Raw genomic sequence first — 72,089 nt, forward strand, 5'->3', positions numbered from 1 at the left:
TTGTTTAACAATTATACCACAATCAATGTCTTGTTTTGACTGAACCATAATACTCTTGAATATTGTGTACTAGATGCGTCTGTATCCACACAGAAATTAAATGTTTATTTAAAAAAAATCAATGACCTATAAACCAATGTATAAACAAAAAGGTCGTCCACGTTTGATGAATTGAGGATATATATATATACATATATATAAACATATATTAAAGATTTTGCAATATTTATACGCTTGTATATTCCTTATCATAGCAGGGTCCTATAGATTATCAATCAAACAAACTATTTTCAAATGAATGTGTTTAATACTTGCGATTAATTATTAACGCTTTATTTCTCCATTTTTTAGATCGAATAAACAACAGGCAAGCATATTTATAATTAACCTAAATGGTCCCTTTTAAGAAAATTCATACAATAGCATATTCGATACAATGTCTGTCTAGCAGCTCATTTATAATTCATAATTCAGCATTATTTTACAGAATGTTAGATAATATCACCATCTCAATGCATGTCAATGGTTACCTCAAAATTTATGCGAAAAGCTACAGAAACAAGCTCAGCAGCAAAATGTTTAAACATAAACCCGTTTTAATGGCACTGTGTAAACGCCAAAGACATAGAACATTAAATCACAAACAAGAAACATGGAAAAACAGCACAAAACTGCTCAAACAGCACAGTCCGTACATACTATACAATAATTGTTAGGTACCGCCATGGAACGGTCAGTAAAATGTAAATTTACTGGGGGTTCAAACTAGTTTGTGTGCACAACCTGACTCTTATCCCAAACAATCAAAGCAGAATCTCAATAATTTTCAGTAGATATAGATTTAAACTTCGGCAGCCGTCTATCGTGTTAAGGTTTGATATTAGCGACTCTTTTAAAAAATTTCGACGTTTATTTCTTATAACAATACATTTTAAGACATATTTCATACAATACACATCTTATTTACAATTCTGACATATATATGAAAAAAAAACAACATTATAAATGGCAATACATAAACACATGATAACATAACCAATATAACAATAACATGCGCAAAATAACTGTTGATAACTCAATTTCAAAGTCGGTGTTGTTTAGTTGTTTAGTGAAAAAAATATATCACAGATTGGCAATCATACCAGATTCACTTAAAAAAGCAAACAAATAGCGGTTGAACCAAATGACAAACCGATGTATACATTCCAGACAATCTAAACAGACGAGCGTCTTTTGTTGTATCCAATAAAATATTTAACAAACGGATTTTTTTTTTACTCTAAGTAACGTTCGACTGTAATAGAACAAATTTACTGCTTGACAAGTTAAAAGAATGCCAAACGCATAACATACTCGACATGGTGTAGATACGTGAAGAAACATGGTTCAATCATTTGAATTATTTTACCGATTTTTTTTTTTATTCAGATTGATAAATTTGATTAAAGGCATTATAAAACAGACAAGTTAACAATACCCCAAATTTGTTATGGATATTGGATGTTTCATTTGATCACGGTAATTTAACACCGGCAGCCAATGGCAGAGGAGTAAAAGGTATGCTTTAATAGTGACAGGAAGGTCAAGGTTTTTTTTTTGTAAGTGAAGTGCAGAAATTTAACAACAGACTCAAGCGCATACAATTATTGAAGTGAAAGTATCATTTTTTTTTGTAATGCTGGTTAAATGCGTTAAAGGTCTTAGTTGTATATCTTCTTAGAACTATTTCGTTTAAATGAATAAGAATTGCACACCGACACGTGTTGCAATGGATATATGTGTTGTATCTTTGACAAATGAGCGTACTTCAAAAAAGGTAAAAAAGTATGTTTTCGAACAATAAGAAGCATGGTCTTGTACACTTCATTAAGTATTCATAATATATTATAATACAAAATGTTATGCCAGCAATCAGATATATGCGCAATCACTGTTCCAAGTTGATCAAAGAATCCGACTGGAATGTTGTTCTTTGACACAACTTTATGGATATGGTGGTGAAACTAAATGTTAATGAGAAAGTAAATAATTCAGAACTGATTGCGTGGAACTTATTCATTGTTAATTCAATATATACGAGAACACCACTGCTTATTTAATATATATACATTCGTATAATGCCTAAATGTCTATAAAAGCCTGGTTCGATCAGCATTTAAAATTAATGATTTTAATTAAATAATATTTACGGGATGAAAACAATGTAGATTTTAGCTGACCAATATTAAGTTGCTAATCCATGACGTTAACCAATACTTTAATTATATTTTTAAATACATATACATACATGATTAGTCGGTTTTCACCTTCAAATGACAAAATGCAAAAAAATCTTAGATGACTAAAAGCAGAGGTGGTGGATGTGATAATAGTTGGGGCGATGATTGTGGTGGTGATGATTATGGAGGTGGCGATGGTGCAGGCGATGACGATGTGGGTGATGATGATGGTGGAGGTGATGATGGTGTGGGTGATGATGGTGTGGGCAATGATGGTGGAGGTGATGATGGTGTGGGTGATGATGGTGTGGGTGATGATGGTGGAGGTGATGATGGTGTTGGTGATGATGGAGGATGTGATGATGGTGCAGGTGATGATGGTGGAGGTGATAATGGTGCAGGTGATGATGGTGGAGTTGATGGTGGTGGAGGTGATGATGGTGTTGGTGATTATGGCGTTAGTGATGATTGTGTTGGTGATGATGGTGGAGGTAATGATGGTGGAGGTAATGATGGTGTTGGTGATGATGTTGTAGGCGATGATGGTGGAGGCGATGATGGTGTAGTTGATGATGGTGGAGGTGATGATTGTGGGGGTGACGTTGGTGTTGGTGATGATGGTGTTGGTAATGATGGTGCAGGTGATGATTGTGCAGGTGATGATGGTGGAGGTGATGATGGTATGGGTGATGATGGAGGAGGCGATGATGGTGTTGGTGATGATGGTCTGGGTGATGATGGTGGAGGTGACGATGCTGGAGGTGATGATAGTGGATGTGATGATGGTGGAGGTTGGAAGCGATGCCACTAGTTGTAATGCTGGTGTTGATAATGACGAAGATGATGCCCCCGTTAATTTAATTGTAAACGATACTTCTCTAATCTACGCTGGGATCCTGCCTTATCCATTCAGACCCATTGAGGCTTTCATAGAAGGGCGTATATAGATATATAAAAGCATATTGCTGTGCAACACATGTTGCTGTATTTTATTTCATCGTGCTACATTTATTTATTTTAAAATAACTGCATAACATGCTTTGCATACCTGATTCGGCTATAAATGCATTAAGTTTCATTACGAGATGTCTTTCAGCGTCAATTTGTACCAGAACAAGTAGAGATAAACGAGGGCGCAAAAGACTGTTTCAGATCAGACGTATTTTTGAATACGGATAAATAAATGACATCATACTGTGTATTGAATGATGTTTATGATATTTAACAAATATAATATAGACAGTGTCATTTCAAGGCTTCAATCAAGTGACAGCTGAGCAATACCAGTTGAAAACCCTCTTGAACATTAAAAGAATCATTCTAGACTATTGTATTGTAAATGGAAACAAAATGCGAGCCGAGTAGCGAAATTCAGCAAACGAAGAGTTATTAATAACGATATCGTAATGAGCCAAAATATATTTAATTATAATTAGAATAAAGCAAACAATACGGTTACGCCACTGGGTTGGGCCCGGTAGCTTCTACTGTAACTTTGTCTTTCATTGATATAATTGATCCTAGAAGGAATCCTAAAAGTTTCAGTCTTTGCAATAGTCGTATTTCTACTCTCCATTCGTGTAGCTTTACATGTAAATGAAAAGGTATTGTAAAATGATCAATACAATCAATGTTCTGATGTTACTTTCCAATGCGGTAACATAGTGATGATGGTGATTGTGATTGTGGTGGTTAAAGTGGTGGTTCTGAGAGTGGTGGTGATAAAAGTGTGATGTTCCGTTTTTTTTTGGTTGTGAACCACATTTTATGAAAGGTGTTGGCACTGTCTATGGTATTTGATCCGTGAAAGGGCTGCAATAACTTAATTGATTAAAAGCATACTGATATGAATTAAATAATGAGGTGTTTGATTTCATCATTTTAAAATCAATTCCTCAATAATGTGTAATTACAAATAAATTAATTACAAGCTTTCAACAGATGATTAATAAGTACTTTGTAATTACGACCTGTCTTTTAGATGCGATTCGTACCAGCATAAGTTTCGTTAAGTAAGGACGCATACCATATCAGGCATGTATTTAAATTCAGTAAACAAAATACATCAGGTTTCATGTTCAATAACGTTTGTTATAAGCGCTCTCAGACAGGTGGTGTCATTTTAGTGCTTCGTGTAAGTGACAGCTGCGGGGAAAAACTATTGACGACTCCCTACATAATTAAACAAAATAATCTTGGCTATTTTATTTGAAATAAAAACAAACCAATTCCAGTTTGAGTGAAAACAAGCTGAAATCATCGTGTTGATATTTTGATACGTTGATTTAGTTTATAACGATATGTGTGTTTGTTTTATATGTTAACGCTAAAGCTAATCAGCCTTATCTATGAAAACTAGTTTGTTAATCTTATATGTATATAAGTTACACGTATGTTGTGGTTATTAAGAATAATCCTATTATCCACTGAAGCCAATATAATTTTATTGTTACCGATATCACAAGCTATAAAGGACGTTGCTTATAATATCAGATTATTTGTTTGAGCAAGTTAAATAGTTGTTTAACATTTCCAAACTTTATTTTTATTAAAAATATAGTGAAGCAAAACGATACAAATAAATACAACTATGATTATTACTATGTTAGGTGTAAATAATTGTGCTACTATTATTATTTTAACATTATTATTGAACCAATATACAATACTGGTTTAGAACTATGACGGATAGCCACGTGAATGAAACAATGTATATACCATTTTGACGCTGATTTACATCAGCTTTGAAAATACACTGCTGTCTAAGGTAACAAACTGATTCCCTGATCCTAGGTTAATAACCACATATCCCAGCCCGTTTGACGTTAATTGACGTTAATTGGCTAATTGCCAAATGCATATAATTTTACGCTGGAATGGTCGCAATAAATTTATAACCCTACCGCCAACCTCCAGACTCAGACTAGGTTTTGAGCTCCGAGAGCAAGAAGTCCTATTCGAACAAGTGCACTCTAAAATAAATAATAAAATACTACAAAAAATGTTTTCAATAAAACTCGGTATCAACAAAATAAACAACTAAGTTAAATACATGAAGATTTGTATATACAGGTCTAAAGGCTTGCATTGAAGTTAATAATAGAAACTGTAAACTATTACTCATTATTCTGTTCTCCACTTGTCCATTTAAATTAATGCAATTAGATATAAATAACACAAGTCTATGTAACCGCTGTTTCAAATTTGCCTTGCCGAAAAGCGCGATATCTACGAGCCAACAATAGAAATGTGCAAATTTTTTAAACATTATTCAATTATTTCTCACAAACACCAATTAATTCGATTATTCATGAACACTTCAGCTCCGGTATCCTAAACCTCTGCTTATATAATACCAGTTGAAGAGCAGGGCTGATCAATCCCGAACGAGCAGTCATCGCGCCAGGATTTTAGAGGGTGCGTGTTGTGTTTATACAGTAGACGATTGCTGATTGTGTTGGATATATTTGATCGTGGTACGTATCATTTGAATAAACATACGATGTATAGTATGCTTTTAAATGTACTTATTAAACATTTACATTAAGCTCATTATATCAAAAACAAAATCATTCGGATATTAACATAGGCATTCTTTTTGACATTTGTTCTGTGGAAGTTTATTTATGCTGTGAAATATTGCCTCATCATTCAATGTTGAAAAAAATAAGATATGTATAATATGTAAACGCAGTTTCATTTTTTGTCATGCCGAAATGCGCGATATATACGAGCCAGCAATAGAAATGAGTTTATGATAAAACATGTTTGATGATCTCCAAACAGAGGTCAAATGTTGTTTTCTTCACTGAATTGAAAATTTAACATCAAATATGTTTTCCAAAGGCAAAAGTTCTATCTCAGACAAAATGCCTACTCGTTCCTCGCGAGCGATGATCACCGTATAACACCCTGATCATTAACTTGTGTGTGTCTGATATCATGGTGATACTCTAATGATATTCTCACGCTTAAACATCGCAACCACCTTTGCACGCCTGTTCTGAGAAAAATGTTCCTTAATATCGCGCTGACATCAACATTATTCAACCTTGTTTTGATGGCTGTAGACCATTACGTCGCTATTATGCAGGCCTTGTATTACGAGCACATTTTCTTCAAGCAAAAAGTAAAAATCATTATTGCAGCCTTATGGACGACAAGCATGTTATGCGGAGTGTTGGATTTATTTGTAAGTTTACCTAGCTTTCGGAAAGAAATAGCAACATTTTGTGGTCATGTTAATATTGTGAATAGAACAACATTTAACTACGAACTTTTCATTATCATATTTATTTTCATCGTTCTAGTCGGACCTTTGATCATCTACACACGGATCTACTACCAAGTAAGGAAACTCGTTCGGGATGATCGCCATAATCGGTTAGAAAGTTCCCATTCCACGAAAGCCATTGTCACAACATTCCTTATAATTGGGTCATTTTCACTTTGTTGGTGCCCAATAGGATTATACCATACCGTATTGTACATATTGAGACCCGACTATTCCAAAATGACTAAAGCTACAATCGACCGACTGCTCCTAGTTAACTTCATTCTGTTCCTTTTCATTATATTTAACACGATATGCGATCCTGTTATTTACGCCGTGAGAAGATCAGAAGTGCAACAAGGCTATATTCGAGTATACAACAAACTTCTACGAAAAAGGAGGAGGCCTTCGTTTTATGAGAACGAAATGCACTCATATTTAAGGCGCAGAAAAGATTCGCTGGATACGGAAAAGGCCGGCTTTACGATTGTTACAAGACTGAGTATCTCCGACAAGACAAACTTAACATGTTCTTCACATGGCACGTCGCCTAATGACAGCAGTGTACACTCTACCGGATTTGAAAGGGGTATTTTTAAAAATTGTTAACATATTGCAATTTATATTTTTTATCTGTAATAACAATCAATGTTTAATAATTGGAAGTAATATCATGAACCATATTACAATTTGTGTCGTATTACTATCTTAATTACATATTTAAAATGAAAGCTTTTTATTGACTATTTGGGATTTTTTTGATAACAGGTATCAACAAGAAACTACAGTGTATTTATTTCAATGGTGGTGTTTGTGTAAATCTGTTGGTACTTAATGAAGTGGGCAAGCACTTATCGGTTTGTCCCTAGTCGGTCAGGAACCCCTCAATAATGAACCTTACATATAAACGTTCACGAAATTTAAATGGATATTTTAACACACAACACAGGCATTCATAACAGAACATAGAATAGGCGTCAATATTGAGGTATGCTCCCTTCCTCATCAGAACAGACGAGCACTGGAGTCGCTCTTGTTCAGTATTACAAGAGGACTATTATCAAACTCAATGTGTTCAATAATGTGTGTGTGAGTTAACTGTCTAATTATAAAAATAACGTATTAAATTCGGTCTTTACAGAATATTTAATTTAAGCCTGAAAGGGCTGAAAAAATACGCATTAATTCGTTGGTCAAAATAATTATGTAAAAAATAATTGCTTTCGAATAAATTCATTCAAAACAGGAGAGCTTCGTAAAATGTTTTTTTTTTCCGTTTTGTATGACTTTTTTAGACTATTTTTATCATTCGCATTGAAATACTAACTAAATAATGTTTTTTCCACTTCTACTCATTGTAAAGCTATACGAAATCAATTATACTGCTGGATGTGTTGAACTAAGACATTACTTAGATCAAACCAAATAGACAAAGTATGGGGTCGAAATATAACAATTTGTGAAAGCTATGACATATCTGACATAAAAAAATCTTACTCAGACAGATGCGTTATGTAACATTATAAGAACATAACAAAGCTGACAATGAGACAATGCTTTATAATGAAGTATTGAAGTGGCCTGTTATCATGGTAACTAAACACTGGCAGGCTGCTATGATCATGTCAAAGGAGTACAAAGTATGTTCAAATAACCGTATCAATTGTACACTTTATTCAGAGCTTAAGAAAGTCATACTGATTTCTGTTGATAGTGTGAACGAAATGGATTACATATTTTAGCTCATAACTATTCACGAAAAATGATGATTTTTTTTTGGTTTGATGCATTGAATTGAATCACTTTATAATGTCATTCATGTTGTCGTTGTTTTTTTTTTGTTCTAAATAAAGCTTAGTTAAAACAAAACTTTCCCCACTCACTTTAGTTTTGTCTGTAAAAACATGACCTTTATCACACATATTTTTAAAGCGTACAACAAAACGTCCTGCACATTATATTTACTTTTATACCAAAAATATGTTATTTTATACCAATAGTTTTATAATTCAAGAGTACAACTTGAATTATGTTGTATTGTTATCGTCTGAGTTGAATGTACATAACGACCTGAAATGTAAACAATAAATTAATCTTGTAATACAAAATGCGTCGTGATATTAGAATATACCCTATAATTTAAGAATCAAGGACAACATGAAATAATGGAAGGTCGTGTCGTTATGGATCAAAATGCATTTATAACCAGATCATCTGTCTGAAATGTGTGATTAAATTTCTTTGATCATTCCCTGTTTTAGCAATTGATAATAATATGATGAAATTCAACACATCAAGAAATAAGGCTGAGCAGAATTATAAACATTAAAAAAAAGAAGATAAAACTAATAAACGCGTTCGTGGCGTGCGTAATAATTCAGCTTATCATCAGCAAATTTAAAATCCATTATGCATTTTAAAAACATTGACTTTCAATACGTAGATATATACAAATGAATATACAAGTGAAGACCAAAATCATATTTGTTTACGCACTTTCCCACGTTCGGTGTTTTATACACCACTAAAACTTTCATATTCTAATTGTTGAAAATATCAAGTATTTCATATATGAAATAGTGTTCGAATTTACCTTAAAACGCACCCCAAATACCTTGATATTTTCATACCTAATACAGTGTCGATTTAAATAACAGTTGGAAGGTTGAAACTAAGAGTTTGTTAATGCTAAAGAAATATAGAGAGAATAGTTGTTCCGTTAAGGGTGAGTGAGCACAAAAAGCTATATACGATATTTACCTGGGTATGCACAGGGTGAAATGTATTGTCATCTAACACTGATCTATTATGCGAGCATTGTCAATACAGAGTGAATCGTACCCTGTGCCATTAAACGGAGTTTATGTTTAAACGTCCGGCTACTGAGCTTGTTTCTGTAATTTTTGGAATTAATATTTAATTGAAAATGCACGCGCATTTTTTTATCAGATGCAACTATTATGAGCGAATTAAAACACCTATATTTTTATCGAAGTGCCATGAACAATATACATTTATAGTATGCCTCGTGTCAAATGGCAAAATGTTTATACAAGGCCAAAAGTGTTCAATTGCAATTTTAAAGCCATATAAAAAGTAGTTATAGTTAATGTTGTTTACGATATATTTAACTGAAAACAGGTAAGGCGTAAACAAAACAAATCTTTATTTCCATTTACCCCACCGACCCCATTTTCCTATCCTGACCCCTCACATGTGTTGCCCTTGGTGTGGATTGTTTGTAATATCCTAAACAAATGCATTTCTTGAGACACCATGATAAAATGTGATCCGTTTTACTTGAATTTTCAACAAAAGTGATATACCAAGATATAGGAACGTTTGGTACAGAATCTCGGTTCTCAAAACAGAAAATAGAAAGAAATGTAAGTCCTACCTACCTACTCTATTTTCTGGAGATGTTAGTTGATGCAAAGAGCTTTGTTTTGGGCTTTATGGTAATCTTTAATTTAAATATTTCGTGGATAAATGTTGTTAAACCTTGGCCCTTGTCTATAATCCGGGTTCAACAGTTTTCGTTGTATTAGAATCGTTTAATGTTTTGGCAACTGGCGGGGTCGAAGTACTTTCTATTGTATCTAAAGTTTAAATTGTATCATCATTAAAATACTCTACAAAGAGCATCATGGAGGTGAAATTCAAGGGCCTTTTGCTAACTGAAACTTTACTGAAAATAAATGCATGGTTTAAATCTAATTAACTATTTTGATAATTTGAGATGCATTTTTAGCGGCAGGAAGAAACATACACACACGCCCATTTTATAGATAATAAATCGTTATTGGCAAAAACATGTTCGAACTGGTGAAACACTTATTAGCAAATGCAATTACCTACAATAACTAGGCCTTTATGATGCATAGCACCGGAAATATGAAATCGAAACCGAGCTAAATTAGCTGACGTAGCAACAACATTAATGGCACTATAAACAGAACAGGGACAAAAGAGAAAATCAAGACTAGAAATTAATAAATACGTTATTCATGTAAATGTAACAATTTAACGTCATATATGTACACACATCTATCAATTAAACGAATTAAGAATACTTACATTATCATTATCTTTTGCTTGTCAGAGCATTGTTTTTTTTCCAAACAAACACAAATACAATTATCAAGACAATTTGAGTTAATTTCTTTATTATCAACCTGTTTAAACAAGTTAAATAAGTATTAACGTATTTGCAGTAACACTAGAAAATGTCATATTTATTAACAATTGTTGAATAATTTCCTCAACTGAAAAAAAAACAAATAAAATTTACGCAGCAACTCATATAAATTATTATACTTTTTAAATACATGATAGATTATCTTTTAAAAAGCAGTCATGGTTTGATTGAGGATGCGTATTGGTTCCAACGAGGAAAACCTTCATGACCTCTAACAAAAGATATACGTACCGGTTTCTTAACAGAAAGAGGAACCAAGCGTGATTCATATCATCATGCAGCGGTCTGTATAATCGCGCTAAAACAAATTGATATGAACCAACACAGCGGTCGTATTATCGAGCTAAAACCAATTAATATGAATCAACACAGCGGTCGTATAATTGAGCTAAAACCAATTGATATGAACCAATACAGCGGTCGTATATTTTGAGCTTAAATCAATTAGTATATACCAACACTGTCACCGCCAACAAGAATCATGATCACTGTCGGAAAAATACGTGACGGCTGTATACGACCTCAAAACATCACAGAAACAGATACATTCATTCTGGAACGGTGATCCATCGAAAGCGCATATCTCATTTAAATCAAACGGAAATATTTTTTGAAAATCAAGAAAAGTGCAATAGCGGTTTGTATTCTATTGTGAGGACTTAAAAATTATGTCGAATGATACCGTGGTAGAAGTATAAGGCAACTCTTTTACAGTAACCGCACAGCTGCATTGATATATAAATGCCCGCAACACCGACGCAAATAATTCAAAGAGGAATGATTTGTATCTAAATAGTTCGTAGCTCCGTTTGTAACAAGATGATAAAATGGTTCATAGACCATGAAATAAGATGCCTTTCAACAAATATTCGAGGCCTATGGGGCATTTGAAATATTGATGAATAATTTTTGCTTTTAAATTATTTACTCTTTGCAATCCTCTTGTGTATATCTTTGGGATCTGAATTCAGCGTGATATGAGAAACGTACCCAAAATAAATTGTTTGCATAAAAGGCGCATTTTAAACAGTTATTATCACATGTAAAGCTTCCAATAAATGCCTTTGAACATTGATATCTTAAAATACAAGTTCTGATAAAACACTCATTAAATGTTCGCAGAATACGAGGTTCGATTTTTTTTTGGAAATCGGAAGATACTTGTTTCAATATTTGTCTATCTTTATAACTAACTGCAAGACTAACGAACATCACATGCACGGAATTATTATACTAGTAATAAGCAACAAAATGATAAGAAACCGACGGTATTGTTTATTGTACTAATCTCTATCGGTCGAGACGAGTCTTCTCATCTAATGAGAAGGCAGTATTTATCATGTGTTCCAATTCACTTATTTCAATAAATCAGCATTCAGCTGGTTTTTTAATGTGAGTAAATGCAATCAATCTTTCACCAATTCTTAAACTAAAGAAACAAGGTATTAGTCACCAATACAAAAATACATTTTCTCCAGATCAATTGGCTGTGATTCTCCAACTATTTCTTTTGTTTATGCATCCGTCAGCATTTGTTTTGTTTGACAAAATATATTATTGATAAACTTGTTGTTTGATTGACAACAGGCAAGTTAAAAGTTTTATACTGAATGCAAGATATTGTGAAGTGTGGTATAACATTATATGTATGCTTATGTTGTATCGTATTTATAGGCAAAATAGGATAAGCCCTGCAACTATAGTAACTGATTATTCGATCATAATGATTGTTTCTTTAATTTCTTACCGAACCCGTTCTTCGCCTGATGAAGACATTAAGACATTACATCCAGTTAAGTTCAATGACGTCGTCTAAGAATAATTTCTTACACTTTCAATTTTAACGTTGATCCGTTTGATTATAGGTCCAATTAGCGACTGTTGTGTTATTTTGATTTCAATCCGTCGTGTTGCTGTGTTTTTACCAATCCCATTCCGTAGCAATCTACTTCACTCCTTTACTAGTTTAAATATTTTGGTCTGCCCCTATCAAATAGTGTTATATGTTTCCTTTGATGCAGTATGTTATGATGCACATAACGAGTTTTATTTAAAAACGAACTCGTGGTTATATATTATCATGTGAGTACTTAACATAAAAAATATGTTATTGTTACTGAACTAAGTTTGAAATAAAAGTACCATTTTACCTAAAGCTGAAGTAGTTTAATGATTATGAATATAGTATTAGCAAACTGAAACGAAATCTAGACGGATAAATGCAGCCATTTATTGATGGACGGACCAAATCCTCATTCCAAAAGTCCCAAAAACTGCTCGGCGACCGTTAAAGGATAAACATACACAAAATTTAAAGACCAAGTTCAGATAGCTCATATTTTGTAATATGTTCATTCATATCATTACTACCCGCATTGTTGAATTATACCCGAGTTTTCTTTTAATTTAATCTAATATTAATTTCAAGAAATCAGAGTCAATGCCTAATTTTCTTATCAACGAACAAACGACGCAGGGAATCCCATCATCAATATTATTTCGCGGAAATTTCAATGCGCAATATGTAACAATATCAAAAGGCCGTCACGAAACACTCTGTAATAATAGTCTGACCATCTGTGTGAAACTTATCTACTCTATTCTATTAAATGACTTTAATACGACGCAATAAAACGCTAAAACAATTTTTTAATGCAGTGCAGTAAGGCTTTAATTTATTCAGTTATGGCGGCTGTTTCATGGATGCGTCAAGGGGTAAACAGTACCTCAACTAAAGGTGGTATAGATGTCACTCACCATCAATATTTGAACTTGCATTACTTCTCGAAAAAGAATATCACCCATGGTATTGAGTGTTGTTCAAGGTTTTATTTAGTTTATGCACAACAACGAAGCGACTGACGACAACACTAGACTATCACGATACCTTGATTTAAATCATTGATATGCAGATATGCTAACTACAAGTACGCTCAAACATGCTTGTTTCAGTGCAGTGGCGGGTACAGAAATGTGGGTGGGTCATACTATCTATGCATTATACATAAAAACCATCTATACCCTTACTTACTGGAGCAATCTGCTGCATTAATGTATACTTAAACACTTTCAGTACTTTCAATTTTCTATTCGTTTTAGATATATCGTATGCTCCGCTAGTGTTAAAATATTCTGAAACCTCACTCGAACTACACTGGTCTTAGCTGTAATGAATTATAACCTTACAGAATCAAAGAGATGTATTTTGACTTATTTAGTCTAGCAGCCTTTGTATTGGTCAATGATAACTTCATCATTGCACACTGGCTCGGGTGAAATGAAAACATTTGATCATTCCACTCTGAACAGACAACTCGGGACTATTTTTTCCATCTTTTATAAGATTTGCTTCCCTTGACTTGGAAACTACATGTATGTAACACGTACACGTTTGTTGTCGCATGTAGTGCAGTAATATACACATTGACCGAATCGTATAAAATGGTCAAAATCAAATTATGCAATAGTTTGAATAAAACAAACATTTTTGCGACTGATTATCAATATTAAAAAAGAACAAACTTACCAATTTATGTATGAACTATTTCATGGAACATACTGTTACAATTAACCCGCTTGGTAGGTATCGGCTGAATATTTACTTGGCCACATTTGCTAGTAATCGAGTTGATAGATCTTTTTTCCTACAAACTCTAACCGCGTACATGTATGCACAAGCATTTTGAATTTGACCAGTTTTCGTCAATTAGTTACCTTCATCAGTTCAACAATTCATTTTTCTTTCTAAAAATAATCTTCAGAAAAGGCTTGTCCAAAAGCTGACCGATAAAGGAGTCCAGTCTTATCAAATAGCTCAGATCATCGGCCATGCATACCTGAGCAATTAAAGCAGATTGAAAACCAACTAGGCTTACTAGGCCATGGTGTTTTCCGACATATTGTCGAGAAAACTTTCAAAGTCTGCGCTCCATCCTTCTCTAAAGCATCTTCGACATTTCCTCTGGGGTCTTCGTTAACACAAAATTTAACGGAAACTTGACATTCAATTTTAATAGATATGAATCTAATTCGCTGTCTCAACAACAAAACATCATTCGACTGCACTGAGCATGCATTCACCCCGAAAATATTCCGTAAGGTCCAGAGTCTGAGAGCGACAGTGATTATATATATACTACGAAAAAACACTGAACACTGGCTTCCGTTGCTTTAACGAATACACACTTGAATAAGTCCACCATTGTTAATTTAAATCTGTTGAAATTGTTCTTGAATGTACAAAAACATGTAACATGCTCAAGTTTCATTTAATTGTATTTCTACGCGATACATGCTATTGTTTAATTACTTGTTTTGTGCCTCAATAAATGTTATAAATGATAGGTTTCTTTGATGGAAGTAGGGTTTTATCAAAAAATAATTTCAATTCAAACAACCATTTCCATAAAGTGTAAAACTTTTTTTAGTAGACGGACTGCTCGCGCGAAATGAAGGTAACTTTGACATAGCGGTTATGCCGCAGTTACTTCCCTTCGCAAAGAGGCCACATAAAGGGACTGTCGTCAAACAAAATTTACTCTAGTGGGGAAATATAGTGTAAAAACGTCAAAGGTTAAGTGTTTGAACGACGAAAATACAAATGCAATCACAATACTTCGGGCTTATGCTTTTGTAATACAGACGATGTAAGTAAAAACACTTACAGACTGATGAGACAGTGGACTTCTCGTGTGTGTTTTTACTACAAAAAGTGTAATTCACCGCGATTTGAAAAATATACAAAAAATATTAGATCAGACATTTTTAATTAGAGTGGATGAATTTGGTCACACCAATAAATATTGTTTAATAATTTTGTAGAGACAGGTTCAGAAATACTCGGTTCAAAAACAGAAAAAAAAATATATGGTCATTTTTTGACAAACAAAGGGATAAAAAAAGGATTGAATGATGTTTTATATCTGTTAAATTAGATCATACGTGATTCAGATATAGCCCACATACATTGTAACTAAGTTTAGTAAAGATTAGCTAAGACCTGTTCAGGCTAACGCCAATAATGTGAATTTTGTATTAAGTTATTAAAATCGAGTTATCGGAAATAATCGGCATGATTAAACTTTGCTGTTTTAAGTATTTTAATGTCGATGAACAAAATCCTACAATGCAGCTTCACAATCATAAAATTCAATTACAATGGAAGTTTTGTAAATGCAGTTAAAGCGCTGAAAGACCAAGCTTTGAAAGCATATAATCACCTTGTAACAATTTTTGGTAGGGTTAAACTCGACATTAAGACCAAACTGTTATTGTTCGACTCTATGATTGCTCCTATTCTTATGTATGGTTGTGAGGTTTGGGGTATATATGACATGAAAGCGGTGGATAAACTCCACCTTAAATATTGTAAACACATTCTTGGAGTTCGCTCTCAAACTTCTAATGCTGCTGTTCTTGGAGAGCTAGGACGATTTCTTTTAACATTGTTATGTAAAATCAGAGCACTTAAATTTTGGTGCAAAATCAAATTTTCCCCAACCTCGCTTATAAATAATATATATTGTGAACAAGTTAATGATGCTAGTTTTGTTTACTGCAATGCTAAGGATAACTGGTCTAAATCTGTCAAGAATGTGTTAGACGCCCTCGGTTTTAGTTATGTTTGGTCTTCTGACCATATAAACAATTCTTGTTTTATATCATTAAGACAACGCCTCCACGATCAATATGTACAGCAGTGGACTGATACCATTCATTCACAACCAAAGTTAAATTAGTATAAACAATTCAAGGTAAATTTTGAATTTGAAAAGTATCTCGATTTAAATATTAATGATAAATATAGAATTCCATTATCGAGATTCCGACTATGTTCTCACTCTCTTGAAATAGAAGTTGGAAGGTTTAATAATGTTGCACGTCTACAACGAAAATGTAAAATATGCAATACTAATATGGTTGAGTCTGACTTTCATTTTTTGCTTGCTTGTCCTTTTTATTATGATTTACGTCAACAATTTAATATTTCCAATCAATGGAATACCTTGAATAAATTTAGGGTTTTAATGTCTTCAAAAAACACAAAAAATATAAGAATTGTATATAAATATATTTACAATGCTTTTCAACGACGTTCTGCCAGCACTGATGCAGTTGCTTCTTAGTTACAATAAAGTAAATTATGATTGTGTTCTTTATATTATGTATGTGTGTGTGTGTGTTGTTTTTTGTTTAGTTTATATTGTATTTGTCATCTTTTCAATTTATGTACATCTCATCCTAAGTGTATGTTCATGGCCAAAGGCTTATGTATTGCCGATATTGCCAATACACTTGAAACTTGAAGACCATAGTGGATCGCAGAAAATCTTTTATCATTCACCAATCATTTACTCGTTTTTTTTGCGTTTTCAGCTATTAAATACACGGTGATGATATTGTTAATAGTGTAGTATTATTTTTTCCATAAATGCATTATTTAGAAGGTAGTTTAGAGTGTATTACTCAAAATTTATGTTAGTTTTACATGTGTATGTATTGATTTTAAATTAGAGTGTCATTTAGTAATGTTAAAAGAAAAAATATCTATTTGAAGATTTTTTTTTCAGATTGATATTGTAGGAGCTGCTCTTTTCTAAATAGTTTATACGATTTGTTGTTTATACTCTCTATTGTATTTATACTTCATATTTCCCTAATAAACATTAAACCCATTGATATTATTACGTATACTACCAACTTACTGTGTAGTAAATAAGGTAGGATTTTGAGTCTTTTAGGCGTCAAACTGCCGTTTTCTGCGATTTTCAATATCTATAAAGGATTATTGGCTTTCGAAAGGAATATTGCAATAACATCCTACGCGATAGGTTTGTCGGAACATTAATTGTCCTTTGTCAGTTTTATGCGATTTTCTATAATTATAAATACTTACGGGATTTTGAAGTGCAAAAAATACTCTCCTAACATGATGACATATAAGTATTTGTACATTACATATTTGTTTAATTTAAAAAGCCCTTTTTCTGACAACCAGAAAAATGTTCAAACGTGTAAAGTCCCTTTATTTGACTGTTGCAATAAGCCCAGGCACACCCTGGAAGACACAACATTCAGAACAAAAAAGACACCACAGAAACCTTCGCGAAATAAAAGGATTAAATTTATTACCCCCATCGCAGAGCTGAAAGCACCTTCTAAGCAATTGTTCCAAGCAAGCAAAACATCTTATGCAGTACTGCAAGGGTATCACATGATAATGCCTCTTTGCACTTTAAACCCAACATTTAAACATTCCAGGCTTAGCTTTGTGGACTTAGTGCCTTAAAGAGGCAATTCTATGGTAAAATAAAACGGCAAATAGCTATCGTTTTCGGGTTAGTTTTCACTTTGGTTAAGGTATTTCGCATAGGCCATTGTGTACACGACAGATAAGCAACATACACATAACAATGTATTATAAAATGGCAGGTGACCTATTGTATTCCTTCTAAAGGCATTAAATCCTACCCGCTATTTAGTCATCCACATTCAGCCCAAATCATATTCGACAGTGCCACCAATATTTATGTAAACAACTACAGAAACTAGCTCAGTAGACAAAAGTTTAAACACAAACCCCGTTTAATGGCACAGGATAAACGCAAAAGACATAGAGCACAAAAACAAATACTCCACACTTATCACCAATAAAGCAAAGGCGCCAAAACTGTTATGCATATGTGCATATTTCCTGTTTAAGAATAGCTTGGGAGTTGTAATGTGTTCCGGTGTAAAAACTATACATAACAGTTATATCTGTATGCCCTGGAATGTTCTTAATGTGTTCATATTGCACCGAAATGAGAAGCAATCAGTTACCAAAAAATGCACAAGTCCCAATCGGGGAAAAGCTCCTGGCACAACAGTTTGCAGATTAATGAAACGAAATTCTAGCCAACCTCAAGTAAAAGTGTTCTTATATGATACTTGGTTCTCGATTTTCGGGTATATTTCCATTTGGTCTTGTTTCTATGTGTGTGTTGGTGTGTCTGTATGGGGTACATTGTGCGGTTAGAAATTAAACACCACCATATTTGTTTTGCATAACTTAAAAAGTCGATAATTTATTAAAAAATAGTATCAAAATCGCCCTTCACTTGAAAGCATTAACTAGACATCTAAAGTTCCAAACCAATAACATTCTTATCGAATTGTTTAAAATTGAAGTTCCAAATTGCAAAGATAACGTAAACGTATGTAAAATGCTAGTGATCAGTTCTTGCTCGACATTTCTCTATACTGGGGCTCGAGCACATCCGGTCCTATGAGACTTTAGTACGAAGATATTTTTTTACTTTTTCAGGATAATTCATTTTAATCTGGAGGTTTCATAATGACGATTAGCAATTAAACATTTATCTGTAAAGTTTCAAGCTTTTATCGTTATTCTGATTGGTCATTTTATCTAGTAATGAGCGCAACCAATTTCAAACCCTCCTCATGAGACAGGTAAATGGCTTCCAGAATGAGGCGCACTAGATAAAGAGTGGTCATCAGAATGCGGAGCTTTAGATTGTTTGGTTAAACATTGTTTTTTTTTCAACATTCTTGAAGAATTTAATAACATTCTAAATTTACTCATTTATTATTTCATTAAGGTGTGTTTTGACACAAATATCAAGTATTCTAAATTTATCATATTATATATGTGTCTTAAATTTAGACAGGAAGAGAAATTCTGTAATTGACACCCCAAAACAACATTGATTTTAATATTATGCACATCCAATAATTAGATACTCCATGTTTGAATTCATAATATTGCTTTATAGATCAAATCGTACATATGTATAAGCATTGAGCTTTGCGATCAGGTCGACCGTTCTTTTGTATGTCGTTGTTTTATTGATTTTATAGGCGTTAGTAACAGTTAATATTACTTTGCGATTCTTGAAACTATACCACTGCTTTAACAGCGTTTTATTCATGTTTCAATTCTATCTTGGCTAGGTCCGTTGTTCGTTGTAAAAGGATTCCAATCACTTAATTTGAAATCATGCATCTCTACCTGGGTGTCTGCAGTAGTTAATCACAAAGGCATTGTTTAAAACAAATCAGTTTTTGTGGCCAATAATAATGTATTGAATGCTCATTTTTTATAAATAATTAGAATTACTGTTTGGTATAAAATGATGTAAAAGGAATATTGTTATATTCAGAAATGTAATGGATTCAATTAAAATGTCATTCCTGACAAATATGATTTCATTCATTATAACAGTATGTCTATCGCCTTGCAACAATGGTTCATATATTACAATCATTATGCTTTAAATAATTATTTGCATTCCTTTTGAAGATCGGCGGCTACAATCCATGTCTGGTTTGAAATAAATAATTAATTTCCGTTATAAAATCATGTAAATCCACTCGCACTTATTTCCCCTTTTTTATCAACTGTTTTACACTGGTAAGGGACCGCTTTTCGCCAGGAAATGGATGTTTTTCTTCAATATCTCCTGACAAAACTGAATACTTTAGATCTAAAAATCAATGTGACAGGATTTATACTGTATGCTCTTCTTAATGAATATTCCAGACTTGCAACAATGTATTTGCTTTTTTTCTATTTCCTATAAATGTGAACATGTTACTCTGCTATAACGAGTATTGAAGGGTGATTTCCTTATACTGAGTTGAGCGGAAACAAATCGTAAATCCCCCACTGGAAGATATACGACGCAACCTTGTGCAATTTCAATATTGATGCTTCTAACGTCTGCGTTATATAAACAACAAAGAATTGTATAAAACATACCATTATTTTTATTATGTATGCCAAAATAAAATGCTTTGAATTCTTTGTTTGGAATAAAAAATACTTACTTCCGTTGTGCAGTATTGCAAATTCTACTCTTACAAGTTTCTAAAATAGTACGTTTTTACATTGGATTGTTTTTTGTTAGAATGATATTTTCAGAGTGAAAACTCCACGACGATGATGAATATTTCTACCTAGGTTTTATTGGCAGAATTGATCAGTAAGATATTTGCCACCTTGCTCAATTAAAAATCTCAAGATATTATCAAGATATTATCACCATTAATATAGTACTTTAAGTAAAATAGCAATGCTAACATACTATATTGTATATCTACAGTTGATTTTACAACTTTGCAAAGAATTTCAAATATCTTTCACATTGATTTGGTTATTGTAATAGCAGTGATCATGCCATTGATGACGTAGAATGAGTGAATTAAATACAGCGTCAGTATGATAAATATTGGCAATTGGTAACTGATTATATTGCAATTGCTAGATTCAGATCCAGATACCAACAACTACAATGCCGGTTATGATTGATTAACATCATTCGTCAAAGAGTAAACTTGTTATGTACAAGTTTATGTTCATCAAACATTATCAATTAATGTTTACACTCATGTACGTTTCAAATTAAACAGCATTACCTAAAACAGCTAAATACGCCAAAGGAACAATTGTTCGGTACCGTTTCAGTTATTTAAGAATCGATAGCCTTTATTCGGAGAGAAAGTGAACATGATCTATTTTTTCACAAATGTAGTGCTGATGCAAGGCATGAAATACGTTGCGTAGCAAGTTATGGTTAAATGGCAAAATTACATTACCTCCTGTCTTATATTTGATATTAACCTTGTATCATCTGAGTGTTTTTGAACGTAAGCATCTTACTACAGAGGATTTTCTCACGCAGATAACGGTGTTATCGGCCAAGGAACATCCTAACGTGGATGTTTGTGTGATCGTATTTCAGATGAAGCAGTATAATAAAAATACAATGCATATATGATATCTGTGTAAATTAAATACTGTATCATCAACAACATGTTTGAGAATATTTCGTGATTTTTTTAATAATCACATTCGGTAGCGTATTACTTCATAGTGGTCAATCGGAATATAGAAAGGTGAATCTTAATAAAAAAGTTTACTACTATCACAGCCGTGCAAGGGCGTTGATTAGGTCCATTTTTTTGTTTTGGATAAATGCACAGTAAAGTGTCCCTTTTTTGTGATCATTCGGAATCTGAAGTGGTTATTCTTGAAAAGGCGATGCCCTTCAGCAAAAACATGTGTATAATTAAAAAGTTGGAATCGCTAGGTGTTTCCGTCACTGCCTTTCCGAAGCTTATATTTGATAAATGTTAAGTAACTTATTTCATTAATGCATCTATAAACGAACTTAATACACGGAATTGTTCTTTCTAGGTATTTATATTGGAAACATCTTAAGTTTGTGTCGTTAGAACATCTACATACATTTAAATTCGTTTGTTCCCACTATTTATCAGTTTTTCATGTATACCAAGTGTTTCTATCCATTATTTATTGATATGCAAGTAACTCCCGCTGAGAAAGTCTTTGAGTACAGGTATCTTACTAAGCTGTACTTTGGTTAAAATTGTCTTTGAGTTGTTGTGATATTAATATGTTAACAATTGTATTTTATTGTGTGTGGAATACAATGTTTTAGGGATAAATATAAATTAGTTATTTATAAAAATTGTGAATATAGTTATTACTAGTTTATATTGATCACTCTTGTGGTCTTGTGTTGTATGGAATACCGGACTTCCCTTGGCAATACGATTGAGCGGCTTGGTGACCACAAACCATACTCACAAACGCCCTGCTGGAGAACGAGTGCGCTAACCACTGCGCTCACCGAACAACCTCAGTGAATTACCATGATCACTATGAATGAAATAATGAAGTGAGTTTAATGGCCTCGAATCGACATACATACAAGTGTTGTTAAACCGAGTAAGAAATGTTATTACTGTTACCTACCAAAACCGTCAATTGATCCTTCTAATTAGTCAATTTAACGTTTTTGTATCAATGTTGTTGAAAACAAGTGGTGGCGCTCGTTCATATTAAATGCATTTAATACTATCAACTCATTTCAGGAAACGTCCAAACATTAGGAACGAAACTGTGTTTTCGAAAAGCAATGAGGATATATTTTAGCTAAAATTATTACCAAAGTTTAAATCATTGAACACTGTCTTATGCAATGAGAACAGCGAAAGTTGACTTACTTGGGTAAAGTAACTGTATTAAAAACGTCTGCACTACCGTAACTGACTGACTTTTTAATTAGTATATTGCTCCATTGAAACACGACAGGGTGTACATTTCTCTTGTATTACGGAAAATGCATTTTATCTTAAACGCATATGATCTTTAACATTATAAAGACGGCAGTGAAACAATGCATAATAAATGATTATTGATAATGTCAGAGGATCACAGGTACACAATATTTAGAATGAAACAAGGTTCAATTTAGTTGTATTGATAATGGGCACAGTTCAAATTGCAGCCATTAACTCATTTTGTGACTCTCATTCATTAATTCTACGTAATTTAGTTTAATTAAAGAGTCCAGCGGAAATATTTATTAAACATAGCTTATCAATTCATTTTAGTTTAGATTAATATTTGACCTTATCCAGTTGTCAAACAAATAATCAGTTAACCACAAAAAAGGATCCGTAACAAGGAGCTGTATTTATTATTGTAAGTTTGTACTATTCATCTTAAATGAGGTCTTACGTTTTCGTACTACCTTTGCTAAAGTCCTTAATTGGACGAAAGTTGAAAAATTAAACAATTGATAAAGTAGGAACTTATAATCATACAAACTAGTTTAAACCCCAGGTAGATTCATGTTGCAGTTAACTGTTGGTTCCAATACTTTAATCCTATCAATTGTTGGTAAAGCTATTTTGATGAGTCTGTGGTTTGTTTGTGGTATTGGTATTAGTGGTGTTCATAGTTGTATGTCAAGTGTATGTATTGTGCCTCTTAACAGCGTTTAGCATGAAATCATCGACAAATCATGTTTGAAGAATAGAAATATAATGATACGTTATTTTTTTTGTATATGAATTGTGAATTGAAACAGGAAATAAAATAAAATAAAATAACAAATATGAAACAGAAACACGTGAGCTATAACAGTAGGTACATAGGTCACAGGTGTTTTCGTAAAAATACATTTTATATGTATATGATATAAAATTATGCCGTAGTTATTGAAAATAATTTTATTTTCGATCGAGGCCAAGATAGATATATCGTTACCGTAATCAAAAGCTATATTGGACGATGCTTATTATAACAGCATATTCGTTTGAGCAAGAAAAACGTTGTTTAACATTACAACACTCATATTTTCGACTAAAACACAATGAAGAAAAACGATGCAAATGAATAACTATGATAACTTAGTTTAATCATTATCGCTACTTTATGTCTAGTTCAATGCATTGGACCCTAAACTGTCAACGACCGTCTCCACCCCCCAAAAATAATAAAACAACAACACTACAACGACCATAAACAGCAACAGTTCAATTAAACAACAACATACACGTCTATGTTAAAAATTTAAATTGAATTAAATAGTGGTAAAGCATGCAAGGTTAATTGTTAATCATTATTCTGTTTCATAATAGTCATGATTTTTTTCTTCACTTTGCCATTTCAATGCATACAAAAAGTTTTAAATTATTTAAGATGAACGAACGGCTGAAACCGCTGTTTCAAATTTGTCAGGCAAAAACACAACGACGCATCTACAAGCCAGTTTATTGAATGTGCAAATAATTTAAACAATATCCGATTGCTATTCAAAATCATTAATTGTTTTCATTATTCATGAACTACTAAGCTCCGGTTTCCTAAACCTGTGTTTATAAAATAACAGTTGAAGAGCAGAACTGATCAATCCCAAACGAGCAGTCATCGTGCAAGGATTTCAGAAGATGCGTATTGTGTTCATAAAATAGACGACAGCTGTGGGTGTTGGATTTAATTGGTCGTGGTGCGTATCACTTAAATATATGTACAATGTATGATATGTGTTTAGTTTGTACATCAACTCATTACAAGTTTACATTAAGCGCATTATATAAAAACAAAAGCAATTGGTTATCAACATGGATACAAGGATGAATGAGTCGCTTTACAGTAAAGAAAAAAATGTTTTCCATTTTTTTCTACAACGTTTTCGCTATTCAAAAACAGTTTTCAATTGAAACTCCATTCTTTTTGAAGAAACGATATGTGTATTGTGAAAATTATTTTTGGCTATTTAATATTATTGTAAACTTTATACACTTTACAAAGATTGTGATATGATAACTTGTACTAAGCCACTCTCGTTGGCAGGATTATGCACAAGAGTGTAGTCTTGTGTTGTGGGGGAAATCGGAGTTCCCGGAGAAAACTCACTTGTCCGGCTTGGTGACCACTTACCAAATTTACCTGCGCCCAGGCTGGGAATCGAGCCACGGTCGCCTAGATGAGAAGAAAATGCGCTAACAAGACACCCTATCTATTATTGAAATATAATTTAATGTTAGTTGCAATGTTGTGCTTTTTTAATTATCTTGCAAAGTTTAATAAACCATAGCTCTTAAAGTAAGGGCAAAATCAATGTCTTTCAACTTTCATCAGCTCGTTTTGTAAAAGTGCAATCCCTCAATTGTTTGATTAATAGGCCGAATTAGGCAAAGATGAATATATGAACGTTCATGCTTTTTTTTGTTTTCACTTATGCGAATGAGTAAACAGTTCGTAATGGCACATTGTTAAATAATTTGCCCATTATAAATTAAATTTTAACTTTTGTGTTTAAAAATCTTTAATATTTATTTTGATATCGGAGAGGTTTAGTTTTCGCGTTTTGCTCTCTTTGGATTTGATGAAAAGTGACACACTTGTCTTTTTCTATTCCTTCATTCGCTCCATTTATTATTCGCAAAGCCCAATGCAATTCCCAGAATGAAATCTAACAGACTACATTAAACGATTTCCCTGTTAAGAGACACACTATTCAAACTATTTCATAGTCAATATTCTCTTGCTCTTTATGTATGACCAAAACATGTATAGAGATCGAAATTGGTACATGTTTATTGAATAATTAAAATTATTTTTACACGCAGACACATTCCAATCCACTGCCAACAAACTTACTGGCTGTTCATTGATTTTGTTTTTCAAGTGGGGCGTCTGTACAAATTGAAATTTGATGCTCACCACACTGCCTCTCAAGGTAAAATTCTTAGATGATATTCAAAGTATTGTTTTTAGATGATATTGTCATTATTATACTTGTATAAATAGTTAAGAATATTTAAGCAGTATACATTAAACAGTTCTGAAATAAATAAGTTGAAGAGTTTGTGACTTGGTTAAAAAAGGAGTTATACATTTATTTGCTGTGGATTAAACAATATGTCATACATTGTGCTCTCATCAGTACAAAATCTTTCCCTTCATCTGAAACATTGTCGAACACGGATCCATACTAGCATGTGCCTTGGCCGATAACAAAGTGATCAATGTGACAAAATTAACAATACAACGGCAAACTCGTGCAATAGTATATTTACAAAACACACACTGATGATAACATTTAAAAGTTTATTAATATTTCATATTTTTTAAAATTTCTCCAGTAAGATTATGTTGGTTCATACACCATTTATTCGGATATTACAATTTGTGCACAACTTGTGCATGAACAGAAATAATTTATATGGGTCAAATTATATGAAAAATAGACAAGATATATAAGCACAAAACAATAAAAAGACAGAATAGAGAAGAACCCTTAGAAGCTTAAGATTATGTTGATGTCACAGATCACGGAAACCTGTTGGGAGTTTCACAAATTGTCTTTTGTTGGTTATATATTATTTTATTTGAAACTCAAACTTCAGTTTATCATGAATACTTTTAAACTAAGATAATCATGCAAATTGTTGATATCGAAAAGGGTTTTTCCAACACTTTTGACAATATTAAGAATATTTGGTGGTCATTTTGCAGAACTTATTCAACGGGATATCCCTATCGATTTTCACGTTCACGTGATTTTACAACATACTTTATTCTTATTTTTTCTCTACAATGAAGAATTTTAAATATTGTTTTAAAACTTTCAATGATAAACTATACTGACACGGTATTACTAATTTTCAAAGTAACTTTAAACAACAATTGTTCCAAAAGTATGTTATTTAGGAAATCAAATTAGCAACTTTTTCCAAATCGAATTGTTTTTTTTCCACTTAAATACAAATATTACTTCATACAATTGTCAAATTCTCGTTTGAACATACTTTCTGTTAAAGTTTAGGTTCTTTACATGTTTTGTAAAAGCGCTTTAACACCATTTTCTTTTTCTTTTTTGAGGTGTTCTTCCTGATGCCAATTGTCATATACAGTTGTCAAGTTACATAACAACAAAATTTACTTTTACTATTAACAAACAAACCTCACATTGCTGCCCCAACTGGGCACATGATTTTGTTTATGAGCACTTGATGTAGCAACGACTATAACATAATCCCTTATTTTAGGCATATGGATAACTAAGTTCCTGAATTTTTCATTTTAATATTATTATAAAATGGACATAACTGGTGTACCTGTCAATTGATACAGACTTGAACACTCGGTTTAGTGTACACCGACGAATATGCACGTTTAATTATGATTACTCTCGATAACGTGTACACTTAAATGTGTCTATTATTTTGTATAGAAATGAGTAATGATCCCCGAAATACGAAAGTATTTATGTATCGTCTCAACTTAGAATAATTGATAATTTTATCGACTTATTGACAGGTGCAAAAAAATGAGCCAAATTGTGTTTGCAATAGAGTGACAGGCATCTGTCCTACTTTTTCAAATCTAATTAAGATTAAGATGTGCACTTGCAATTTGAATGTTTTACATTCATAAAAAAGGCTTTAAATGCATAAAATGATAAAATCTGGCTGGTATTTCTTGTTTGTAATAAGCGGGCTAGAGCTATCGGAATGATGATGATAATGATACTACTACTACTACTACTACTACTACTACTACTACTACTACTACTAATAATAATAATAATAATAATAATACTAATAATAATAATAATAATAATACTAATAATAATAAAATAATATCCATCCGTAATTGTTTTTTGTTGTAACTGAAGAACTATATGTATATTGCACTACCTTTAACTGTTGTGGAGGTTCAAAATTAAGCTAATTCTTCTTCATGGCACGTGAATCTTACTGATTTTTTCAGTTTAAATTTATGTAGAAGTTTTGCCTTATACCAACTTTTGCCATTGTACTTTTATGTTGTTTTACTTCTAAAAAATATCATCAACAGTTAATGTCGATTCATATTTGTTCAAACAAGGAATACTGAATATATGTTAATACTATAATGACAACAATAGGGATGATCAGGTAGCATTTTTTTAATAAACATAAAATCAAGGTTTTATATAAAGTGAGATAATCAACAAGAAATACACAATACAACAAAAACAGCAAATGCTACATGAAACACGTAAAACAACAAGCAACAAAAACACACAATACAACAAGGAAAAAAAACCACGCAATACAACTAGCATCAAAAACACGTGATACAACAATCGAAAAAAAACACACTACAGCAATCAACAAAAAGCACACAATACAACAATCAAGAAGACACACACAATATGACAACAAGCAACACGATAAGACACACAACAAAGATTACACACTAAATCAAAAATCAGTCATCAAGAAACACAACGCAACAATCATCAAGGAACACACAATACAATATATAACAATGAAGTTCGTTTATAGGGACTCATCTACAGAGTTCCTGTTGGCAACACTTCTATTTCATTTCTTTAGATTTTACTAACTTTTATGAATGAACAATAAACATTCACTTATAGATTTCAAATAGCGTTACTAACGCCTTTTGGCAAAAAGTTTGTCTTGTGACAGCTTTTTTATATGATTGTTAACAGAGGTATTGTGACAAAATAGTTGTTATTAGTCAAGTAGATTGATGGAAATGATTTAAACAGTTTTATATTTAACATAAATAAGTAGATCAGTACTGTGCGATAATGACCGATATTTACAAGCGAACTGTGACCTTTTTAATTATCATTATAATCATTTCTGACCGTAAAGAAATTTGTCTATTTAGGATTACTGTAAAAGCAAAGTTTAGCAAAGTGGGTTACATTCAAAGCAATGAAGCTGAATGTTTTTCTTCAGGTATTTTAATTAGATATGTTTGTAGATTTTTAAATTATATTATCACGTAGGATAAGTATGTCATAAATTACCCAACACAACCCCATTGTTTCTCTTGAATAATGTTAACAGTATGGAACACTGCATATCAGGAGCTTTCAATTTGTCTAAAGGTAAATTTAACTATCAAACTTACTTTCATTGGCGAGAATGAAATCAATACATTGTTGAATAATTTCTTCACAGATTTGATACGTTTTTGTCTACATGTAATAAAAATAAAAATAGCAAAATAAACAAATCAAACTAACCCTTAAATACGCAGGTATCAAACTGACAGTCATCAAGTAGGATCATTAGATGTCAGACGTTACAACGACATGGAGACTGTCCTTACGTTACATACGTAAAACTGGTTTTAAGATATAAAAGGTTGAAGTAACGAAAGTAGACTTTGTATTGCACATATATATGTTGTGAACGAATAACCCAAATATTGCCTTTCATATGCTTTCGTCAATCAACAGTACCTTGCGCATCATATTGTCATAGTTGCAAATGTACTCCTAGATATATTCAACAGACACGCTCAGAATTAAACGTTGATTTTCCTGAATTATAATATGTTGCAGCCACTTTGATATCAAATATTCATTTGGAAGAACCAATTCTAGTGAAATGCATTTGTTTATTTTCAGGATGTCGAACGATTAGAGAAATTTACCGTCAGGAATCTGAGTATAAACAAAGTGCAGGACATAAAATGCACTGAATGTTCAGTAGAATCATGATGAACCAAATATCTATTCGAGGAATAAAGATCAAAGGACGAAAGAAATAAGACAATTGAACGACAGTAGAAATACTTAATGTAAAATGACAATAGAAATAAGAAATATAGAGTGACTTTGGAAATAAGAAGGATAAGGTTACAGTTTAAATAAAAACGTATAAGATGAGAACATGATCAAAATAATGAAGTGATAAAGTAACATGATAAGGGTGAACAAAACAGGCAGCTGTTTGAACAAAAAGAAAACAATTAAATTAGTTGAACAATAGGTTACAAGAAAGGTTCATAAGAGTATCTTCAAACAATAAAGTAGGTAAAAATATGGATGATAAAAACGAAATTATGAATAAAAACGGATAAATAAAGAGTAGAAGAACACGTTGACAACAAAGCAAAGCAATTTTGCTTTAAGAAAGTAAGACTAAATATGTACAATACAACAACTTTAATAATCAACTTGGTGACAATGACCGTAATGGATAATGTGACAGAGAACCATAATAACAGAACGTCAAGCAACAGCGGTGAATATCAAGGCTATAGAGAGCCCACGCAGCTTTTTAAGCTAGTATTGATGGTTTTCGGATTTTTAGCAAATGTGTTCTCAATACTGGCTACTTTAAACGTTCCTCGCGAGCGATGGTCATCGTATAACACTCTGATCGTTAACTTGGGAATATCTGATATCATGGTTGTACTCTCCTGTGTTCTTCATGAGAGCCTCATGCTTATAAATCGCCGCCTCCCTTGCACGCCTGTTCTGAATCGGATGTTCCTCAATATTGCGCTGACGTCAACATTGTTCAACCTTATCTTGATGGCTGTAGACCACTACGTCGCCATTATGCAGGCATTGTATTACGATCGCTTCTTCTCCAAGCAAAAAGTGAAAATCATCATTGCAGCTTTGTGGATGACAAGTATATTCTTAGGAGCGTTGGATTTATTTGTAAGTTTACCTAGCTTTCGGAAAGAAGAAGCAACATTTTGTGATCATGTTAATACTGTGAATAGAACAACATTTAACTACGAACTTGTCATTGTCATATTTATTTTCATTGTTCTACTGGGCCTTTTGATCATCTACACAAGGATATGCTATCAAGTGAGGAAACTCGTTCGGGATGACCGCCACAATCGGTTGGAAAGTTCCCATTCCATGAAAGCCATTGTTACAACATTCCTTATAATTGGGACATTTGCACTTTGTTGGTGCCCAATAGGATTATACCACACCGTTCTGTACATATGGAATCCAGCTTATTCCGAAATGAATAAAGCTGCTCTTGACAGACTGCGGCTAGTCAACTCGATTTTGTTCCTGTTCGTCGTATTAAACACAATATGCGATCCTGTTATATACGCCGTGAGAAGATCCGAAGTGAAACTTGGCTATATTAGAATGTACAATAAACTTCTACGAATGAGAAGGAGATCTTCTTTTTATGAGAATGAAATGCACTCACTGTTTAGACGCAGAAATGATTCGCGTGATACGGGAAATGCCGACAATACGATTGTTACAAGACTAAGTATTTCCGACAAGAGAAACTCGACATGTACTTCAAATTGCACGTCGCCCACTGACAGCAATGAACACTCCAAATGTGGGCTCGAAAAGGAAAATTGATCAGATCATAAACAGATAACAACTGGCATTCCTATTCTTTACATTATAAGATTAAAGGTTATTTGAAGGATAGCATATGATAATTTGTTTCAAATCACTACCAGTATGTCATATGTACAATGAAAACTTTTCAATTTTATTGACGAGTTTTAGTGGGCATATGTGAATGTTTCAATAACAGGTAACAGTTAGAAAGCAAATCATGTTCATATGCATGTTGTTGTATGAATTAACCTGTGTGTATTGTATTAAGTGGGTATGTACATGTTATAACCGAAATTGCATCATCATATGTTATTGTCTGTTTTGTTTTTTTCGAAGAAAAATGTTTATGTATTGTTATGACTTTGTCGTTGTTGTCAACGATCTTTTATATAAAGCTTCACCATATTTAAATGAACATTTGTACACTTTACTGAAAGTCGAAAATGCCCTTTTCTCAACAGACGAAGATCATTGTCATTCACTAAGATTTTCTTTTCAAAATTAATACATTCGACTGTTTTTTACCAACGTCAATTTAACGTTAACAAAGTATTTCATTTGATTAATATAATGCCAGATCTTTGAAACATTATACAATTTACACGCTTGTGTATTGGTCAATTAACAAACGGCTCTTCTTAAAAGTTGGTGATGCCCTGTTATAATTATGCTTAGCGTATTTTGATGGAACAGTTTACATAATTTTTTTTTTTAATTCTGATGATTGCTAAACTAAAGGAAATAAATTAAACTGTTATGCGTGTTAATTAAGTTTTTCGAACTTTGAATTGCCAGGCATTCCAGACTCGCTGTTGCGAAGAAGCCTATTTATTATTTTAGGAACGATAATTTGTATCAAAGTAGATGAATGTTCTAAAACACCAATTTTAATAGCTGATTTTAAACTGGTAAACATCTTACTGTAAAGCTTTTTGCGTAGGCCGAGCCCCAAACTCATAATATACTGTTACAATAGAAAATACAAAACAAGTCCTGAAGTCGAAAATTCAAAAGGTAAACCCTGTTTAGGGGCACAAAGCAAGGGTCAAAACGACAATGAACTAGAGACACAAACATACTAACAGCTAATACACAAACACAAAAAACAAAAACAATCTTACATCGCATACAGAAATACAAACACCACACACACACCATACCGTTATCCTTATTGCTTTACCGTTTTATGATGGGATTACCGTCTTAGAATGGTCAGTGAACAATAATATCACTGGAACTCGAGTCTACTGGGGTCTTTAAATAACAGGCAAGGTCATAACCACAAACTTGTTCCATAATTCACCAATGTTACTAAATTAGATTATATATACCTCATAAGAGCTCGCATCAACTTGAAAACAATGAACAATAACGCAAAACAATATCATTTAATTGATAATAAATACTTAGTTGCAAGTACCTAACGACCGGATACCAACATCACCTGTAAGCGAAGGAATAATTATATTTTGGTATACTTTGTGAAATAACTTTACTGATGATGTTGGCTCAAATTTGGGCTTGTAACGTAATTGTCATGACTTTTTTTCGCTTGTCAAGTTCGTATTGCTACTCAATTTCAAAGCTGAGAAGATGTGTTAATACGTGCTTGTCAATATTGTTTTAATAAGTTACCTGTTTAACGATTCATTTGTACCTTTTGTCATAGAAATGATGTTGTTTTTTGAACTACTTTTTCTATAGAATGAATTGTACAGAACAGACGAGGTGTGCATGGTGTAGAGTTAGGCTGACCATTACATGCTAATTCGTTCGTATGAATGTTTTCTATATGAATTGAATACAAAATGATTCTGTTCGTGAACCTTTACACTCAAGTGATAAAAACATATTGATCATTGTTTTGCTTATTTGTTTCAGAAGGCAAATGTCGGGATTATGCATTTTTGTCAATTTATTACACGTTTTATTGTTTATTTTGTCCTACTTTTCTTCAACCTTTGTAATTTCCACAATAAATATCGAAAGTCTTTGTTAACATTGTTTTCATGTTCCACTATATCGTACAAACAGGCATGCAGTAATTTTATATTTAATATAATAATATAAAAATGTAATCTTGACCTTGCTTTCGGTTTTCGCCTGCTTAAAACTTTCTACATTCTCTTCACAGTAAATATTGTGATTAAATTATTATTAATTATGAGTAAGACTGATTTAACTGCAGCGTTATTTTTACTATTAAACGATGAATTAAGCTTGATAATATGATGTTGAGTTATGTATAGAGATGGTGCATATTGAAGTTTCAAGGGGCATTTCTTTTTTCAAACAAAATGTTACAATATGACAGACTTTGAAACGTTTTCGATATATTTTGTTTATTGAAATAGAATACGGAATTACACAGCGAAATGTATGTCAAACACCATTTCCTGAATACGTGATAAGAAACGCTCCAGTTCGAGAACTGGCCAAAACTTTGTTTGTCAAACTTTTACTTCTGGTGGAATAATGCATTCTAAATGTTTATGAAACTTTGTCGAGTTATTTCGCTCAATGCACTTTGTGAGCAGGCTTGGTAAATATGGAATCACAAATGTGCAAGTGAGAGATCTGTCTTGTTTAATACAACCCTATTGTCACAACTCAAAGGTCATCACATCAGAATGAATAGAGCGATCAGTATGATGATTAACCTGCTCCTTCAATTATTATGCAAATAAGCATTCTAATTAGGTGTAGTAAATGTATGCTGCAGAAGAAAGAGGAAAACACGAAAAAACAATGTTTTACCATTTAAAGGTCGTAACTCCATTATGAATATTGCTATCTGGATGTTGTTCAAATTTCGATCGGATGGTATTTCAACAAACCGTTAATGGAGATTGGATAAAATCATATCAAGTAAGAGAACCGATTAAGTGTATATGGTCACGGTTAGGTATGTCAAAGGCCATAACTCTAGATTGTTATGACAATAAGCATCATGAATAGGTATTTTAAGATTGAATTACAAATGCGTATCAACCATAGAGCAAATATGAAAGTTTAACATCGCTGTTAACTGTGCTGCACGCACTTTGCCGGAAAGGACAGTATATCCAAACAGCAAATCTAAACCAAAATGAAATAAATAAGTAGGTCTTTGCATGTCAATTTTACAAAATACCAATTATAAAAACTAACGCTTCAATATGCCAGCAGTGGTTGGAATGTTCTTAGCCATATTTTCAGATTTTAATTCTCTAAGGTCGAAAAGTGGTCGTTATATCATCGCAAATAATTAGTCGATGGAAAATTTCAGAATAATGAACAGCGCTTAAATACTGCCAAATGTAACCATTCTATCATAAACATATTTCACGTTGCATATTCCCATTCCAATGTAAACAGCATTTTATATACCTTCTATAACCAGCCAACATTGTGATTTTTAGAATAGTATACTGCTTTAACTGCCGGTGCTAAAGCGTTTTACATAACAATTTCGATTTATTCATATGTGAAAAATACAAATTTGTCTCGTTCCGTTGCTTGTGTAAATCAATGTCCCCACTGATTTGATATAATAACTCTACCAACGTGATGCATTAATTATTCAATAAGCATTGTTTTAAACAAATAAATGATATGTGTGTCTAAATAGAATGCGTTGAATGCTATTTTAATATAAATAATTCACTGTTATCATTTTCTGTTACAAAGTAATGCAAATATATTTTATTCAATTCAAAACCATTATGTATTTACAGCGCAAATCTTCTGAAAGTGTCATTATTCTAGAGAAATTAATATTACATCCAAAGTTTTATTTTTATAGTATCAGTTTATCTGAAAAAAGTGCCTATTTGGTGATATAGTATGTTCACTGTTCAACCGTTGCATTCGTTCAAGTTTAGCGGTAAACTGTCCAAATAACATGTTCGAAACATGGAAAATTGACATAGAAATGTATTGAATCTCAACATGTTGTTCTTTGTTTAGACCGTCTTAAATAGGAAATATTATTATGAATTTGAAAAATTACTTTATATCAGGGACTATTACACTATTATAATTCAAACTCTTATCGAGATCTTTTCCGACCATATCGCCATATTATGCCAGCACATTGGTTTACGAAAACTTAAATTTAAGAACAGATATGGAATTGTGAGACCTAGGAAGACGACGACAAGGACAAAATCACCTCTATGTGTGTGCCGCCTAGGGTGTTGACATAACCTGGGTTTTTTCGATGACGAGGGAAATAATCAAAATTTGAGGCCAATGCAAAGCTAGCCAATTGCCTTGAGCAAATTCGCTACAATTGTTTTAACATTACACAGTAATACATGTATTGTCACTATTGATGTAATAGTACAAGAAATTTAACTATATTTACATCAGATAGAATCAATGTGTTTAATAAATGATATATGTGTACAATGTAATTTTTTCAAATTATTTAAATGCATCTCACTATTGGATCAAACAACTGGGATCATCCTAATGATAACGTAAAATGAGTGATGTAAATAATATATAATTTCATATTTTAAATAGAGAATTTTAGGTGCCGTGGATGGAGAAAATTTATCTGGCAACGCGGAGGAATTTATCGGGTTATCGGAATGGAAACAAAACTATAATATAATCATATAGAGTAGGTCATGTTTATTATTTGATATATTTCATGTATACAACATGTGCATACACTTAAAATTTAGTCTATATATCGCGGTCACTTTTTCATATGACTGTAGATAAACATTACGTGGTCAACTAACCGAATTAGCAAAACTGACTCGGCACCTTGTTATTTGAACGAATTGTATGAATTTGACAGGATGAAGTAATAATTCGGAGATTTGATTATGTTAAAAATGCTAAATATTCTAGAGATCTTGATTTCAGTTACCACATTGCCCATTTAATTTTATAAGTTGGCTTCTAATTTGAGCAAATAGGCATATTTCCAAAAAAGATTCTGTTCTATAAAAAAGTTTTAACATGTTTGTTGCGGCAAGAAATCCTACAAAGCAGATTTATTATTACTGGCATCTTCTTTAAAAGCAGAATAATAAAATCTTAAGATCAATTAAAGACACCACAAACAATTAACACATGTATCTTTATAGTTGATGTTTTGCTTTGGTTGATTAGGCTAATGAGCGTAACAAGCACAGGGAAGGAAACACACTATCAATAGACTACATACACTAAAACACATATCTTGGTTCCTAATCTACAACATCGATAATTGCAGGATTTTGGTTCTCATTCGGCTCGCATTTACTGCATTTCCATTATGAATATATTATCATGATATATAAAGTTAATTATGTAATAAGTGGCAAAGTTGCAATTTCATGTGAAACCTATATATGACACGGTGTCCATTTTATTTGATTATAAAAAAAATCGTAAACCACATAACATGCTTTGTTGATTTATTTCCAATTCAACGCCTGGTCTGAATGCGCGTGCTGCGCTCTCACATAGCTTATAATTAGCTGCTACAAATTTTATTTGAACGTATGATGGTATAAAACTGCCTTAAGATAACCTGTTAACGTTTGCGAATTGTTTCGTGTTAACAACTTCTTGTTCGCGATAATTATCAAGCTGTCTAGCTAATATTCGCGAAACGTTTTCGGTAAAATAAATATTAAAAGACTAAAAACTGGCTTGAAATGCCACCTGTTACCTGTTTAAACTGTACAACAATAACAAGTTAACAAGTTGTAGTTTGAGAATTCAACTTAATAAGCAACATACTAACTGGTTAACTAGATAAGATTCGTGTTACCACTTATGGACAAATGCATTTTCGGCTCTTGGCAGTAACTGGTTAAATAGATAAGATTCGTGTTACCATGTTACCTAATCAATACTTAGTAGCAAATTCGTGTTCGAATAATTAAGAAATTTATTTCAAATACAATAATTAGGCCTTTATAATGAATAGCACCGAAAATATTAAAAAGAAATCGAGCTAAATCTGCTGATATAGCAACGAAATAAACTATAATACACAAAACAGGGACAAGAGAGAAAAAGGAGAATGAAAACAAATAAGTATATTTTCCATGTGAATGTAAAAATTTACCAGCCAGAAAAAAGCAATAATATATGGTTTATAATTAATGTCATATGTGTGCACTGTGTTTTTGTGGCTAGTGTTTTTAAAACGTGCAATGCCATCTGAAGAAATTGACCCACCTCCTTATATGATTATATTTGGTTGTTTGTCTAACGTTTATAATCAAATCAAACTAAGATAATATTCTTCTGTAATTTTGAGTCATTTTTGTGATGTTAAATACAGTGTTTTGATCATTAGTGTATTTGCAGTAACAGTTTGAATTTCATATTTATACACTAATATGTAAATACTTGCCTCAACCGTAACAAACTAAAATCGCTAACCAAAATCAACCCCTAAAGATAATTAAAGATAATGAAATTAAAAACATTCAGCATAAATCATCGTTTAAAAGCAACAGTACCATCCTATATAAGGGAGTAGTAGTCCTGGTTTAATCGAGACTACCCATCGAAGCACGACAACGTGTTCAATACTGTCAATATAACTGGCTTGAGATCAAGTCCTGGCAGATAAAATTTCCTGTTGCCTCTAACGATTGGCCCACGTACCGGCTTCTATACAGTAAGAGGACAAAAGAGTGATTCCTATCAGTATACAGCGTTCTATCTAATTAAAGTAAACAATTGGTTTAATCCAACACAGCGGCCTTTATGTTCGAGCTAAAGTAAATTAAGTATGATCGAACACTGTCAACGCCCACAAGCATCATTTAAAGCGGTCTTTCTGTTCGAAAAATCAAATAGGATTCGATGGTAATTTCATTATTCGAAAAATTTGTGACGGGTGTTTACAATCTTAATACCTAGCGGTGTAAGATAAATTGATTCGGGAACGGTGACCGATCGGAAGCACAAATCACATATAAATCAAACAAGAACACATTTTGATAGCGGTTGGCATTTTATTGTGAGGACTGAAAAACCATGTCGAATAATACCGTATTAGAAGTATAGGAAAATTATTTTACAATAGCCGCACAGCATCATTGATATAGAAATGACCGCATAGCATGCATAGCAGCAAATAGTTTAGCTTTTAAACACACGTTTTGCCAAGCAAGTCAACGATGAATGATTTGTATTTTAAAACGGTAGCAAACTGAATTATTTGCACAAAAGGGGCATTTTGAACTCGGTATCATCACATGTTGATCGTACGACACATGTCATTTAGGATTGGTATCTTGAATCACAAGTTCTGATAAATAGGTCAGTACGTTGCTCGCAAAATCCAAAGATCGTATCCTTATTTTTGTTTAAATCTGTTGATACTTTGTTTCATGTTTATCAAATTTTACAATCAATTGCAAGACAAAGGAACATCACTTGATATGTTCACAACGGTATTATTATCCTATTAGTAACAAAACCAGAAAACCGACGGTGTTGTGCATTGATATTATCTCTATCGGTGGAGTCAAGTCTTTGATGAATAAATTACGACAAGTTTTGCTAAATTACTCAATAGGAAAACTCTAAATAATCTAGTTGTAACGTTGTTGCTGGTTTGCAACTGTTGTAAACATTAATACACGTTGCTGTTAACTTTTCATAGTGGTCAACATTATATTCTATCGAATCAGAAGGCAGTATTTCTCAAGTGTACCAATACTGTTATTTCAGTAAATCAGCGGTTCGCCGTGATTGATTTTAATGTGAGTACATACTATCAATCTTTAATCAATTATTTAATTAAATTATTTATCAGTCACCAATGAAAAAAAAGATTGTGCCCAAAACACTTGGCGGTGGTTTTCCAGCTATTTAATTTGATAATGCAACTATCAGCATTTGTTTTGTTTTACAAATTATATTATTGATAAACTTGTGTTTTCGATAGACAACGGGCGATTGGACAGTTGTAAACTGTATGCAACGAATTGATAACATGTGGTATTATATTGTATGCTATATCATTTTGTATTGTTCAAAGTGCTTCGCAGATATGACATTGATTGTTAGCGAATAGAAGATACAATGGCACTGAACAATAAAACAAATAATGATAAATTTATAGGTACACACCAAGTACTTCTATGATTAGAGATTCCAACTATATTAGTATCCCTGATAGCCTGGTAACTGATTATTCGATCAAAATGTTTGGTCTTAAACTCGTATCGAACCAGTTTTGACTGAAGACATTTAGAAATTGTATCCAGTGAAGTTAAACGCGGTCGTTTCAGAATAACGTACTTTCACTTATAAGTTTAATGTTGTTCCGTTTGACCCAGGTCCAATTAGCTATTATTGTATTATTTTGATTTAAATCCCTCGTGTCGCTGTTAAAAGTATTACATTGTGCTTTCGATGAATTGTTTTACGCAAATTACGATTCATATTGTACAAACGATATCATGTTTTAATCTCAAATATTTCACCAAACCGATTGACGACCGTAAAAGGATAAACAAAAACATAATTTGAAGTCTAAGTTAGGACCGCTCATATTTTGTCATTCATTCATATCATTCCTTTTAATGTATATATATATAAATATACCCTAAGGGTTAATAGGCTCGCGCCTCTTGAAATCTGAACCTGCAAAAAGCCATTAGATCCGACTACAACTTTCCGGTTCAAAACGCAGTACTAGTAACCCTTTTATAAAATACTAAATTGTGAAGGAATTTGATAACATTTGACAGTTGAATGCTGCTTTTCATGATTATAATAAAAAATGAAATAATTTGTCTTTAAGAAACTACTGACACAATATGTCAATTACTGGTCATTTAACAATACTGTAGTTCCTCCCTCATTAATTGAGGAAATGACATTTATGTTTAGTTATGATCTCGTACTATCATTATAAAAAAGGTTTTTATTTGTTAAAAAAAATACATTGAATAAGTTGAATGAATATGTACAGCATAACAATAAAATAACAAAGACTCCATGTTTATATTAAGTTATCATGACAATATTGTTGAAAACAGATGCATAATTAGCATAAAAATACACCATGTTGACAACATATAAGCAAATTGTTCATGGGAAAGTATAACTGTTCCTCTTTACCCTCTTTAGAGCACATGTTTGGGTATACCTGGGTAACGGAGGGATACCACTTACGTACAACCCCGTCCCTCCTAATGGTCAATCTTGGCTCCACCACTTTTGTTGGCTAATCATGAATTTCATTAAATACGTAATATGTTATAATGTATTTAATTTAATAAAGACGCCTGTTCTAAATGCGCGTGTAACGCCCCCCTATATCTCAAATTTTGATGCCACAAATGTAACGTTATGTCGTAAAGAAATACTCATTAATAGCCAGATCATCGGTGTGAAAGATTTTTACTGTAATCTATTAATTGACTGTAATACGATGCAATAAAATGCATAATATATGTAATGCAGTGCAGTATGCCTTTAATTGATTAAGTTAAGGCAGCTATTTCATCGATTCATCAACTCGTACACTGTACATGTGACTCAAAGTGGCGTAGAAAATATGTGGTTAACAGTGATTAATTGAACTACTTGCATTACTCTTCGAAGAGCAATAGAAACCATTGTTTTGAGTTATATAGAAGGTTTACGTTTATGCACAACGACGTAGTAACCGACGACAACACCAGGGTCATCATAATACCTTGATTTTTATGTTCAATTTGATAAACAGAAAATACAATAATACTCATACATGCTTACTTTCACTGCAATAGTTGCTATGGAAAATCGTTGTAGGGGGCATACTTTTTCGGCATTATTAATAAAGTATTTTGATTTGTAGATAAAGGTTTAGTAAAACATCAATATTTATTATTACACTGTGCACTCTGCTGCATAAATGTATATGTTTAAACACTTTCAATACATACATTTTCAATTCGTTTGACATTTTATAGGGACATCTAGCCAGACCCGCTAGTGTTCAAATAATTCAGATACCTCACTCGATCAACACTGGTCTGAGCTAAACCGATGTATAGTATTAAAAAACCGATTTAAATCAAAACACCGTAACTTGTTATTAGGACTTAACACATCAATGATTAAGCAAACCTGCGAAAAGAAGAACAAATCAAGAGTTTACTTATAAAATATACATTTCCTCTTCCATAATAACAAAATTAAACCATAAGGGTTTGTCAATTGAAGTATTGTGTCGTTAAAGGTGAACTGAACTGTAATTTCTAGCTTTTAATTTTATTCATTGTTTCTACTAAACGCGCTCAAGTTTAATATACAAAGCGTAAATTTTGCTTCAACGGTCTTCCGTTACCACGGAATCCGGCCTCTGTTCTGCCCATTCTATGGCTGCTAGATGAATTAATGCCCTTGAAATGAGTGGACACTGTGTTGTCTCCCTTTGTTTTAAGTGCGCATGCCCAGCGAGTACCACAATGCATTGCACCATTTACCACAATGCATTGCTTTAATTTCCCGGAAAATGTTAGATATTTCTGGGTTTCTGATATCGCCTACATATTGATATACGAATTAAATCTACAAAATCTACGTAGTCGGTTTGAATAGCGATACGAAGTGTTTTATATGAAGTCAGTCTGTATCCTTGCGATAAATATAAACGTGTTACTTCCCTTGGATTAAAATAAGCCATTTAAAATGGAGGCCATGGCAACACTACTTTCAGAAACCGTCAATGACAGACAAGTCAGTGGCACAAAATAAGGTAGCGATAATGAAATGCAGACGATCTTAAACTTTTACGACCGTGCTCGTATGTTGGGGCAGCTGGTTGAAATGGATTGATTTACCAAACAATAATTGCAGTGCCATTCAATCGTAATACTTGCGTGGACTTGGACAGGTTATACACATTGGAGATTTTTTGATACAAGGAAATTGGAACAACCAGCATTCCATAATATTGCTTTACATTTGGCTGTTTTAAGTCTGCATTTTTAATGGAATGCTGTGTTGCACTCTACTTAGGAAGATAAAATTGCGAGTGATAAAGGTGAGTGATTTGATAATTACTTGTATTTTATCAAAGAATGACCTCCACAATAACAGTTTACAGTAAATCTGTGAGGAAAAGTGGGCCCAATGATGGGCTCGAACCTATGATCACTAAAACACTAACCGATGCCCCATGTTCGTATAGGATTACCCACAAACTTCACCCCTCTCCCTTTTATCTAAAGACTTTTCAAAACACCCTTGCATTTAACATTAAAGTTAACCTTGGATGAACAGTGTGTCCGGTGTTGGACTCTAGCCAAAAAACACTCAAAAGTTAGGATGGAATTCTTATTAACTTAACTAACCAAGCTGCTGCTTCCCAAAATACAATGCACACTACAACAATAAGGCAACTATCAATTCATTGCTGGATTTTCATACCCCGACAACCTTTTTTTTTGCCGCCACTTTCAAATATTGACTCAAATAAAAGTGTTGATCTAGTGTACCGGTATGTATTTGCATATCAGTCCAGAACTGTCTAGAAACTGAGTTTATTCTTCGATGTAAAAAATTGACTTATAAAAGAGGAGAAATGTTATGATCTTGATTGTGGTTCGTCTAGAAACTCATGTTTATGGCCCCTTATGCATAAGAAAGAGCATGAACATTCATATAATGAACAACAAAATACCCCCATTTAAAAAAATGGTTGAAAAGCAATTAATTTATATTCGCCAATATATATACATAGTTTACGTTGTAAATTAACATTCCAAATGTCTACATCATGACTTTGTAGAAGCAATGCAAAGTTATTAACGAGCAAGCAGTGTCAATTGTTGAACACAGTAAACTTGTTTTACAGAAGGTTCTAAGGCGTGCAATATAACAATGTTGATATATTTCTATTAAAATCCATTTTGACAGTTTCCTAGGTTTGTATCTTTGACAAGTTTTTTTTTCATTAGGTACTGTTTTGTATTCTTTCGTCTGCAGAAAGAGTTGGGATCCCTAATCATTGAACTACATGGGGTTCACCTACTAGTATTAGTATGTGTTATATCATTTAGATTCCTCAAGTTAATGCATACTGATAATATTTACCTTTTAGGTTTTTACTTTATTCTGAGTGTTGTAATAAGAGAGAGGTTGTGCACGGCAACTAGTTAAAAAACAACAACAGGAAACTTACATTTTACTGAACGTTCTAAGGCGGTCCCAAACAATATTTAATAAACACACCTAGTTTTTCATATAGTATACATGCACTGTGTTGTTTGTTGAGTGTTGTGCTGTCGTTCCAATTGTCTTGTTTGTGATTTTTTGTTTTTGTGTTCTATGTCTTTGGCGTTTACCCTGTGCCATTAAACGGGGTGTATGTTTAAACTTTTGGCTACTGAGCTTGTTTCTGTAGTTTTTTACATAATTATTGTGTTAATCCATATTCCCAGAGTTTATGAAATAAAATCACTATCAAAGTGTAGCATTACTTTTCCAATATAAATCATTATTTTGTGTGGCAAAATCAATGCGTTTGATAGTGAGATTTTTTTCTGAACAATTAAAATGTAAATATTTTACGTTACAAAGTAATGCAAACTTGGTTCTAGCATTACATTAACAACTATTTTTTTATATTAATTGCCAATATTCTGCAAGAGTCATTCCTTTGAAGAAATTAAAACATCCAAAGTTTGCAGTATCGAATTAATTGAAATAAATGATAAACGCATCTTTGGCGCTTTAATATGATTCCTGTTCAGTCGTTGCTCTGGTACAAAATTGGAGGTAAAACGTACAAATATCATGATTGATATTTTGTAATGTTTTATGTGCAATGTTTAATAAGTAATTTGATAATGGTTATTTCCCAGACAAATGGTCCGAAGGTTTTATTTTACCGCTACATAAGAAAGGGGCTGTAAATAAACCACGTAATTATAGGGGTATTACCTTGTTAAGCTCTGTTGGAAAAATGTTTACAAAAATATTGAATACTAGACTTAGTGAATTGGCTGAAGATAATCATGTGTATATTGAGGCCCAGGCTTGTTTAAGGCGAAGTATGGGCACTATTGATAATATATTTGTATTACATAGTATAATCACATGTTAACTTGATAGCAAAAAGAAATTATATGCAGCATTTGTTGACTTTTTACAAAATCTGGTGTTAGGGGAAAGATGTTAGATATTATACGTTCTATGTATATGAATGTTAAGTCAAATATAACAATGAATTTAGTAATGATTTTTCATGCTTATTAGGGGTACGTCAAGGAGAATCTCTATCTCCCTTTTTTATTCTTAAATTATTTTAATGACATAGAAGAGTATTTATGTACTAATAGCTATCAAGGTATTGATTTTAATGTGTTTAAAATAGTTATATTACAGTATGCTGATGATATAGTTTTGTTATCTGATACAGAGTCATGTTTACAAGAAGGTTTGTTATTATTAGAAAATGATTGTAAACGATGGAAATCAAGTGTGAATCCAGAAAAAAAGCAAAGGTAATCTTAGAAAAGGAGGAAGATTAAGTAGAAATGTAAAAATTATGTATAAGGGTAGAGAATTAGACATTGTAGATAGATTTACTTACCTTGGAATAGTTTTCACACCTGGAGGTTTTTTTTTTAAATTGATGCTTTGTCAGGACAGGCATTAAAGGCGGTTTTTAGGCTTAAAAGTTGTTTATCTAATTATCCTTGCATTTCAATTAAACATGGATTGGATCTTTTCGATAAACTAATTAAACTAATTAATCCAGTCTTGAGTTACGGATCTGAAATATGTGGTCTCAGTAACAGTCCTCAAATTGAACGAATACACTTACGTTTTTGTAAGGAGTTAGATTACAGCCCCAAAATAATTATGTTGATGGTGAACTTCGAAGAACCTCATTATTATGTAAAAGGTCAGTTAATGTCATCCGATATTGGTTAAAGATTGTAAGTATGGATATTGTTAAATGTGTTAAACTTATGTATGATAAACTCTGTATGCACTTAAAGGACAACCCACATGATAAATCCTGGGCTTACATGGTAAGACATTTGTTACAAGCATTAGGTTTTAATGATGTATGGATTAGTCAAGAAGTTGGTGACATAAATTTGTTTCTAAGTATGTTTAAAAGAAGAGCTACTAAAAATTATATACATTTGGCAGTCCGTGCTCAAAGAGTCTAGTAGAGCCCGAACTTACATACATGTATCGTTATTTGATTATTACAACCCTACTTGTGTAATGTAAATATAACAAAATATAGATATGCATTGTCTAGGTTAAGAATGTCAAGTCATATGTTGAGCATATAGACAGGTAGATGGCATAAATATCTCTTTTTAATTGAAAGTCAATTGTATGCTGAACTACGAGAAATATATCAAACCATATTACTTTTAAAGATGGAATATGTTCAAGTTTATTGAGTTGATGACCTCTTAAAAAGCTGTCATCTTTTCGCTGTTAATACATCATGTCTTACGACCTATGAATTATCTGTATAACATTGTACCTTTTATAATGTGTATACCCATTGACATATTGTCTAAAGTGTTATGAAAAAAACTTCTAAACTTTGAAACATTATGTATACTTAACCTACGAATGTATTGAGTCATAATATTTTACATTGATCACGACTTACAAAATGGACTCGTTACTTATATATAGTATTATATTTAGTTAAAATAATCAGTAAGGGACAAGCAAGTGTAATTTGTATTCCCATCAGACAGCATTCTCTTTATCGCATACATTTAACCCAGCATGTGTATAGGACATGCTGCGTCTAGACAGTGATGAAGCTAAACATTTACTAAAAGCTATGTATAACTTGCTTGATATATTGCCGCCGTTTTCAATCGCAACAACCATAAAAGGTATGTGTATGCGTTTTACTACGACATTGCAGTCAAGGATAGCCCGTCAAAGTGCAAACACTTATTTCCGACGGGTCTTTTCCTGAAGGAACAACATTTGGAAGAGGGATGCAAGGATGTGCAATACCCAAGCTTTTTTCGAAAAGACCCCTTGATTCTTTTACATTTTCGATGTAAAGTACAAATACAGGGCGTAAACTTTCCGGGTTTAAACCAGACTGGGTACACCACCTTTCCAAGAACTTTCTTTAAATGCCGAACGCCAGGCAGGGGAGCTGCTTGGACAGTCTTTTAACTTTTAATCTGTTAACGTCTTTCAGTCTGGCACGGCCAGGGACCGAACCCACGGCCCCCGCTCCGTTGGCCGGCGCCTTAACCACTAGGCTTCGAAAACGGTATACCTTATAGTTTATACAAGTCGACCATACGTACGAAACAGGACGTAATATCATTTCCATTGAAGTTCTATTAAAAAAACAAAAACATTCGTATAAGAAATAACGTCCGCGACGTCAGTGTTGTGAACGTAGTGTTTTGTGGCGTAGGCAATACAAATACTATTCTATAGGAAAATTCAGGAAGATATTTACCAACAACAGACTGGTGTTAGCGCTAACAGTTTGTGTGTGTTTTACTTAAAAACAGATCGTGTTATTTTTAATTAATGTTTCGGCTACTAGGTCTGGTTCGGCAACTTTTCATTTGTTTCATATGATTTTAAAATTTCATTCGTATCAATAATACATATGTATTATAAAATTGCCATGTTCAACCTAAAATGCAATTTAGTTTTGCTAATTTATTATTGTTCATTTAGTTCTGTTATCAATGCATATTTGAATAGGTTAATACATAAAAATACAAATTCTAAAAGTCCTGGTGCTGTTAGATTTCCACTAAAACATGTTTCATATTTGGTTCGCTCTTTCTGAAATATGAGTTTTATTATCACGGCAGTTAAACATACACAAACGCACGCTTTATAAATAATTGACCGTTAATGGCCTATTCCGAATGGTTGAGAAACGTTTGTACAAACGTAATTACAATAATCAAGCCTTTCATGCAGAGCACCGGAAATATAAAAATACAGAACGAACTCAATATGCTAACGTTGCAACGTAATGACAGGCATTGTACACAAATAATAGACAGAAAAGCTCATTCAAACTTAACTTTAATCAACAGGAATGTTTTTCGTGTGAGCGTAACTATTGACCAACCAGAAAATATAGCGGTCAGATATCTCCAAACAAACACGGATTGTATTACCACGTAAAACTATGTTAATTCAGTGATCAAAACATGTCGAAGAATCTTACTCTAAGTTAATCAGTACATGAATGAATAATGTTTGTATTAGACTCAGCTATGTAACTTAATTGTGCCATAGCTGTAATGATTTGATACATTAATTAAACTTTGATCAACAGCTGTCAACCCATGTAGATACTTAAATCGTTTACAATTCTGAAAGAACAATCAATTAAAAGCAACCTTTTTTTCTTAAATAATACAGTGTTAGACTTGGTTAATAGGGACTAATTATAGAAGCATCAGGTACACCAGGGAAAAGTAATAACACAAAACACTCATCACATTTTTCAATTTTAGAAATAATATCGCAGTAAGCATGACAAGCCTGCCAATACAAATGTTGATAAGAACTTAGTTTAATTTCATTTTATTTTACTTTCAATTAGTATTATTTGTTCTTTAAGCATTATATTTATTTTCCACTCTGATAACAAAAAAAAACCACACGCAAGCGATCCCCATTTAACGCATACAAGCAATATGTAGGTATGTTGGTCAACGATCACATATCCCATGGAATAATCTTGTCCGTATTATACGGCGGACATTTCAATGTACCACATGCACGAAATAGAACAAAGAGCCTGTGTGATTGCTTTCAATTCAACCTGTAACTTATTCACGTTCACTATAAACACAAATGACATTTGTGTAATGTAATGTCATCAGATAGCTTTTGTATTCCATCTTCCATCCGGTGTTATATTCCGTCCTTACTGGTGTCATTACAATGGCAGATATCACGTGATATGCACCTGGTACGTCGTTCTCTTTCAAATATAACATCAAGTTATATTACCCCGTTTCTTTTTCAGCACTATTATACCACAGAAGTTTGGACATTGGTTCCGAATAGTGCTTTCTCAGGGATGCAAAGTTTGATAACCCGGCCGCTTGTATTGCGTGCCCCTGTGTCCGGTATTTGGCACTTGACGTGTCATCTACCCAAGCAAACGAACTCCAGCATGTGTTTAATGAATTTTTTATTTTAACATTCTCCTATGTATTACAGAGACAACTAGCACCAAGGCAACCCATTGATAAAACGTGCTTAGGAGAAACATTTGTAGAAATACATACTGTGTTATGGTTTGGTTATTAAAAACAAACAGTTGTGTTTCATGCCTAACTTTGTGTTTTCAAGATTGTCATTGTGTTTGTTATCAGTATCAATGCAAAAAATAAATATTCATATACAGGTTTGAACTTTATCACTGATACATTGCAGGAAAGTTTAAAATTGCAAATATACATTGATTTTTTCTAATACTCTTCTTGAAATCGTATGTCCTCTGGTGGCTACCGTTGATGTCGAAAGTTAATGTTTGTTTTCTTTATGGGCATAATATAATGATATATACTATAGTTCAATCAAGTTTTCATTATGGAGTGTTTCTGTAAAACAAGTTAAAAGCATTCTGTGTCATTGCTCCGATGGTTATATTCTCCATATTTTCATTCATTGAATACAATCCGGTATGCGTTTTTTTAGATATTCGTATATCTGTAATCGACGTCTGCAATTTCTTTTTATTGATGAAAAAAAACATCAAAATATCTAAGATTTTGTATGAGAAAGTGATCATGATTCCAGCGATATTCAAAAATAATTCATACACAACCATTGTTTTCATTCATTTATGAATACTGACTATCCGGTTTCCAAAATATGTGTTTATAAGATACCAGCTGAGCAGCAGCGCTTATCAAAAAATATTGAAAAATATACGATATCAAAATATTCACAAGTCCCAAACAGTTTGCGTAATATCAAAACGAAATCAAAGCCAACCAGTTGTAAAGGTTTTCTTACATGGTACCACATTCTCCGATTTTCGATATATGTTCATTTACTATAAATATAAGATTAAAGATTTGTCACGTGTGTATCACGTGTGTATGAAGAAACAAAGGACACCGCTGCACCATGGAAAAGTCGACAACTGATGTTCTTTGCACAACCGATTAGTGGTAGATCTGGCGTTCAGTCGGCGTGTGTAGGCTCGTAGGTGTGTAGCAATATAAATTGGATGCTATTGTAAAACTATATATTCCAAGCTGTTAAACTATACATGAAGAGCAGTGACAATGACAACAATTAATAATTTGGTTTTAAATATTAAGTTACTGGTCGTAAAAAAATGCCCATGGCTTACAAAGTTCAACGATATTTATAAAGCTTTTTTATACTATTTTACTATGCAAATTTTATTTCACAAATCCAATATTTATGTATAAAGCATTGTTCTGATTTATGTTATTTTTATGTTTGAATGTTATTTGTTTTGTTTTTAATTATAATTCGCGGTTCAACATTCAATGATGTCAATATTCTATGTTTGAAAATGAGGAGTATTTAGCTGTGCGATAATGTCGACCGTTCTTAGGTATTCATTGTTTTATCGTTTTGCTTAGTCAATCTGGATCTGTTAATATTGATTGCTGATCATAAGAAACATACAACTGCTTTACCAGATGGGTAAGGGCTTGGATATCAATTATATCATCTTATTTTTATTTCAATCATATATTTGCTTGGACCTTTGTTTGCTGTGAACGGATTTCTCATTAATTTTAATTTGAAATATTACATCTCTACTTGGGTGTCTGCAGTAGTGAAACAAAAGGCATTGTTTAAAACAAATCAGGTTTTGTGTACAAATAAAATGCATTGAACGCTCAATCTAGATATTGAATAATCAGTATAACTTTCTGTTATAAAATGATACAAAGGGGATATTGTTATAGTCGGAAAAGTAATTAACTAAATAAAAAGGTAATTCCTGACAAATACGATTTCATTTCATATACAAGGGTGTCTAATACCTCACCGCAATGGTTCAGATATTACAATCATTGTGCTTTAAATCATTATTTGCATTCCTTTTGATGAGCGGCGGCTACAATCCAAGTCTAATGTGTAATATATTATTTATTCCCGCGATATATTAGTGTAAACTTCTTTGCTGTTAAATCAATTCTGAAATTTCATACTTGTCTTTTTTTGTTAACTGTTTTACATTGGTTAGGGACCACTTTTCGCACAGAAATAGTTTTTATTTCTTAAAAATCTCCGGAAATACTGAATACTTTCGAACGACGTTTTAAATTGAAAAAGTTAAGTTCCATATCTTAATATCAGTCTGATAGGATTTACACTGTTAGCTAATTCAAAGTGCGAATTCTCGTGCTGAACTTCATTTTAAATTTCTTTATAAATTTTCCCTATAAACATTAATGTATGTTCATTCTTTCTGTAAAGTTGCTCTGTTTAAACGTGTATGAACTTCTAAGCTATTTTGTTTTGCTTCTTTTCTATAACCGAACACAGTTTTCCGTATAGTCTTTGGATTAACTTATAAATGTTTCAACGGTTGTCAAAATGTCGCAGGATTTATAAATCTTCGAACGGTTGTAAAATGTCGCCGGTTATGTAGATTCAATCGGTGGAAACGAACACGTTATATAACACGTAATGTGCGAAATCAAAAATTTAAGTTATTTTTAAAATAGTAGCCGATGTAACCTTTTGGCTTATGCCCCTCGGATGTTTCTGAAATATGTTGCCTTTTCCCTTCCTCTTTTAGATTGAACATTTTTTATAATACAGGTCGTAATTGATGGCCAAAAGCAAAGGCATGTGTATTACCTCCTATTACCTCTATGAAGATTATAATAATACAATGGGAACTAGTAACTCTTTAGCAACATTAGATGGGGTCTGAAATAAATCAAATTTCTGGGAAAAGATAAAGTATATTTTCTTAGAATTAATAAAAAAAAATATTTTAAAAAACACCATATTCGCGGGCTTGTACTTTATGATACCTTCCGCCATTGCACGAGGGTAAATTTGACGGAAAATGAGCATTGGTTTGAAAAACCATATGCCATACATTGAATTATGAAATGATAAACTATCAGCATTTTTGTATTTGTCTTGACGGTCTCAACTCACTTATATGATGCTCAGCTATTTAATCCAAATAGTATACTAGGGGTATGTAAAAGCTACTTTATCATTTATACTGTATTTTTTACCTTCAATTAAGTTCCCGTTGACTGTAGTGACAAGCATTAAATAAGTTTACAACATTAATGTTTCTTTCAAACGGTGTGCATCGTTAAACAACATTAGATTGAAAACAAAGAGAACATTCACACTACGGCATACTGGATTAGAAATATCAATATATTATCGAGATACTAAAGTAGTATGTTTAGCGATATATCAATGCTTATATAATATATGATATATTTACAGTGGAGTTTAAAACTTTGTAAAGAATTATAGAGTATTTTTTCGAATGATATGGTTCTTCCAATAACAGTGTTCATATCTTTGATAACGTAGAATAAATGATGTAAATAGATCGTCAGTATGATAAATCTTAGCAATTGGTAACTGATTAATAATATAATGCATTTCCAGATGTCCAGGTTCCAACAGCAACATTGTCGCTTATGATTGATAAACCTCATTTGTCAAGTAGTTTACTTGTTTTGTACAAGTTTATGTTCATTAAACATTATAGAAACATTATTACACTTATGTACGTTACAAATAAAAGAACATTGTCTAAAACCCTTTATTACGCCAAAGGAACAACTGTTCGATACCAGTTTTAGTTATTAACAATCGATAGCCGATATTCGGAAATAAAGTGAACATACTCTTCCTTTTTTACAAATGTAATGTTGTTGGAAGGCATAAACACGTTGCGTAGAAAATTATGATTTAATGGCGAAATAACATCACATTCTGTCTAATGTTTGACATTAACTTCATCATATGTGTGTTTTGGAATGTAAGCATCTAATACAGAAGATTTTCTCACGTAGACAACTGTGTTATCCGCCTAGGAATGTGGATTTGTGTATGATCATTTTTTAGATGATAAAGTATAATCGAAAATATATTGCATCGATGACAGATGTTTGTATTAAATACTGTATCATCAACAACATATTTCAGAATATTTCGTGATGTTTTTAGTAATCACATTCGGTGGCGAGTTCTTCCACTGTAGTTAATCAGAAGATATTCTGGTGATTGTTGAAAACAGTAAACTGCTGTAACAGCCGGTGCAAGGGTATGATTATATTGTGATGATGTCCTTTTTGTATTGGTTAAATGCACAGTTAAGCGTTCCTATTTTGTGATTATTTGGGATATAAATGATGATTCGGCAGTGTTCTTCAGCAAAAGCCTGTGTTTTAGTGTAAATCCATATCCCCATTGAAATTTGAATAAAACTTCTAACGACTGCGTTAGATTACCATTCAAGAATTGTACGTACTACACCATTCTTAGTATTATGTACGCCAAAAGCAAATGCTTCGAATGCTCTGTTTGGAATAATTAACTTTTTTTCCGTTGTGCAGTATTGTAAAATTCACTCTTACAATTTTCTGGAACACTACGTATTTACCTTAGATTGTTTTAAGCTAGAGTGATATTTTCGGAGTAAAACAACACGGAAAGGATGAACATACTTACTTCAGTGTTTTTGCTATAAATGATAAGTTAGATATGGGCCTCTGATGCGTTAACATATAGCAGTTTTCATTTTTACCCGTTGCTTTTAATCAAATTTGGTGGTAAACTGTCAAATGACACGTTTTGAAACACCAATATGTCTTAATATTGACATTGGAATTCATGATATCTCAACACTGTTTAGATGTATCAGATCTAGACAAACTACTTTCAACAATACACTAGGTCAAATTATTTAAGAAGAGGCAGGTAATTGCGATCTTGTTTTACCGACAAGAAAGTCTTTGAGTACAGGTATTTATTTAGCATTTTACTACACTGTAAATTGTTTGATATTGTCTTTGAGTTGTTGTCAGGGTTTTGATAGCAGTTTTGTTAACAATTGTTCCTACATTGTAAGTATTATAGATAAATATTTCATATATTCTTGTTGATTAATTAGATTGAATGATAGACTGGAATGTGTTATATAATTTTGAGTGGAAATCTAACAGTTGCCAAAATTCAAGGCTTCGTCAAAGAATATCTGAGTATTAAGCTTAATAGGCGCGCTATTTCAGAGTATCATGTTACTTATTGCAAAATCTTTATTGGCATTTATAATATGTTTCCATAAAATGCATTTGTCAAATTAAAAGCCATTATCTTTTGCAACACTCTTTTTCAAATAATTGTCTAAGTGGCACTCAAAATTTAAATTCCTACCATCCTTTTTAAGGACATTTCTATAAAATGATTTCCAAGGGAATGTGTTTGGTTCGTCAGTGTATCGTTTTACCAACAAGCTCTTAATAAATAAGAGTGATTCTCCATGTCCGAGACTTTTCTTCCGACTTTTGTTATGTGAGGAATTAATGTATCCCTTTTGATTTTGTCTGTTTTTTTCATCCCATATTGAGTTTAATATTTCCTTTTGTATTCCTTTTTTGTAGTTGGGTAAATAGTAAAACAGATTAGAGGAGTATTAGTTTTGGTAGTGCAAATGCTATGATTAAAGTAACTTAACCCAAAAGTGTCAAAGTTGTTAAATGAATGTAGCTTTGGTAAGAAATTTAGTTTAAACATATCGTCATTGTTATTCGGAAAACCCAAGTACCTATGGGTTTGGTATTTCCAGAACTATTTTTTTTATCAAATGCATTAACTTAAATAATAACCAGCGTCTACTTTTTTTTAAAATGCTATTAATGCAAAAACGCTGGGGTACTTAAGTAGATGGGCCTATTGACGGTTATATTTGGTAACTTGTTGTGACTTTTTTTACTCGGTTTAATAACACTTATATTTTTTTCAGTTCGAGGCCATTAAAATTACATCATGTTTTAAATCTTGGTGATCGTGGTAATTCGTTTAGGATGCCCAGTTAGCGCAGTGGTTAGCGCACTCGTTTTTCCTGCTTGGCATGTGAGTTTGGTTTTGTAATCACCAAACCGGATACTCCGATATTCCCTATATCACAAGACAACACCCTCGCGTAACATTGTGCAAACAAAAGTGATCAAAATACAGTCAAGTCAAGTCAAGAAATGCTTTTGTAAATAAAAGACTCCGACCCAAAATACACCTTAAAATAGTAAACATTAAACGTAATGCTTATAGTTGTGCCATAGTTCATTTAAACATGAGATGAAAACGTGTACAAAAAGTATAATTATTCTTATTCCTTGATACAATTCATAAGATGAACAATGTACACTGCTAATTTTCTTATTGTGTTAAAGTCATTTGTTGCTAATATGGCGTAAAAACTATTCCTTATATGTGTATACTTTTACAACGAAAAAAAGGCATGATATTGACAGTCAGTTTCAGATAATTATTTATATTATAGTTCAGTAGTCAAACAATACAAAAATTAGGTAATAATAGTTATAAAGTAATTTAAACTCATTTCAAAATTGTTTTAAAATAACTAATTCATAGTGTATATAATTTCAACCTTAAAGTGATGAATAGTTCAGCATTTGTTATGTAATTGATGAATGCTTGGACATGTATGAGAGTGCTCATTAACAAGTTCAATACATAATTAATAAAAAAAAAACATCGTATACGATTGCCTTGTAAATTCCCATTCATACTTGAATATGGTTGATATATATTTCATTATGTTTTGAATATAAGATACTAATACCATGGCAAGAACAGCTGTTCGAAAGGCACAGACATGATATAATTGCATAATAGCTGTTATTTGCTGATTCGGATGTTTAAATTGTGAACAATATCAGAAACGAACCGTACTTAGTCGTACAATGTTAACTATTGTTATTGCAGCTCCCACTCATAGGTTGCAGTATTGATCGGAAATAACGACTCTTTGTTATACAATTTTATACAGAAATCGTAGTCAGACATTTCTAAGCAATAAAACGTACGCGATTTTCTTAAGGGGTTCGATAAACAAACTTTTCTATAAAAACGTTTTACATATCTGGTTTAAGCGATCTGACGTTTGAGATTGTTAATGTAAACACGCAGTGCATCAGCTTCAAATGTTTTGATAAGAAAACGTAGTTTATATGTCTTCTTTACCGTAGACTTGAAATGAATCATTAAATATCATCAAAAGCAAACGAAAAGCTATGCAATCATATTGATCTGTACTTATATATTGATGTACACGCTCATTTTATTTTATTATATGTAACTCTTTACCGTCCAGAAAATATACTTGTATTTGAGTTATAAATAAACGTTTTTTAATTGTTTTTTTTTATTTCCTTAAAACTTGGAAAAGAAAGTCAACATCGTATCCCATTTTTGCCTGCATGTGTACACTTAACGCTTACACATCGGTCTATATGTAACTAAGGGGCTGACTCGACGGTCCTTACAATGTCATATGAATCTCAGAGGTGTTATAGTTCTGAGTTTTAATACCAAACATTTGATATCTCTTGCTTAAACAAGACAACAGGAACTTTAACTAGAAAACGCTGTTGTTGATTGGCATTAAAAACGAACTAAATTCATATGACCATCAGAGGTGTTCATTTAGTCCCGGTATCGGTGTAGCAAATCTTGATAAGATTCTATAAGAATATTCCTCATAAGGATTGGATGTACCGTGGATTGCCCAAATACACATGAACAAGTTTATATCTTTGTTTTTAGCTTGAAATATGACGTTTTCAAATATGTTTTTGCTTAGTTTTGTAAATTGGGTGTTATTAATTTGGAATATTAGGTTCATGATGCCTTTGTATCCACATCTGAAACAATGTGTGTTTTGACATAACAATAATAACTGTACGAACATCAAAAATCAATAAAATAACATAATGAGGTTGAATAAAGGTCTTACTGTAAGACTATGCATTAGTTAAACGGCTAAAGGTTGTCCGGTTAGCGGAGTGGTTAGCAAACTCGCTTCTCAACAATGCGACCTGGGTTTGATGCCCGGTCTGGACGCATGGGAGTTTGGTTAGCGGTCACCAGACAAGTGGGGTTTCTCCGGTGTCTCCCCACAAGACAAGACCACACTCACGCGCAACTTTGTGCCAACAAGATTGGCTTTGTATAAGTTATCATACATTTCTTCACAATCATTGTACATAATTATTATATGATGTTTAAAATAAACGGTTGTGTATTCTGTCATTACCAGGGTGTAATAGGGTATCATAATAACAAAATAGTTCAAAATAAGCGTGTTGAACTCCTGTTTTTATCATTAACGCTTTAACTGTCCATTGTAGAAAACAAGAAAACAATAGACACTTATATACATAATTAATTTAAATGCATCCTCTTATGAAAGCTCATACAAATGGATATTCGATATCATATCTGTCTAGCAACTCATTTGGAACATTATAATTCATAATTCATCATCGTTTTATGACACAAAAACAGTAGATTCTATCACCAGCATATTTTATTATTAACCCCCGTTGTATAAAAAACTAGAATCTATAATAATTTCAATAAATATCAATGGTTTCAACATCACAGAATCACAATAAAAAGTCTAATATATATTTAAACTTGCACAGTCATAGTATCATTTCTAGGTTAGATATTCGTGACACCTTTTCAGCAGTATTTGTACGTTAATATGCTTAGTCCTGCGTTTTACAAAATTTAAAATGAACCGTGCAGGCATTGATTTCTTCGAGTTGCGGAATTAATCATTTTGGGTATGTTTAAACGCCAATAATAAGAAGACGCAGTTTGAATGTAATCAGATATTAATCATTTGTGATTGTTTTAAATCAAATAAACATAAGGACGCTGGATGTTTAGTCGGTGAATTAACAAAGGCTATTAAATAATATATAAACACGCAACAAAATAGGTCAACAATTAAATGTTTAATATTAGTTCCCTTCACATCATGACTTTTAAATTTCAATAGAGAATTAGTGTGAAACTATGTTGAATATATGAACTTTTGTTTAAATATATTGATGACATCTTGATAATAAGGTTTTTTATAACAGTAGAAAAGTTTCATGATGTCAAACTTAAATCATCAATCTGATTCATATAGTACTAATGAAGTTGTTCTCAAAAATGAATTTTAAATAGATAAATAAAAAAATATCAGCTGTAAATGACTTAAACTAGTTTACATCTCTAATTATTTGTCCGTTAACACATGCTATCAATGTGTACCCTATTTAAGTTTGTGTGACTTAAAGCTTGCAAATAATGTTTCTCTCTATCAGAAAAATGCTAAGACTGAAGTTGGTAATTTTAAACCTGTTTCAATATAATATAATCACTATTTCGAAGATATTTAAAAGGGTTCTTTATGACAAGATTGATTAGTATCTGAAAGATGAAAACATATTATACAACTATGTGTCAGGATTCAAGACCCGGACAACCGGTACTTGTCTTTTACATCTCTCTGATTTTGTAGGATTAAAGCCTAATAAAGGTTACCGAGTTGAAATTAGTTTACCTGTCAGTGATATAAAATAGCGTTTGACAACGTCGATCACTCAATTGTCCTAATGAAACTTGAAGGAATCTGATTTGGCAGGGATGTACTATTTAGTTTTGATCCTACCTTTTTGGCAGGAAACAATTAGCGAGTGTGTCTGGATTTTTTTACTTATTCCGCGGTATAATGTGCCGTTCCTCATGAATCTGTTTTAGGGACGTTATTGTTTTTAATCTGTGTCATTGATAAGAATGCAGTCGTAAAAAGGGCAAAGCTGTTGACGCATACAAATGCTTCAGCAATTTAATTCGCTAGTAAAACCAAATCTGCAGTCGAAATGTTTCCGACAGATTGGAGATTTTCAATATGCTAGTAGCATGCTTATCGATAATACATTTCCGATCCATTAAGGCAAAAATGAGTATATTGTATTCCTTTCACTGCAGAAGCTCAAAGTAAATAGTCAATTTTATTTATTTTGTAATGGTAAAGCTATACAATCAACATCGTCTGCAAAGTATGTCGGTCCAACATTATATCAGCATTTAGCACATGCAAGAATGTCAACAACTGTTATTAAGAAAGCGAACGCTAGAATTAATTTCTCCACAGAAAAAGCAAATGTTTGTATAATCATAGCAAGAAACTACTAATGCCTGTTCATCTTGGTACTATAGCTGGAACAAGAAACTCAACGACAATCTTCAAATAACGCAGATCAAATTGTACACAGTTTTTTTCTTATTTTAGAATTGTTTTTCTTCAGATCTTTAAATATATTAGATTTGTAAGTTTTTGTTATGATATTTTTAGGATTGAATATTTAACAATATTTTAACTATGTCTGCTCTGTCGCGACCACAATGGAAATAAGAAATTAATCATTGTTTGTGTGTAGGCATTGTTTAATGTGTCTTACATGGAACAGTTTTAATATAATCCTGTGATACATTTATAATGCAAATTGATACTGCTGTATTGTGATTTAGCTTGTATTGCATGTTTATTCCGTTATGTTTGTTCATATCTATGTTAATGTTAGCCATGTCGATACATATGCATTATTTACCGAAATTAGCATATCTATACATCTATCTATCAATCGATAAAATACACTTATTTCTGGAATCATCGTTTCCAACATGCCATGCAAAAATAAATCAGTAATAGAAACATGCTAAAATTCAATTAATACCACCAACAAATGTTTTATATAATTCATGCGCGCCTAAGCTCCAGTTTCCTTAACCCTTTACCAATTGAGCAGAAGCGCTGATAAGAACGAACGAACCGTCATCGTGTCAGGAACTCTCTGTATTGAAACCCATCTATACTTTTAGAAGGTGCGTGTTATATTCTTATAATCGACAACATCTGTTCAGCTATGTTGTGTTTTCAAAATTTTGAAATAACGCTCATTTAAAGTTGTGGAATAATGGAATATTATGGCGTTCAAATCCACATATTGCCTCTTGCCTCCTTCAACTTAAGTTAAATTGAACACGAGTGTATTACCATCTCAAACAGTACGGTTTTACCTTAAAGAAAAAAGAAAAACAATACAAATTTCATATGCCAAGAATTTGTGGAATGCATTCATTATCCACCTGCATTACAATAAAGGTCACACTTCGCGCCCGTAGTATTCTATCATTTAAAGTTTTCTATTATCAGGAATAAAAAAAGAATATTAAATGTTATTCAAATAATCGGATTATGCAAATTTGGTTGAAACATATGCCACAATGCCTTATTTCCAAAGAATTCAATACAATACCTCGCATATATCACTATATGGAAGGAAGAACATGTTAAAGTTACAATATTGAATCAAATGTCTTAACGGATATTTGGCACATGCCTTTCACAATCGTACCATCTAGAACCTATAAATTGAAACAAGAATATCAATACCAAAAGCGCAATATTAATGTATCATGTATACCATGGGTAACGGATCCAGCAGGATTAAGAGCATTCAATCGTTTCCTCTCAACTTGGACAGCAGTCTCTATTTCTGAATAAAGAGTAATATACTATCAATTAAATTACTTAAACAACTCTGTAACAATACTTAAGCTGACCACTGAAGGAACAACGTATAAAAGGCGGGAAAATATTTTGACCTTCCCTGTTGATATGGTGGAAAATGCTTCATTCATTTTATAATGACCAGAACCAGTTAATATGCTGTTAAAAATAATTGGCCTCGGACTTCATTTAAAAAAAACTGTGTACAGTATATAATAATGTGTGTATATGTATAATTCAGTAATTAAATATGAAGACAAAAAAATGACAAAATCTAAAAGAGTTCCTATTTTTGGTAATTCCTTGCTGTTGTCAAAACAAATAGTGTTGTTTGTTTATGTAAATTCGTTTAAATGTATAATTCAAATAGTTCAAGCAAGTTAATAAACCAAAATGCGTATGTTTTAAGAATATTCTGCAAAGATCTGTTTTGTCAGGAAAAAATGACCGGAATAAAAAGTGCCTTAAAAATGCGTACACTGTCCTCTTTTTATTTCTTAACGCCTAGATATTGAATAAAGAAATGTTAAAAACTAGTATGTACAATCTGTGAAATACAAAACATTTTTTTCGACTAGTGACGGCAGCATATGCTAGAGGGCTTTTGAAATCATGTATTATTTTTAGAAAGCTGATAAATCAGTGGTGTTTTGTAGCAACACTCGTATTGCATGGATTGTATGCTCTTTTTGTTCTATCTTCCAATAAAGAAAACTTTTTTTATCGGCGTTGGGACGACGTGAATAGAAATATTCGAACTCTGGATTAATGTAAGAACTATCTTATGTGTTCAACATTTAGATATAATGCCCGATAAACAATATTATCCCATCCAACGATTCTCATAAAACAGCATAACCGTTCGTAAATCTTGATATGATATCGTATGTACTGTAACTGTTCTACTTTCAATATTGTGTCAAACTTTCGAAGTATATAATGTGAAGAAGATTTCCGCGTGCGAATCGATTGATAATAGACTTATATCTGACTGCTTCCTCGTTGTTGTAATGAGTAGATCAGAGGAGAAATATATTACTCACATTAACTATATCATGTGTACGTTTGTGTATCACGTTTAATGTCGATTTGGCGCTACCGCTTCACCTCTTTCACGGTGTGTGTTTATTTTTACTACTGGGCTATCCCTAAGGTGTTCATTGAATTACTCTTACAAACTGATTACACAGTTTTCCTTTTTTATCAGTTTAGAACTATAGATAGTCATGCGTCTCGATTGTTTTGTAAACAAAATATAGGAGCATCAGTAGGTGAAAAATATTCGTTTATATATTGCGCATTTCGTCTTCTCTCATCTTTTGTACTAAATTGGAAAGTAGATGTGGAGTTTTATGCATTACTTCTCATATCAAAAGGTTTATTTGTATGTAATGTCCAATTGGGCTGAAATATGAATTAATAGTTATAAACGACTTTGTCACGTAGAATTATTATGGCTAAATGATTATTAAACTTCCTATTACTAATTTATGTTGTTGTTGTTTTTATGTTATAAATGTTTAGTTGTTTCTGTACTTTAAACGCAACTAAACATCGGAGCATCTGGTTGTAGTACAAACTATTTCCTAATACATATATAACTATTATAATTTTCATACAAAGAGTGATAAACTTCCTTTAAAAGATATATGCTCGTGAGCGCAATATTGAAAGATCGTTCTTGCTCTTCTACTAGTGTTTCGATATTTGTTTCATGTTTGTAAATATGGCAATTGTAATCGCACCGTTATGTCGTAAACACTAATAACAGATTATGTCATATGCCCTGAAACTGCTCGTCATTTTGTCTTTGTCACAAATGTACTTGTAATGTACTCAACGACCACCGTCTGCAACTTTGAGTGTTAATTAGATACAGGGATAGTAATGGAATGAATACTCCGTACAATACTTATAATAATTATGTAGTATAAAGTCACTTAAATGGTATGTTGAATACGAAAGTCTGATTTAAAAACTACACTAAGGTAGCTTTAAGTACGATCAAGTTTTAAGAAAAATATAAACAAGATAAACCGATTATATATTTCGAATCATCTAATTCTGTTTTATTATAATGCTTTTTAAATTTCTATCCAGTAAGCATCACAACAAAAACACTCTTCTTTTTACGAAATGTGCTCATAAGGTAATTTCCTATTAAAACACATTAAGGACGCGTTTGAAGAGAAAGAGGGAGAGGAAATATCATGTTTCCTATTAAGATTTAGATGGAAAATGAACTACTTTATTGATTCAAATCATTATTTTAAATTCAAAACATAAATAAACGGCGATTTGCTAGAAAAGTATCAATTAACATGTTGTTGTTTTTTAAATCGTTTAAAAACGTGCGAAGTGATACAATTTCTGACTATAGGGAATAAACTTATGTTATATTACACATGTGAATATTAAAATACGTGATGGTTATATTGATATTACAATGGAAACTGCAGGGAGAAGCTCCGTCTATAGTAAACCGAAAACGACGTACAGTTTTTGAAATTTTATGATTTTTAATGTTTGAGCTATCGGATTCCTTTACAAACAAATTGTAAGACTTACTTTGATAACTGGTTTAATTACAAAGTATTAATTATACAATTCGTAAACTACGCTTTATTTTCAATTTATTCTTTTTTTGGTATTGAAGTTTTTTTATTTTTCTAAATATATATTGGAACAATTTATGCTAAAAAATGCATGTTCAATCACTCTAGTGATGATAATCAGGATTAAACTTATATATTTAATGATAAGTAGCTTTTTATTAGACAATCCCATATCAAACCCTTCAAATGATACAGTTAAATTGGCTACCGGAATGAAATGCAGTGGCTTTTTAATGTAGGGAAAAACGTGTATAGTGCTTTTTAATAAATGTGTGTTTGATACAAAACATGCAGTATATTAAAATGTCCAGTGTAACCAAACCAGTTTACATGCACAAACCTCAATCTTATCACAACAATCCTAAATAAAGAAAAACTTAAAAGATAAATCTTATCAAAGTATGTATTAGTTTCTATATATCATCAACAATATTGGTATTATATAATTTTGCTGCTCAAATACAGGACAAAAGTTTTTCCTACGCCAATTTAAATTCTTGAATTAGACAGTAGTCTTGGTTTGATCAAGACTGCTTACTGAAGCTTACTCGCGTGTGCAATATTGCCAAGACTAGAGATTTTGTGTTCAAATTACACCAGTAAAACGTGTTCGAGGCCTCTCACCATAGGCCCAAGTACTAATCTTTATTCAGGCACAATATATACGTAGTGATTCATTACCGCCTTCAGCGATCTTTACAATCAAGCTTAAATAAATTGGTATTCACACTCCTTATCAACTCCCACAGCGTGTATTTCTGTTCGAAGAAGCAAAATTGATATCATGATTCTTCCACTATATGCAATTTACGTGGCGGTTTTTTTCAATATCAGTTCATTTCTTAACAATATGTGTGTTAAAATACGAATTCAGTCGTAGAATGTGACCCATCGGATGCACAAATCACGTATGAATTAAATGAAAATTAATTGAAAGTAATATATAAACAAAACGTGTGAGTTTTCGGCAACAATTGTTTACAGTAGCCGCACAGCTGCATTAATAAATGTTCGCATAGATGCCACAAATAATTATGACGGCGAAAATATCGGTGCTAATACTTCAAGGAAATCAAAATCAATGACGTGCAGTTGAAACAAAACTGAGCTTTTAAATATTTATAAAGAAATACATTTTTCACAGCAGAACCATTTTAATTATTTTTGCAAAACGGTTCTTAGACAACGCTCACTCTAATCCACCAATCCGTATTCGTTATTTCATTGCTCCATTTCTCATATACACGTTGTACCATCTGAAGTATATAACACGATTTCCTCCAGACAAAATGGACCACATTTGATAAACAGTTCAGCATAAAACTGTATTCATACGCCAAGAAAAATAATATGTAATTTATCAGGCACCTATTATTAATAATAATAATAATAATAATAATAATAATAATAATAATAATAATAATAATAATAATAAAAATAATAAAAATAATATTTTTATTATTAATAATAATAATAATGATAATAAATAAATATACTTTAAAAGCACGTTTTGGTTGATCAAACTTTATACAAACTGGAAACAATATTTCATTATGGAACAGAAACTAAAAAAGGATGTAATTAAACGAGTTCAGTGGTGCCTGAGTAGCTAAACATTATTTTAATTTATGTATATGCTGATAATGAAAACTTTAGACAGTTATCAAGTTTTATGGTTTGATCGTTCATTAGTAGGTATCTGTTTTGTCTCAATGAAACCTTAATACTGTAAACACCGTGTATAAGATACAGAACAATAAAAACGATCCGATGCCAGTTGCAAATTGTATATATTGATCGTGGTGAATTCCGTCTAAAAGTGTAATATGAAAAGTATTATGACACAAGTGCAGTTATCAAAACCTTTACTCGAGTCGTTCACGACAAAACTATTATTTAAGAGTACGTAATGCACCTATAGAAATTGTGCCCCACCAGGTAAGGGTCGGGGTATGGTTTGTTTGGCTGGAACTCATAGGATTATTAGACACCCTGGTGATTGCGTGAAAACCTCTGGGCATAATGTAATGCCCAAGGATGGCATTCTCAACCCCGAATGTGGGGTATCGTCCGATGTATAAATATCAAGTCACTTTATCCCCCAAAGACCCCCTCTCCCACTACATCAACCACTGTGCCATATATACGAAAAATACGACTTGTGCATTAGGCTGTTCTCATTTGAGATATGTTTGACTTACTTCTATTAGCAGCCACTAGCGTTGATAACTAGTTCAAAGGCGATAATTATTCATCCAAACCACAAGTTAATACACCTGAAAACCACTACATCTTTTCACACAACGTTACAAATCAAACTAAAAGTGTATCTACTTGTAGGCTATACCAAATCAATTTTTCGTGTAGCTTTAGTCCAACACCTGAAAATCTCTGAAAACGAAATTAAAATAAGAACATCAAGAAATGAACCTTCTTAATGTAAAAGAAAAAACATACATATATTTTTTTTCATGTCGATCTCAATATCAATTATATTAATGCAGAAACTAATATTCAATTAAGCATTTCGACCACCTGGTTCAAACAATTCCGTCCTAGGACTCTAAAAGGAATTCTGATATGAAATTGCCTAAGGCCAGTACTTTGGCAAATAGGTCAAAATCCTTGCATTGCAATGTATACGGTAAACATTATTTCTTCTCTCACCATAAAAAATCGTGCTATAGTCAAACAAAAATACGCTTCGTTTTCGGTTTACATGGTTAAATGGCATTTGCATTTAATGAGTCGTTAAATAGAAGAAAAAGAAGCAAACATCCTCGTTTAAATCTCACGTGGTCTAAGTCGGATAGAAACCTCGTAGACGTATTATGGAATATATACCCCTGCTACGCTCGACACTTATACACCATTCCTCAATGCCTTTAGTGTATCCCACTGTGATATTCATTTAGATATGTGAGACACCAATATGAATAATTAACATCATAGCGCGTTTCAAAAGCGCTATCATCACATGTACATTATTCTTCAACACATAACATGAACAATCATTCTTTGCCTAACAATTTAACAAATGGTATCCGGCGTTTCAAATATCGACAACTAATATGAATGCTTTTGATTTTAATCAGCATGCATTTTAAAGCTGCACTCTCACAGATATAGCATTTTTTTATTTTTTGTCTTGGAAAGAGCAAATTTTTGCGTCCATATCTGCAAACCAATGATATAAGATTGCTGACAAAAAATCAGATCGCAGAATTTCATATTTCTGTTCGAAAATTAATGTTTGATGGCTTAACCCGTTACTAACGGTTTAAGAAAAATGCATAAAACATCATTTTTGAACTTAAATATAAAAAAGTGCGATCTATTTTTTTTGTCAGCTGTCTTATATAACTGGTGCAGCTTAAAAAACAAAAACACGTTACCTTTAAATAATTAGTAAACATGTTAAATTAGGCCCTTACTGATCGCATTTGTTTCATGTAGAATGCTTCCATAGGGGTCATGCCACAACAATGCAATGTGCGCTTCGTATAAATATTCTTGCTTGTTCATGACGTTTGAACAACTGAAACAATGCGATAAATACGTAATTTTCAATAAACCTGTTTCCAATAACACTATGGTTGAGATAAAGTAATAAACTCATAATGTATTTATTTTGATCTAATCTTATTCCGAATATTATGCTGGTTTACCTGCATTCTTAAATCATCCCTTGCTCGCTCACGTTCGTTTTTTTCAAAACCGATTTTCATGGGATTCTATTGCGATTTCCATTTGGACAATCTCCAACAATGTTTCCTTTTAATGTAAATGGGAACACTCGGGCTCTCTGGAGGAATAAGGATGCAATATAAGTAATACAAATCTTGCAACAAAACGAAATATATTTTCCTTCGGAATTATGCATGGCGATACGATCAGAGCTCTTAAATTTATCCAAATGAAACACACAACATTCTGTTTCTGATCCAAATCTCCCTCATATATCACAGAAGCCGAAAATATTAAATGTTTATAAGCGTTCTTTCTTTTCAATGATACCCTATCTTAATGTACAGCCATCTCTCAAAAGAAAATAAAATGTCACGTACTCATTCGTTTGTGTGCACAAGCTTAGTGACCGACACTATGTATTGGTTATCCATAAAGCTGTTTTGGTATTAGACGTGTGTTTGTTAAAGGTTACAGCTTTTGTGTTCCTTTCTACATCATTGTCATTGGACCCTTGCTTTATGCCTCTTAAAAGGGTTTATATTGTGAATGTTCGACAACTGAACTTGCCCCTGTCGTTTTCATGGTATTGTTTAAACAATACACATGACGTTACACTATAAACCAAAACATCAGATAATACTTTAATAGTATATTGCATCTGACTGAATGTCAAGACCATAGACGTATAAATATTTTTATTGTCAAAAAACAAAATGTTCACCCTAAACGTGTATGCTTACTAACATACTTTAGATTCTGGTGATAATGTAAGCGGAAACAAAGAGTTATGTTACAAGCTCTACAGAAATGTTTTTGAATTTGAGAGCATTCGGACGGATTATAAGGTCATTTAAAGATCTGTTTTATTGCGGTAAATTAGATAGATTTGACAAATTGCTTGTAACTATATAACGCTTCCATGTTAAGGATCCAGAAGCGGAAATATGGTCAAGGAATGGCATTTATACGTTTTTTACGCTACTTGCGTTTATATGGTTAACGCTACGGTAATTTATTCTGTCGTTTATTTTTGACTCCTTAACTATAATACAATGCGTGTTGTAACCTTCTACCTTAACGACATTTCACAAACAATTTAAGGTTTAGACAAGGTTTTTTTAAGAAGTTATTAACATGTGACGTCTTGAGGAAATTGCTTCAGAGTCTCTACCCGGATATAGTACTATCAAGCCATGGGTGCAAGCATTTAATCATTGGCGAAAGAACGTTAGCGCAATAATCACCGATGCGGAAGATCAACAGAAAATGAAATGTTAAAAATGAAGCAAAGTTGCTTAATACTGTTAGACGATACACATGCGATGGGATAGCTTATGAGTTGGACATAAGTCACGGGTCGGCATAACACGTTCTTATTAAACGCTAACAAATGAGGAAAATCACCTCTCGCTCGGTACCCCACATGCTCTCAGAAAGGGAAAAACACCAACATGTGAATATCGCTCGCACGCCCCTACAAAGGTACGATAAAATGCTGGAAAGAAATGTTGCTTTTGATAAAACTTGGATGCGATCCTTTGAACCGGAACTGAAGCGACAGAGTAGTGATGTTTTTTTAGGGCACTACTCCCTCCAGCATTACGCCGTTAGCGCGAATAGCACATGACAGCACACTGCTCATTTAGCACTTCAACGCGTCATCCCACAAAAGTAAGGTTGTAAAGGAGCTTCTAGAGATTTAGCTTGGAAGTGCTTAATCACCTCCCGTACTCGCCAGATTTTTCTCCCCCTGCTTTCGATCTGTTTCCAAAATTGAAAGAACCACTTCGAGAAATCCGTTATGATAGTTTATATCAATTAGTGTGCCGTGAACGGATAGGTCCGACGAATCAACTTCAGTAGCAAACTGAAGTCCAGGCGTTGCCAAGGAGATGAGATTTAGTCAGTCTCTCCAGGAAAATTACTTTGAGGGATTATAAACAAGTAGGTTTTTTGTTTATCTAATTTGAAAAGTTTCTTTATTATCTTGCTCAAATCACTCGTGTGGCTTAGACAATTCAAGAAAAGATGAACACATTAATTAAAATTTATATATTGGTCCACCCCGGTTATTAACAAACATAATCCTTCTCATTGTAGAGTGTATTTCTCCATAACACGTTTGTGTAATTTCGAACGTATTTAATGGATTCAGATCTTTCAGTTGCCCTTATTTTGTGCTTCAAACTGCTGTGGTTTTTCAATTCAAATGCACACTGGACGATGGTACTTCATTCAACTTACTAACTTAATGTGCACTGTTAATGTTATTAACACGACATGTTAAATATTGTCAATACTTCAATTTACTCATGTAATATTCACTTGCAATGTTTGTTGTATAATCTGATGCATTTGAATGCTAGTATTGTTTTAAATTACAGCAGATATTAATGAGATCCATTTTCACTCTTTTTCAAAGAAGAGAACTTTGCAAAGATATATTTGCATGATGGGATATTTTAAATAAAATTAAGTGCGAAACTTAATCATGAATACACTCCATTGTAACAGCAGCAATATAGCAGTTTATTGAAGAATACAAACGGAAATATAAACTGATACAAACCTAGCCAACTAATACTGCAAGTCTGTAAATCAAATTTTTCAGCCGCGATACTGCCACAAACACAACACCACCACATTGTAGTAACGTGATACCTTTTACAGCCGCAATACAGCCACAAACACAACTCATCCACATTGGAGCAACGTGATACCTGTTACAGCCACAAACATAACTCCAACAAACTGTACTTACGTGATAACTTTTACAACCGCAATACAGTCACAAACCCAACTCATCCACACTGTAGTAACATGATACGTTTTGCAGCCGTAATACAGCAAAAACACAACTCCGCTTCACTGTAGGAACGTGATACCTTTTGCAGCCGTAATACAGCAAAAACACAACTCCGCTTCACTGTAGGAACGTGATAACTTTTACAACCGCAATACAGTCACAAACCCAACTCCACCTAACTGTAGTAACATGATACGTTTTGCAGCCGTAATACAGCAAAAACACAACTCCGCTTCACTGTAGGAACGTGATACCTTTTACAGCCGCAATACAGTCACAAACACAACTCATCCACACTGTACTAACGTAATACCTTTAACGACCGCAATACAGTCACAAACCCAACTCCACCACACTGTAGGAACGTGATACCTTTAACAGCCGCAATACAGTAACGAACACAACTCCACTTCACTGTAGTAGCATGATAACTTTTACAGCCGCAATACAGTCACAAACACAACTCAACTACACTGTAGTAACGTGATACCTTTTACAGCCGCAATACAGTCACAAGTCAACTCATCAACATTGTACTTACGTGATACCCTTTAGAGCCGAAACGGGCGACCTTTACAACTACGTTAAGCAAGCTGAAGTTCAAGGTTATTCGTCCCGGGAAAGATATACTTTTTGCAAACAAACTACAGTCAAAGATAGAAAAGGGCAGTTTCGCTTCGGTATGAATAGATCGTTGAAAGTCATGAAAAATGTGAAAAATGTAGCCGCCGCTTGCACTGACTTCAGCGGTATAGTGTTTAAAGATCCAAAAGTACCAGAAAAAAATGCTGGTAACTTCACAGTCGAACATGTGCTTGTTTTTACAGCAGCCAAACAACACTTAATCGTTGTAATTACTCGGCTGTAGTGAGATTTAATTAAACCAATATGTTGAAATCGATAAGTCGCTATTTGATTCCCCGTCTTGATGTGTTCGTTTGGCAGTGAACTCATGTCTACATCAACGTTGGAAAAACAAACAAACCCTGTTCGACATTGGACACCACACCTGTTTTACATTGTACACTACGAAGACTCACCATATAGTTATGCATGATGCCGTTTTTGTTGCTGGCAGCTATAAACCGTACAACCCCTTCCAAACATCATTCAATACTTTTTGATATATTGTAGAAAGTACAGTTATGAATTAAGTCTTAACACGAGTCATTTTCTTGTGAAGCAACCGTTCTAGTTTCTCATTAAACACATTCTGTTCGTCCGTTTAAACTTAAGCTTTATGAATACGGCCTTTTCATGTTTGGAGGGCCTCAGCAATTTGATTTAAAACAGGGGCCGTATTACAAAATCATCTAATGTTGAATTATCATCTTTTCCTACAATTTCATTATTCTAATGCGAGAGTTTTTTATGCTAAAAACACAATTTCCAACAAGGGGATTGTTTAAATAATACTAATGTTAGAGACTAAGTGTTTCAAGAAATGCAGCCGTATAAAAACACACAATTTTATGATAAAGTATTGGCTAAATAAACTTCTTAAAATTTCTTCTTACGGCCCAAAAACGGTAATTAGTATTAGATCATATACTTAGTATAAGAGTTCGCGATACTTACATCCCTACGACTGCTAATACATTGAAAAACAGCGTTGATTTTCATAAATGTACGTTCGATGGTAAGTCTATTTTGTATGTAAGATTCCGAAATCACGCAATAATTTTAATAATTTATTATATTTCCCAGCTATGCACTATGCGGTTTCACATTTATATGTTTACACGATTATAAGTGTAATGTCTGAGAATGTATAATTATTCAAAGAAATAAAAATGAAAAATGTACTCCGGAGTGACAAAAACGCCAATTTGAACGCAGTGCTTTCCCCTTAGCAATACCTATTTCACGCACTGAGATGAGCAGCTTTCTCTATGACAGACTCTAAACTGGGTCTTTTCACTTTCTCAAACTGTTTTTTATTAAACTTTTGAAATTCAAACAATTATATTTCAAAAATAATAAAATACAGTCTTAGCAGTTGTTTATGTAACACATATACGTCTTTCCAATACAATGTATAAGATAATATGTGCTGAAAGTAGGCTGAAAATGTCAACTCACACAACAAATTGCCATAAATCGGCAACAAATAACACTCCCAAAATAATTATTGATTTAGATTTAATACGGTACGAACAATTAACGCTGTTTTTTCCGCGTTATCGTCTGCAAAGGCCCGCATCCCAAGTTTGCAATAGTTTGCGAAGGGCCTTTTCAGATAGAAATAATGTTTTTTTGTTTGTTTTGGCATTCATGTATACAAGTATTCTAAACTTTGTGAAGAATGTAATGTTTTCTCTATCTTAAAGATAGTATCCAACGAATTTGATTTGTAGCATGTCCGGGTCATCTATCACTTTTCTAGTAAATGTCACCACGCTCTGAATCATTGACTGAAATCGGCTGAAGTCATCTAATGATAATGACGGATTCTTTAAAAAAGAAAACCAAAATCATTCAAAGTATATTGATGGGGAAGAAAAGTTTGGAACACGAAGTTGAAGAAGAAGCTCCAAAAATAAGTTAATAGGTTTCAGCCATGATTTGAAGCGAAACAAAGTCCAAATGACAAGTATAATGCAAAGACGACGTATAGTTACATATGTACTAAATATGAAGTAATTCAGCCGATCAGTCAATGTTTTTGAAGATAACAATCCCCAGTTTTATAGCGCTCAAGAACATTTCAATACAAATCAGATTTGATAATTCAAGCAATGATCGTGTATTAAGAAATTATTTCGTTATATTTATTAAACAAAGTTGGTAGAGTTTTCGTAGTATGGTACGTATTTATCGTTGTAAAGTTGCCCGCATACATTCAAGTGATAATTTTAAATGAAAATAGGTTTTGAAGCATACTTATTGTTTTCGCATCAGTTGAGTTCTGTTAAAATAGTTTGTTTTTACCATGTTAAAGAATCATCTTCCCAATGTAATTAAAAATGTTTAATATTTTCGGTGTTGTAGTTTTTTTATCTGCACTATTTTTTTCAGTACGTTTGTTAATACACCGGGACACACTGGTTGATATACCTTTTCATTACTGTTTCATCATGATATAATGAGACATTATGATTTACTAGATAGACACTCACGGATCATTTGGTATTTACTTACAACGCTGTCATAAACATTCGATTTTACACTGTAAAGTGTGTTTATGCGCTTTGTTTTGACAAGTACAAGTTTAAGTTCAGTGATTATTGACAAAAACGGTCAACAAATACCTATG

The 72,089-nt window shown here is 32.6% G+C and overlaps 2 protein-coding genes across 4 annotated transcripts; both read left to right on the forward strand.

The window, feature by feature from the left end:
* The first annotated feature begins 2,337 nt into the window (after window positions 1–2,337).
* LOC128204900 (uncharacterized) lies at window positions 2,338–3,030 on the forward strand. Its single transcript, XM_052906303.1, has one exon. It carries the CDS (start codon window positions 2,338–2,340, stop codon window positions 3,028–3,030), a length of 693 nt encoding a protein of 230 aa, XP_052762263.1.
* Window positions 3,031–5,614: 2,584 nt separating this feature from the next.
* Window positions 5,615–33,137, forward strand: LOC128206473 (melanocyte-stimulating hormone receptor-like). 3 transcript variants are annotated; one of them, XM_052908905.1, is made up of 3 exons: window positions 5,615–5,695; window positions 6,530–7,081; window positions 29,446–33,137. In XM_052908905.1, the coding sequence occupies exon 3, from the start codon at window positions 29,968–29,970 to the stop codon at window positions 31,168–31,170; it is 1,203 nt and encodes a 400-aa protein (XP_052764865.1). In that variant the 5' UTR covers window positions 5,615–5,695; window positions 6,530–7,081; window positions 29,446–29,967; the 3' UTR covers window positions 31,171–33,137. The 3 variants fall into 3 exon arrangements, with proteins under 3 accessions (XP_052764865.1, XP_052764864.1, XP_052764866.1); XM_052908904.1 differs by lacking the exons at window positions 5,615–5,695; window positions 6,530–7,081 and adding an exon at window positions 24,426–24,510; XM_052908906.1 differs by lacking the exons at window positions 5,615–5,695; window positions 6,530–7,081 and adding an exon at window positions 25,636–25,746.
* Window positions 33,138–72,089: the final 38,952 nt, after the last annotated feature.

The sequence above is a fragment of the Mya arenaria genome, chromosome 10, assembly GCF_026914265.1.
Source record: "Mya arenaria isolate MELC-2E11 chromosome 10, ASM2691426v1".
Taxonomy (NCBI): Eukaryota; Metazoa; Mollusca; class Bivalvia; order Myida; family Myidae; genus Mya; species Mya arenaria.

Bases quoted from the DNA above. Each gene is read 5' to 3' on its own strand.
- LOC128204900 (XM_052906303.1), top strand. From the start codon at position 2,338: ATGACTAAAAGCAGAGGTGGTGGATGTGATAATAGTTGGGGCGATGAT.
- LOC128206473 (XM_052908905.1), top strand. From the start codon at position 29,968: ATGTACAATACAACAACTTTAATAATCAACTTGGTGACAATGACCGTA.